This window comes from Furipterus horrens, unplaced genomic scaffold (assembly GCF_987537825.1).
Source record: "Furipterus horrens unplaced genomic scaffold, mFurHor1.1.pri manual_scaffold_3, whole genome shotgun sequence".
Taxonomy (NCBI): domain Eukaryota; kingdom Metazoa; phylum Chordata; class Mammalia; order Chiroptera; family Furipteridae; genus Furipterus; species Furipterus horrens.
The window spans coordinates 78,110,174-78,182,262 of NW_028327173.1; positions in this window are offsets into that span (position 1 = coordinate 78,110,174).

Genomic DNA, 72,089 nt, shown 5'->3' on the forward strand with positions numbered 1-72,089 from the left:
AGTACATACTCCAAATGTTTGTACAATAAGAAATATACCCCTTGATTAAATCTCTTTACTACACACTATCTAAAAACACCTTTTAAGAAGAAGATATTTATTGATACATGTTTGCCAGATGTTTAACAAAAATTTAGGGTTGAATCCCATCCATTTTCTTAAATTCATCTGAAAGAAGACATAAAGAAGGTATTTTCTTCTACATTAAAATAATGTTTGTTTGTTTTTGTTTTGTATTCATATTTTCTTTAATACTTACTTAACTAGTTTGTGAGATTAATGGTGGGCTATTTTATCTACTACTTAGCCCAAAGACTTTTTATTTTTAAGTGTTTTTATTTAAATAAGAGTTTAAAAACAAGCAGGAATTCAAATACAATTTACTCAAACACAGTAACATCTGAATTTCTGTATAATGATCTCAATGTTCAAGTGTTATTCCAATAAAAAATTACATAAATTTAGTGACTCTCAGGGAAGAATTAAAGATACCCCATGTCCAATATATCAACAGAACTCTACTTATTATTTTTAAATGGATTTTATTTTTTCTAAAATCTAGTAAAACAATGTGATCTTTAAAAATATTGAATAAAGAAAATGAGTTAAAACCACCTTATAATAAATGAATATTGCAAATTAAGATTTTGTGTGTGTATATGTTCCTCATATGTTAAAAAACATTTTTCTTCCTGCAAGCCTAATGTTAGGCATAAAACTTCCCATAACAGGCTGTATTGGTCAATGTCCCTGGAAGAAGGTGTTTTGTATCACAGAAGTAGTATAAGCACCATCAGATATGATGTTGTTATGGTAACGCTCTCTCTCTTTCTCCCCCATCCTCTCTCAAAAGAATAGCATAATAAGTAGTCTTATAAAACCCACCAACCCATAACTTAACTTTGCAGAGCTTAAAGACAGTTTTAACTTAAGCATTTTTTATCTTTTTTTTTTTTTTTTTTTTTTTTTTCCAGCCTAAGAGATTCAGGTGTTTGACTATACCTGCTTTATAGTCTGATGTGTCTTGGCACTTAAATCCTTGGGTTGTTGACCACAGATAATTTCTAAACAAGAGCTCAGTATAGTTATGAAATCAAGAAAAGAACACAAAAATAGCCAAAGCAAACTTCTATATAAAGCCATGTCTATAAAACTCAAAACTGAGTTAAGTCCCCAGTATTTGAGCATCTGATTTCACCAGAACTAATCTACACCTAGTACAGTGCAAAGAAATCATTCTAGAAACACCAGAGCCACAAAGAATGTTGTGTTAAAATACATCTTGGACAACATTCTCACATATCTTAGTTAAAAGAAAAATTTTACAACCCAAGAGTTCTATTTTCCATTCTAACTCAAACTCCACCTTGTAAGGTATCTATGTATGCCTTAGTGCTGAGGTGTCACATGAGAGCAAACAAAACCTATTTTCCCTCCCTCCCCACCCCTCTCCTTCCTAGAGACAACAATTCTTTCTGGTTATTTGGCTACTTATATGTGTTTAATATGTTTGTAAGTCTCTTTAAAACTAAACTTGAATATATAAGAATTGCTAGTGCTTTGTGGGAAAGTAGGGCTTTTATAACTTGATCTACTTGTGGAAGAGAGGGCATTGTGATATGATAAAAAGATAATTCCAATAGCATTAACCTACTGTCAACAAATACTAACTAAATACTGAGTAACACTGTGATTCTTCAAAAGACGGGTGGATAAGGACAATTAGAGATAACTTTGTAAGTTTATACTTGGTGCTCACCTTTCACAACATCAAAGAAACACAAAACTGAGAGGTTAGAATTTACCTTGTCCAGCATCCCATGCAATTAGACATATTCTTTACAATATTACCTAAAGTTAGTCTAAAAAATTGATTCTGTCTAATCTCTAATGCTCCTAAATTTTGATGCAACTCAAATGTAGTTGATGATTTCTTTCTCAACGTTGCTAGCATCTTTTTACAAGTGAGTAGTTTAGTTAGTATTTAGGCAATGAATAAATACCATAGCAAGGTGGGTAATTATGACAGTTTACTCTTAACAGAGAGAAGGCCCAGGGGAAATCAAGGAATTGGAACAAGGAATTACATGTAAGGAATCAAGTATGTACCTCCAGTACATTTCTGATTTAGAATAAGAAATCCCATTGAACAGAGAGAATGGGGAACTCCAGGTGAGAGATAGAGGTAAACATTCTTCCTTAGGTCTCTGTTGCTTCTGCTGTCTTGCTGAGTATGCAATGAATTCAAAGCCCTTATTACTCTTTACCTGGCCATTTTTTAGTGTTGTGTTTACAGTGAGCAACCTTGAGGGATGAGACAATGTCACCTGCTGAGACAAAGAGCAGGCTTGCTTATTGTTTGCTATAAAACAGCAGGTTCCCAGTCTCACTACTCCTTGGCTATAAAGCAAAGCTATTACAGGTGTAGCATCAATCTGGGCTGTCTGCATCACCCCTGTGAGACATGGGAGCCTAGGGGAGAAGGATGCAAGCATGCTGGTGCTTATGCTGCTTGCTTTGCTGTAAGAAAGACTTCGGAGCCTTGTGTCTTTCAGCAGCATTTATGAAGCAGTAGCAGGCTTACTTATTCATTTCTAAGTAGGGTAAAATTCAAGACCAGACTGTAGGAAGTTGCATTAATTCACCCCTGCATCCTTTCGAGGGTGGCTTTAATACACCACCAAACCTGTAACCTCATTCTTGCCAGAAGAAAAGGCTATAATTCAATTATTTTGTACCTGAAGCCATTACCTTCGTAGATGTTCTTTCCGAAAACAAGTAAAACGTTTTTTAAAGCACATAAAAAGGGGGAAAGGATAGCAGCACTGCTCAAAGGTATGTAGGTATGTAGTAGACTAACATTATTCTGCCATGGTATTTGGAATAAAATTGTGGACCTTTGACTACCTATGTGTTTATATGATATAAAATAATTTTAATCCGTTATAAGTAGATTCTTAGAATTGTGTATAGACCTGGTCATCTTCTAGCAGAAGTGGCATTTGAGTCCTTACTCACTTTGTTAGGCAACTCAGTTTTCACGTGAAATGTCAACTGTGTTCCATCACATATATCTGTCAGAGCAAAGTTTTTTGCATTCAATTGGTAACAGGCTAACTGTACTCTTGGTCAAAGTAGACAATCCAGAATGTACTGATGCTTCATAGCTATCAAATCCACAAGTAGGGGAAATAATATCTATGAAAGTAATCTGAAAAATATGCAGTCCATCTATTTCTGTATACTATTTCTCCACTCTATTATTATTTTTAATTTTTTCCTTTTACAGAGCCTTTTTAAGGCATCCCCACAACTACCATTGCCTCCCTGGGAAAGATGAATACCAGAGATATATGGTATGTATATTTGTGTACTCTAGCTGTTTGGAAGGCTACAACCATTGTAATATCTAAAGGTTTTTGTGTACCCAGACCCAGTCATTACTCTTTGTGGGTGATATTGCCCATGTTGAGAACTCATACTCTAAAATCTATCCTGGGTTATCTGTGTACTTCTCTGTCTATACTCTGTCATATTGTCTCTCAACTCTCAATTGTCTTTTTTTCTTTCTATCTTTTCTTTTTTTTTTTTTTTTTGCTGCCTTATACTTCAGAGTGATGTTTATATTTAATGATGCTATAAAAAAATAGCACCACAAAACTACTATGGAGCTCCTAATAAACTGGTTATTAGAGGCAGCATAGCACAATGATTACAAGTTGCATCTGACTGCCTGAGTTTACACCTGGAAATTAGCACTTACTAGCTCTGTGACCTTGGGCATGTTTGTTAGTACCTTAAGTCTCAGTTAGACTATGTGTCATGAGGCTAATAATAGCACTGAAACCATAAGCTTATTATAAGAATTAAGAATAAAATGAATGTGAAACACATGACTTAGATTAAAATGTTCACAATATTCACTTTTATATGCATACAATTATGCAGGGTCCTCTCCACAAGAATAACTAAAATGTTCTCACTGGTCTTACTATCAAGAATAGTTAAGCAGTCCTGCATGTCATGGCTCAGTTAGTTGAGCATTGGCCTGTGAACTGAAGGGTCGGTCACCAGTTCAATTTCCAGTCAGGGCACATGCCTGGGCTGCAGGTACAGTGCCCTGACATGCACGAGACAACTGATATATGTTTCTCCCTCACATCAATGTTTCTTTCCTTCTCTATCTTCCTTCTCTAAAAATAAATAAATATTTATTTATTTTTAAAAAATAGTTAAGTAATTGGCTTTGTCCTGGGAATACATATTGAGAATAATTATTGATCAGATTTTTTCTTTTCACTATCTGATAGAAAGTTTGAAGTCCAATGTGTGTTCTGCCCATACAAAGTACATAGTAATTCATAGTGTATATTTTACTCCTGATACCAAATAATACTCATAATCTTATTTTCCTTTCTTAACATGGTTATTGGGGACATACAGACCTGGGTTTCAGTCCTGCATCCATTGCTCATTAATTGACTAACTTCAGGTGTGTTCTATTGCCTCCTTAATATTCCTTGTTCTATTTATAAAATGAGGTCAATATTGCTACCTAACTAATAGGACTGTTTTGAGGAAATTATGTGGTGCCTAATGAGTAAAAAAATTCAATAAATGCTATTTATTTTATTATTTATGTTATCTTATATTTTTGCATCCATACAAACCACTGTACAGTTTCTTTTCTCAAGTAAGGAGATCAATACATAAAAAAATACCTAGAATATTGCTGTTATGATCTGAATGTTTGTGTTCCCTCCTAAATTCACTGGTAAAATCCTAACGCCCAGTGAGAGAGTAGGAGTGGAGCCTTTAGGAGGTGGTTAAATTATGAAGGTGGAGCCCTCCTGAAAGAAATTAGTGCTCTTATAAAGAGATCCATCGAGCTTTCTAGTCCCATCCACTATGTGAACATATAATTAGAAGTCTGTAACCCAGAGGAGAGCCCTTACCTGACCATTATGGTCCTCTGTTTTTTTACTTCCAGCCTCCAGAATTGTGAAAAATAAATTTCTGTTGTTTATAAGTCACTCAGTCTGTGGTATTTTGTTATAGCAACCTGACTGGACTAAGGCAGTTGCCATGACAACAATGTCTCATCTATCAGGGCTTAGGATCTCAGGTGTTGTCTCATATTGTTACTCTAGCCTCCTGGACTAGGAAAGTAGCAACGAAGTTGATCCCACACCACTTCAGTCATCATTGCAGATCCTTAGATTCAAGACCCCAGCTGTGACATTGACCTATGGTCTTTGGATGAATGGGAAAGAGAATTTGCCCTAGAGCTAAATTTAGATATTTAGACACTTGCCTTGCAAGTCAACACAGCTTTGCTATGACACTAGGTGAAGCAACCTGAGCATCCTCATGACTGTCTCACATCTACTAATAGAAAGAGTTGTCTTATTTGCTTGCATCCCAGGGCTTACACTAACATCTGTAAAAGTCCTTAGCCTAGATTCAAGATCTAGCTTCTTCTCTTCATTTGTGTGACCTGAAGCAAGGAGTTTTCCCTCCCTGGTTTCTCATTCATAACATGAAGAGAATAATATTTAGAGATTCTGGAAGAATGATACAAGTGAACTCATATACAAATATGTAAAGCATATATGCAATCACCTAGCTTATAGTAGACATTTCATATATATATATAAATTTGAGTCATTTCAGTTTTCTAAATGGGAGAATCGGGGTTTCTAATTGATTCTCAGGTTAATAATAGAAAATATATAGGGTTTACTTCCCTAAGTCTCTATATTGCATTCATTTAGCCTAGAAAAATAGACCTCAATAGAAATACTAAAGACAAAGTCCTCTATCCATTAATAGTTTCCTGTTTATCTTTTTTCAAAGGACTTTGACTATGCATGGGTGAAATTAATGAGGGTGGGTATGAGTGCAAAAAGGGGGAGAGGAGTAAGTGTTTAATTTTTTCCTCCTGTTACCAGAGGTGTCATGGGGAATGTAGTAGTTCCTGAAATTCCATGGAGAAGGCAGTCTTCCAAGATGATCCCCAAGAGTCCACATCCATGTCTAATTCCCTCCTCTTAACTGTGAGAGTTGTCCTTGAATATGATAAGACATCTCTCTCATTAAGTTAAGTGGCAAAAGCAATTTTGCAAATATAGTTTTAGTTGTTATTTAGTTGACTGTGAGTTAACTGAAAGGGAGATTATTTTAGTGGGTCTAGAAGATGAAGACATATCAGGTTAAGGATATGAAACATAAGAGAATTTGACTTTCTACTATTAGTTTAAATATGGAGGCGGCTACCTGGCAAGGAATGTGGGTAACCTCCAGGAGCAGAGAGTGGCCTGCAGCTAATAGCCAGCAAAGTAAGAGGGACCATGGTCCTACAGCTACAAGACACTGAATAGAGCCAACAACAAGGATAAATTTGGAAATGATTTTTCTCCCCAGAGCCTCCAAATGAAATCTCTGTCTGACACCTTCATTTCAGACTTAGAGACCCTGAGCCCAGACTCCTGACCTATGGAAAATGTAATGTAACAAATTTGTGTTGTTTTAAGATACTGGGTTCATAGCAATTTATTTCACAGCAATTGAAAACTAATACATTATGGGCAATATATAATAGCTTACAGAGATGCACAAGGCAGCACCTGGGAATAGTCAGAAGCTCCATCTCAACTTTTTCAGCATTAGCTCCATCACTGTGGGACGTTATCATGAGCTAGTAGCCCCTTAAGTCTAGCAAGATCACCCCCACCCACAGCTTAAAAATGAGGTCACCTAATTCATCACTCAACATGCCAGCCTATTCTGATGTAGTTAGTTCATAGCTTTGATTCTGTATCATTCATGACATGCTCATTTATTTCTTTCTGCCTTTGAATGTCCTTACTCCTCCACTATTACTTAAATACTAACAGATTCTAAGGTCCTGGGATGAAGTCTCTTTTGTTGATCTTCTTAATACCTACTAGGGTTTGCAAACTAGATATTCAAATCAATATTTCAACTAAATGGACAATTATATAATACATCTTTCTTTGGTTCAAGTTTCACTCCCATAAATAGAGCACTTTGTAGCCTAGCATCCACCTGAAAGATGGAAAGGAGAAGGGATCATTATAATGGATATACCCCCAGAACAGAGCTAGATTATGTACAGAAGGCTGCAACAGGAGTGGGAACCCTTCTTTCCAGGAAAGAAGGGAAAGGCTCCATGCTCAAAGTCATTAAGCAATGTCAGCAGAAGTGGACTAGTAATTTCTTGGGACCCAGAGCCCCAATTCCATCCATAAAGTGAAACTAACAGTCATGTCTGTCCTCTGAATATGAAATGAAATAGTCTTCTAGGAAAAAATTAGGGACCATGGTGTAGGTGCTGGTACATGAAGAAGAAGCAGAGCAAAGACTAATGCAAACCTTCCTATAAACAAGATATTTTCAAAGAAAGACAAATTTTACCAAAAAAGGGAAATAATAATGTGTCCCCAGAGTAATTTGTATTGGATGGTTCCTCAACTGACTGCCCGTCTTCTTTTGATATAGAACTAAAGAAGTCTGCCACAATGCACACCTTACCCACACACCCAAAGCCTGCAGTCAGCCCACACTTCCAAAAGAGACTAATGAGATAACAGACTCCATAGATGCTGAGGAAAACCATCCCAGTGACTTACTAACATATGTTCAATTAATACTAAATTCTAAATAGTGTTTTCTAACCTTAGGAGATAAGAGGCAATTGTGAATGCTGGGACTGATGCAGAGAGATCGGATTAAGATCCCTGCAGAGAAGTAGGAGGGGCCATAGGAGGAGTTTGCTGAGGCAATGGAGAGCAGTCTAGACGGGATTGGCTGAGAAGCTGAATGCCTCCAGAGCCAATGAAAATAAAAAGACAGTGGCCCTTTGGCTCACAAGCCTTTCTGGCTCCTGAACTGCTTCTTTCTCAGGTTCTTCTTCCTCCAGGATGCCTGGATGATCATGCGGCAGCTGCTTGCATTTCCACATGATTATGGTATTTGGATGGGAAGGAACTCCTGGCACAAGCTAGGATTGAGCTGGCCTGGCAGAGGGTGGCAGGTTTATTCTTTGCGTGTTCTAGATGGGATGGGCTCTGAGGCAGAACTCTGCCATACTTCCAAAATTGTGTAGCTTTTGCATATTATGTTGTTTTAGTTTATAAAATAACCATGCAGAAACTAGCAGGGGAATGATAGGAGAACCCAGGTGTTAGAGTTTAGCCTTAATTTATGGGCTTGAGTGATTAAAGCTGTGAGTTCATCACTTAAGTAACTACTTTTGAATAAAGTCTCTTTTCCTTTATCACCAAACCTTTGCCTCTGGAATTTTGCCTAGAGGGTGACAGCGGGCAGCAGGACCCCAACTTGATCTTCAGTAACAGGATCAAGAAGACCTTTCAGATGCAGGTACAGGAACAGTATGAGCCAATGTGGGAAGATAGAAAGGAGTGTGGCACATCAGAGATAGAATCACAGGTATGGACCCTCCACTACATCAAAACTACTTAGTGGTTCACTAACAAATATGAATGGATAACCAAAGGTCACCAGATATTTGAGTAAAATCTACAACGGGGTTTATAAAATCAACAAAAGAGACATAAATAAAAGAAGAGTGACTGATTCTGGAAAGAAGCAGATAGGTAATTCAGGGAAAAAGAACTTAAAATTTATGATTTCAGTATTCTTAGAGAGATTTGAGAGGCTATCTTATCCAGGATAAAGAACTATAACAGTTCTTGGAAATGATGCATTTGGTTGTCAAATTAAAATATTGAATGGAATAAGGGAATAACTTGGACACAAGTTATTAAAGTTGATTTGAAAAATTCACAGACCTTTATATTTCCATGCACTTACATCTAAGAACATAAGGCAAAATGACAAAGAGTTGAAAAACACGAGAGAAAATGTTGTGACATGGATAATATTTATTAAAAATACATTTTAAAAAGTGTTCAGGAAGAAATGAAAACACATTGTTAAAGATATAACAGGAAAATTTATCTGAGCAGGAGAGTCATATCTTCACATTTAAAAGGTGCTACAAAGTAGCTTTATTAATTGTTCATTCAACAAATATTATGAGCTCAGTTTATGCAGAATTTTAAGGATATGGAAATGAAAATCAAACAGAATGAAAAATGATAATTAAAAAAAATCTGTGGTAGGTAGAATTTTAAGATGGCTCCTAAGAGTCTCAGTTCTTTATGTACATAATCTCCCCTTGAGTATGGAAGAGGACCTAAGACTGGTGGATGTTAGTTTCATGCCATGTCACTTTATATGGTGAAAAATGAAGGGATTTTGCTGATATAATTAAGGTTCTTAATCAGTCTCACTTTGAGTTAATCAAAAGGATGAGTTAATCCTAAGGATGCATTAATCCTAAAGATGTTGACCTACTCAAGGGAGCCCTTTAAAAGAGGGCTTAGAACTTTTCTGAGCTCAGAGGCTAGAAGGAGAAACTCTTTCTGTGACTGCTTTTGAAGAAGCAAGCTACCATGAATACTGCAGCTTCAGGAGAATTAACTCTGCCAACAACATGAGGAACCATGGAAGCAAACCCTCCGCTAGTCCAGTCTCCACATGAGAATACAGCCCAGTGAACACACTGGTTTCAGCCTTGTGAGACCAAGAGCAGAGGATTTAGCTAAGCCCCTCATAGACTTCTGACCTACAAAAACTATGGTGTAATTAACTAGTTTGAAACTTCTAAATATATGGTAATTTGTTAAGCAGCAATAGAAATCTGATACAACAGCCACAACATTATGGGGACATTTCAGAACTTCAAGTATAGAGGAAACCTCCTTAAAACTTCCAAAGGAAATTTTTTAAGTTATAAAAATCAGATAGACTTTAGACTTTTCATTAACATAATATCCACTGAAAACAAAGGAACAATTCCTTTGGTGTTCTGAGAGAAGATGACTTAGAGTCAAACAAATTGGAGTGTGAAATAAAGACATTTTATGATGTGCTAGGACTTTGAGAGTACACTGTCCATATGGCAGGCATGATTTTGAGAAAATTATGGAATATAAGATAAAAAGAATCAATCTGACCTTCACTCTTGGAATAGTCTCTTTAGAAGGGTACACATGAATATGTGCCAAATGTGTCACTTGGGTCTGAAGTAAGACTTGCCATAGCATAGTGCTTGTTGTTTTTCTTCTTACATTTTTATTGAAGAAAACTATACATGCACTAATGAGCATCAAATTCGCTAATATTTAAAGGGTTTGATGAATTTTTAAAGATGTATACACCTAAGTGCCCTGGCTGGTTTAGCTCAGTGGATTGAGCGTCGGCCTGCAAGCTAAGTGTCGCTGGTTCGATCTTCCAGTCAGGGCACATCAGAGAAGGAAAACTCTGACTCCAAAAAACCTCCGCTGCCTTGCGGCATACCTCTTCTGGGGAAAGGCTAAGGGAGTAAACCCCGACAGAAAATCCGGAGCCGGAGTCCCTAAGGCGGTTTGACGTTGTAGTCAACACCGGCAACTCCTGCCGCGCACCTGAAGCCAAGCTGTATTGACTCCGTCTTTCCCTTGGACCCTTCAGCTGCGAAGAGAGGGGGGGTCTGCTGCATGGGCAACAGCAGACCGTCCATATCACCCTGCCCAGGCTCTGTAGCTTCAGCTTCACTGGAGAGGACACTCCAGCGTCATCGCAAGATGTCGATTCAACACGGGAGGAGACAGATACCGTGTCACTCCCGAGTCGGACTGCACAGCCATTCTCGGCGGTGCAGATAGACATTTAAGAAGCTACACCATCGTCTCTCGAGACGGATGGCTGCCGACGACGACGATACACCTAAGTAAGAACTATCTAGATTAAAACACAGAACATTTCCAGTCCCCCAAAAGTTGCATAAATGCCTCTTACCAGTCACACCCCTCCCCTACCCCTAAATGGTAACCACCATTCCCACTTCCATCTCCATTCATTATTTTGTCATTTCTTGAAATTTGTCTAAATGCAATTCTATGTTGTGTATTATTTTGTGTCTTGATTCTTTTGCTGTGAGGGTCATTCTTATCATTATATTTGCCAGTAGTTCATTCTCTTTTCATTGCTGTGTAGTATTTAATACATCACTTAATTAAATACCATGATTTAGCCATTCTCCTGTTTCACATTTCAGGTCTTTTTGGTTTTTGGCTATTCTGAATAAAGTTGCTGTGAAGCTTCTTCACAGTTTTGGTAGCTGTGCACACTTATCTGTGTATGGGCAAATACCTGAGTAGAAGAATTGTTGGGTCATGGGGTAGTAGATATTTTTAAGATTTTTAACCTTAACATTAACCCTATATGGAAAATATTGAAAGCTCCTGTATAGTAATAAAGTAAAGGAAAATGACAAAAATTTTGGAAATTTTAAAAGCAAGGTGAGGAAAGAAGTAAAAGGTCAATGGAAAAAAACAATAATACTCAAGTTCATTAATTCATCTTCACCAAACTATGGTCAGGGTAAAGTTATCAAAACTGTTCTGATCACAATAGACCTCTGCTTAAAATCCATTAAGTGCCTTCCTCTTGCTCTTGGGATAAAAGCAAAATCTTTTAACAAAGCCTAAAAAGCTCTGCATGGCCAGTGTACATTTATCTTTTCTGTCTTACCTCTCTGCTCTTTGCAGCTCTCTCTACCGGAGTCCCACTGGCCTCTTTCATGTTACACTCACCATGACTTTTTTGCCACAGAGCCTTGGCATGAGCTGTTTCTCTGCCTGGAATGCTCTTGTTTCCATTTTCCACATAGTTAAATTCTACCCATTTTCTTTTGGATGTCTTGTTAAGGTTACTTCTTCTGAGAAGCTATCCCTGGCCTCCTTAACATAAACTCTCATAACTATATAAACTGCTCATCAGCATTTGCCATTGCAATTCATTTGTTTGTGCTTTTATTCATTAATTTTTGCCTTTTTCATTAGGTCATAATTTCCATGATGATAGGTTTATGTCTGTTTTTACACATCACTTTATTTCTAGAATCTATCAGAGAATTTTGTCAGTGTGAGTACTCAATATTTATCAAGCAAAATAGAAAAAAAATACTTTGCATGGTGGAGATAATTTTGAAGAACCAATATCATGTAAAATTATGAATTTAATCACTTGAAGAACTGAAAAATAATAATATAACTTGAGGTGAAGTGAGGAGAAGACCCTAGTAAATGAATTAAGTTCCTCTTCTTTTTAGAATGGATTTTATATAAACAACCAAAAGCCTAGTACTTGTAGTTATAGTGTTAATGACTATAAAAACTAAAATTGAAAACATTTAAATGTAATTATCTGTGGAAAATGAGGCCAGGGCTGGGGAATTAAAATTGGGGAGGTGGATTTTAACTTTCAAAATTTTACCGTGTTTAGTTTATTTTACTATATTGCATTTATTATAATATATGACTGAAAGATGAAACCCAATGTTACTATTGTACTATACATGCCAGCCTTAGAGAACATCGAGAGACTGGGGAACCTAGTGTTCGTAGCTGCCTGTGTCAAGATTTGGGTGTAGGGTAAGGCACCTGTGAATAGGTGACCAGATTGTTGGCAAATTCCCTACATTCATGATAAATTCAAATCCTCTGGGGTAGAGTGAAGTAATGAGAGTCAAAAATGGATTTAAAGATCATCAAGGGTAACAGGTTTTAGCAATTCAGATAGTAAGATGTCCAGATTTCCTGCAGTTAGTTCAATCAGAGATTAGAACCAAACACTACTGGTCCTGGATGTTTCCCACATTCATGCCATGCTGGCACAGGGCAGGTGGTAGCAGTGCCGAGCCAAATTGGCCACATATGGCAATGTAACAGTGGAATAGAGGGAAAAAAATATTAGTCTTCTTATACATTTCAAGTAGAAAACTTTAACAGCTCAACAGGATAAATATTTTTAACCTAACTGGTGAGTCCAAGCTAAGGATTAGGCTTATCTGTAGGACATTTGGTAGAAGGATGTGGGGACTTGGGGAGCAGGGTGGTCCATATTAATTCTGGCTCAACATGACTGACTGACTGTCTCATTAACTCTCTTAAAGAATTAGGATCTTGCTTTCTGGGCTGCGTCACAGAACATTTTCAGAATAAGCCCACCTGTCCTTTAAATTCTAGCACAAAGCAAACTTTCTTTGAAGACTTTCTTTGGCCCAGAACCAGAAATAATCCCTCTCTTCAAAAATGCTTTTTCCAACTGTCCTATGGCATTTAGCACTTTATGTTATTTACTCTCATTATGTATGTGCATTTTTTACTTCCCTCGTTAATCTGTAAACTCATGAAAATTAGGGTACATACATTCATCACAGGGACCGGCCGTGGACCTTGCCCATCACTGATGAAAAAATGCTCAGTAGCAGATTAAGCACCACCTGAGGATCCCAAGACAAATTTTGTCCATTTTATTTGAAACTATGTTGTCATATGCAATGCACCTTATGACTATGGTTTGGTTAGTGTCATAGAATTCAGAATTTATATTGCCATATACATGGTATAACTATCCGCTATTATTTCTATGTATAACATTTAGGGGATTGGAAATGTTCTCTAACAATGTTAACAAGTATTTCACATATATCTATATCAAGTATCTGTGTCATGAAACTAGACACTAGTTTGATTTTCTTTAGTAAACACTGAGAAGGTATTTGATTATGTCTTTTAATGTACAATGATTTGTGCAGACTGCATAGTTTAAACTACTTTCTAAGATTATATCATTTAAACCCTTATAAAAATTATAATATTCTCATACAAACAATGACTACATACTCTTTGTCTATAAATCTAAAATAAAATAAAATGTCTTAAAGAGAATAGAAACAAAATTCATGCTACATTCAATGCAAGTAATTTCCTGTGACTTAAGTATATGCAAAGAAATTCTGAGTAACCTACACATTAAAGTTGTGATTTCTAAGAAATAAAGATGTAAGGCCTACTTGTGGTCCAAGGCATTTCTTTTTTCCTCTTCTCCTAAGGCTATTATCTCTTTTTATGTTCTTATAGATGAAATTGGTTTAGAACATAAAAACCAGAATTGATATTTCATCCTTGAATAATTCAGAAGATAATATATGCAGAAAAGTTTTTCCAAAGCATCTCTGAGTATATACTTTTGAATTTTACTGGAAAACATGTCATTCCATTCAGAACTCTAAATTAAGATGCACTTTTTTTTTTTTTTTTTTTTTTTGCTGAAGGCTATTTTAAATTAGGCTAATAAATTGCTACTCTCTGCCTTGCGTGATAATGCATTACATTATCTACTGATGTACATGTATTGTTTGACGCTAATGGTGTGGAAATTAAATGTTAGACATGGGCCAGATGTTCCTATAGATGAATATGAAGTATGATTCTGGCATAGTTATGTCTCATTGGGATGGAGAGGGAGAATGTGATAACAAACAATAAATAACAACCACCTCAAAAATATCCTCTGATATTAGTCTCTGGTAAGAACTAGCATCATGTAAGCCTAGATCCTCTCTCTCTTAGTCTTTATCTTTGAGGAGTGTTATAAATGTCAGCAGTATTTGCACCAGTTCATGAGGAAACAAATCTTGTTTCCTAAAATACGGAATAAAATAAAATTCCGTGAATATAAAAGTACCTGGTCGTGTGGTCAGAGACAGTAAATATTTGCCATCTTTATTTGACAGACAGGAGAAGCTTGAAATGTTTCCCTTGATTGTGCACCTCAACATGGCAGTGAGATTTCCACGGGTCATTCCTCTGCTCTGTGAGAGTTCACAGCAGGGTAGGAAGGATAAGGGAGTTGGGGGATGGGAAATGGCAAACAAATGGGCCTTATGGGGAATTTTAATGAAGATACCCTGCTGACTTTAGCCCATTGGTAAAAGGGAAAAAATAAAAAAGAGGAAACCCATAATCTCCTATTCAAGGCTAACTCATAGGAATGAGGTGGGTGTGGGAGAGTATATAAGATGTGGGTGCTGCTGCTTCTACTGATGCTAATCAGACTACTAATTGTATGTAAATATATCTTTGAACATCATCAGAGAAGTGGTATAGGAGATGAATACATTACCACATCTTACCATAAATCAACCACCCACTAACTGAGATATGTTTTGATATTGGTGCTGATGGATGCTAAGGTGTGAGCTTCTGGATGCTGGAGATGGGTGTACTTCCTTTGTGGACAAAAAGGTGATAAGAATGGAATCTAGGGTTTGTTCCATAATATCCAAGAACTGTAAAGAGGGACACTGTAACTCAGTGAAAGGCTGAGTCTGTGTTTGCAAGTATCTTCTTTGCAAAGGGCTGCTGAATTCCAAGAGGAGTATCATAAGACTTAACAAGGAGAAAGAGAAGACATTGTTCCTTCAAGAGTTATTTCAGCTGCAAGGGTTGTTATCATTTATTCCCCCTGTCAGTCTCTTGTAGTTTACTTGAAATACGGGATAGTGGGGGATTCATTGCTTTTTGCTGTAGAGGTTTTGTTTTTATATTTCTCTTCATTAACAGTGATATTTCCTTTCTGATTTATGTGAATTCATTTCTTTTTTCTTTATATAGCATGGTTTCTAATTTTTAATTTAACAAACTTTGATTTCTCAAGAGTAGCCTTACTTTTCTCTCTTGCCTTGTTTTTCTTTCTTTGTTATTTCTTTCTTTGTTATGTCACTGTTGTGGGAAAAAATGTAGTGTTTTGAAAATATTTTCCTTATTAATCATAAAGGGAAAGTAGTCTGTTTTTATCTCTCACATGAATGTTCTACACAGATGAACACCATGTCATTCTGGGTCTCTCTCTCTCGAGCTGTATATTAACAGAAACCTATTTTTTCCAATTTTAAAGTATTATTAATTAATTACATATTCAATATGTTCATGTTGCTACCATTTCCAGACAAATTTAAGAAGTCTATTCTACCCTTCCAGAAACATGGAGATGCATGAAATGATAGCTTAACTGTGTGGAATCCTCACCTTTTAGGTAAAGTTGCTTCCTTTTTTTTTTTTTTTTTTTTAGCTCTGGAAGTTATCCTTCCTTGTCATCTAATCAAATGGATTCTCATGATCCCTGAAACAGTTTGCAAAACCTCATCAATCATTTTATGTTGGCATTTTTGTCCTTAAAATATGTATTGATTATTGTACCAAAATCAAAAATTGAAAACCTCCATCTTAAGGTCTAACTCTGTCTTGCTCTTTATTTAATATATTATAAAATATCTTCAATAATGAAGCATATTAAATAAAGTCACTGAGTAAGGAGAGCAGAAAGGGGGAAATGAGCAAGAACAGAAGAGGAAATATGAATTTCTGATATTCTTGCTCTTGAGTGGTCATTTCTTCTAGACTCTCACTTCTTCAGCTTTGGTACAGGAAGAAGGAAAAAAGGAGGGCACTTTGACTAACAGGAGCCTCTGCAAGATGAGCTATTTGCAGAATCAAGATAGTTCATCAGAAATTTTATTGGGGTTGGAGACTAAAGTCCTAACTGTTTTGTCTTATGGACGTATATTTCTTTGAGTGCCTAAAATAGCAGATTACCATGGGAGAACAACATGAAAATCCATGATCCTTAGTAATATTCAAATACTCAGTATTGTGTAGCTAATGGTAAATTACATAAACTTGGTAAAGAACTTAAACTTGGGAGTTAGGCAGGCTTGATGGAATCACATCTTTACCACCAACTAGTTATGTGGGCGTGGACAAGTTCTTCATAAGTCACTCAACCCCACCTTTCTCATTTGTACAATAAATGTGATCATAGTACCTACTGTATAGTATTATTTTGATTAATCAATGAGATAATATACATAAAAGTGTTTAACTCAATGCATACACCCTCAATACATGTTATCGTCTATTGGTAGAGCATTAATAATGATCATAATCATACTAGTAAAGATTAGGAAGAGGAATTATATTTTATATATATTATTTAAACAATCTTTCTACACATATTGAAATAAAATATAGAGAGATGAAAGTAAGTAGATGAGAGAGAAAAAGATAAAAATAAGTTCAAAATAGAATCATTGAATAAGTGTTATTTTAAAACATTGGCTAGTAATTTTAATATTACATGAACTTAGTGACATAAAAAGCAACTGATGTAGATGTAAGAGTTGTAGAAATTCAGACTTTTTTTATCATATGAGGTAATAGATACTAAAAGACCCCTCTAGTTTAATAAAAAACATTAAAGCCATCAATAAATTGTAGGCAGCATGAGTTTTTAAAATTTATATGTTTTAATTTTAGTCACAATCATTAATTTACTTCTATAAAAAGGAGGTAATTAGGCAGAGCAGGGGCAAGCAAAGGTGGGGAAATGGGACAACTATAATAGAACAACAATAAAAAAAATGAAAAAAAAAGGAGGTCATTAATAACCTCCATGACTCTGGGTTTGTTGCTTTTATAATATTTAATTTTAAGTGGTTATAATATATCTTTGGTAATAATAATTATACAATTGTTTTGTTTCATCTCAGAGTCATAACTAAATAAATTAAATGTTCAACTCCCTGCTCTATTGTCACGGTTTCTTAATTTCAGTATTCTTTATCTTTATTTACCTCTCCATAGGTTGCATTTAATCTGCAAGTAGGTTTTTCCAAAGTTTTATGTACCAAGTTTTACTGAAACTGTTATTTCATGTATGAAAATGCTTTACTGTTGTTTTTACATCTGAAGAGCAAATTGACTTTATATAATGGAAATTTTATTACACTGTTTCTAAAATTGTGTTTATTCTGAGGTCAGTCAGATTTTCCCACATGAATATAACTTGCTTTTTCTTCCTGGAAACTTAAAGGATAGTCGACTAATTAACTAAATACGTTTTTATGTTACTAGCTTTGTATCAGTTCTTCTTGGTATATGATGTGCCCTATTGACTGGAGGAGTCAGTCATTCATTTACTGCAGGTAATTTTCCTGTATTATATCTTTGATTATTTTCTATCCTATTTGTTGGAGTCTTTACTTGAGCAATACCAATTACCTTTAGAGTAGATAGACTACAGTTTCCATATCTATTGTTTTTCTAATTATTTTAAACTTGTTGTCTCTACTTTTATTCAGCCTGACTAAATATAGCCACATCTTCATGATAATTTTCTGTTTCTTGTTGCTTCTAGTTTATTCCTTTAATTTTTGTCCTAGTTTTTTTTCTCATGCCTTTGTTTCTTGGATTATATATTCTTTCAAATTGGACTATTTGTGTTATCTTTTAAAATCAATGCAATGCCTTTCCCCATTTGTATAGTTTGGTTTGGTGGGAGCGGGGGACATGTGGGGACTATAATATATTTTCATAGCTCTTAAAGCATTTCTTCCCTCCCCACTTTGTTCAACTGTTATTTTTTATCTGAAATACTTAGTGTGGTTTCATTTGGACATTATTTCCACCTTCTGTGGAGTCATTTACCTTTTATTCCAAACTAGAAGACACAGAGAGCAGGATGCAGGGAAGAGGAAGGCACAGCTGATGCTGACTTCAGTCTTCACTGAAGTCCCAAGTTCTTTCTTATTGCTGAGAACCCACCAGATGTCCTTTGTTAGACTCCATCCCTCCCAGCTTGGCATGCATTCAGCTCTTTTGAACTTTGGCTTATTCCCCCAGCTCAGCATTCTATGCTGGAACAAGAGAACCAAGGGCCTTTCCTGCTTTTGCCAAGGTCCAGATGTGGTTTGTAGACCATTTATGTAATGTTTGATCTTGGTTTTCCCAGGCATATCTACTCATCTCTTTAGCCCACTCCTTGTCAAATCAGAGAATATTCAAAAATATTCTCAGGGTTTTTGTAGCTTTCTATATCCTCAGTGTCACTTTCTGATGTAGGAGCAGGGTTGTCAAACTGGCTATTACATCACAATCTTCTGTTCTTTCACTAGTTATCACTCTTTGAGGTTTATAACTTTTTCTTATTTATTTCTTCTGCTGGAAGGATTTTGGCAAGGTTATTTTGTTCTTGTTTTTGTATGGAGGAGGGAGATTCTGTACCACAATCTCATGGTACCACAACCCCTCAAACTCCACATATATTCTATTGTATTTTGAGATATGCAACTTAATATTTTAGAACAAAAATACTCATGTATTAAAAAATAATCAGGTATGTAAAACAATTAAGTTCAACAGCTTGGACTATCATAAAAATTAAAATTTATAAACACTGATGGAGTGTTCACTTTGTACAAACTACTCGACCTGGTAGTATGAGAGACATAAAGGTGAGTAAGTAGAGACAGAAAAATGGAAAGAGAGTAAAGTATGCTTATGATCATTCCATAAGGGAGCATTGATTTCAATAAAAATCATAGATAAAATGTTAAGGTGTGTTAAAGAGGGGAGACAGTACACCCAATTAAGAGAGTAATGAGAAGTGTAATAGAGAATATGGCATTGGTCATGTAATTCAGTGTTGGCCAGGGAAGGGGACTAAAGGCATAGGCAGAGGTAGAAAAGCATAGAATGTAGTTGGAAATGAACAAGCTATTTAATAAGCATTTAATTTTACACACACAGGTGAGTTAGGCTATAGTGGGAGAAGAAGGCTAAAAATGCAGTATAGGCTGCAGCATAGGTAACTGGATGCCAGAGCGACTTACCTACTAGGCAACAGAAAACCTTGAGTGGTTAATAAGCAATAGCATGGTATAAATAGGTCAGCAAGAATGAACACTAATCTGGCAGGAGGATAGGAGTTTAATCCTGTGATAGTGGAAAAATTGCCACAGTAGTTGTCATGAGACAGGCTCCCATTCCAGCTTTTCTATATTACCCAGGTATGTGAGACTGAGTCTTTTGACCCCTCTTGATCTCATTGCTCTTTCTATAAAATAAAGGTGGTAAGCTTGGCTTCTGATACTTATTATAGCCCTCAAATAACCTAGCTCTGTATTTTATAGCCAGGAAAACATGCAAAACATGGGGACTTTGTTAGTATTTAGTAATAATTTTGGCAAAATCACCATACAGTATGGTGATTGAAGTACCTATAGAAAATATTTTGTAATTCAAGGTAATTTACAGAGGTAGGATCAAGAAGTAGGATAAATTGCATTGTAAGATGATTCTGAGCTCATTTTGTGTTACAAGAAGATACAGATGACCTTCAGAAGTGTGGAAATAAGACTAAGTAGCCATTTTAAAGGACAGGATCATTTTATTAACTTGGGATATTAGGAGGTTAATGTAGTGATGCCTACATATGCTGATGACAAATTGGCAGTTAAAAATGCAAGTGTGATGATTCAAAAGATAAATGTAAGAGAATTTAGGACTCAAACTGATTAAAATAATTGTTTAAATACAGAAGCAGAACACCGTTGGTGAGATAGAGGAAGCGAGTAGAAAATACAGCATAAAGTCAACTCTTAAAGGAGTGCTTCTTAGTAGATAAGATGAGCTAGGAAAAATACAGGGTGAAAGGAAACTTGTGGCCAAGATGGAGGCCTAGACTGACACACTCCATCTCCCTCCACAACTAAGAAGAAATACATCTACCACAAAGCCAGAAATAACCAGAAATTCCAGAAAATAAAGCTACATGGAAATCCAATGTATGAAGTTATAAAGAAGTGGTGCTCATCTGGATGGGTAGAAAGGGTGAAACTGGAGTGGAGAGGTCAAGCTCTGCTGGTGGTGGCAGCTGTGGCGATGGCGGTGAGACAACAGTAAGCACAGACACCTGTATTTAAAAAGAGGCTAGAAACACCTGGGGAGCACCCTGGCTGCAGACAAGACCCGTCAGCTTGCGATTATAATTCCAGGGAAGGCAGACCCCCATTGCCTCAAACTGTGAAGGCCAGAGGGGGTGGGGATGGAGGAAGAAGCTCCTGGTCTCTCAGCATAGAGTAAACAGCAAGAACCTATCTTGGATCCCTGCCCCCACACAAAACGCCACAGCATGGTGAGAAGGGTCACCCAGTAGTGATGAGTGCATGGGTCTTCACCCCCTATAGTGTAGGAGGTGTGACAGCCCCGCACAGGATGCAAAGGTAAGCACAAAACTGTCAGGGTGACAGAGATCATGATAGAGATCCCAGTGACATAGCTGACCAGGAAATCTTTCTGAGGCACAGTTCAGAGCATTGGTTATAAGAATGCTTACAGACATGACAGAAGATCTTAAACAAGACAGGAAGGAATGAAAGCGAGTCCTGCTGAAATGAAAGAAAACACATATGAAACAAATGGTGAGGGAAAGAAAACCAGGGATCAAATCAACAAATCGGAATATAGGGAAGGGACAAACAGTCAACCAGTGCAGAAAGGGGAAACAAAAAATGAGGGAAATGAGGAGAGCCTTAGAAACCTATGGGAAAGCTATATGCGGGCCAACACCTGAATCATAGGGTTGCCAGAAACTGAAGAAGAACTAGGAATTGAAAAATTATGTAAAAAAATAATGAAGCAGAACTTCCCTAACTTGGGAAAGGTAATAGACGTACAGGTCCAGAAAGCACAGAGAGCTCCCCCAAAAATGGACCCAGAGAGAACCACATCAAGACACATTATAATCAAAATGTCAAAAATTAAGGATAGGGAGAGAATCTTAAAAGCAGCAAGAGAGAAGAAGAGAATTATGTACAAAGGGGTCCCAATAAGACTATCAGCTGATTTCTCAAAAGAAACTCTGCAGGCAAGAAGGGACTGGAAAGAAATATTCAAAGTAGAAAAGCAAAAACCTACAACCATGATTACTCTATCCAGTGAAGTTGTCATTCAGAATAGAAGGGCAGAAAAAGTACTTCCAGGGCAAAGTAAAACTAAAGGAGTTCATCAGATCCAAGCCACTGTTATATGAAATGTTAAAGGGACTTGTTTAGGAGAAAGAGGCTCAAAACTATAAACATTAAAATGAAAACTGTATCACAACAACCAACAACAGAAGCTAGGAAATTGAAACAAAGGTAAACTAGGCAATTAGAGTGAGAAAAGAATTATAGGTATGGGGAATATACGGGGGGGAGGTCAGCTGGGAGAGGGGAGGGGAGAAAGTGAAAGAGATGGTACAGGAATTAAGAAGTTTAGTAGGAGGGAGTGGAGTAGATAGGAAGATGTTGAGAACTATATGCACGACCAATGGGCATGGACTAAGGGGAGGGACAACTGGGGGGAGAGGGGTTACTGGGTGGAGGGGAACAAATGGAAAAGAAATTAGAACAACTGTAACAGCTTAATCAATGAAGCATATTTTAAAAAATACAGAGAAAAAATAAAAGAAAATAACATGAATAACTTGTTCATTCAACAGATATTGGAGGGGTATTTTTGAAAATCACTGAATTACTTTAGGAAGCAGATTCTACCCTCAAATCTGACAGAGATATGATTTTTTAAATTTTAGTGAATTATGTACATCTATTAAAAGAGCTATAAATAAATGGCTTGAGAATTCTGAGAGAGAAGATACTACTTTCTAATGGGAAAGGAAGGGTTTGGACCTTGAAGATGGATAAGATTTTCCAATGAAGAGAATGCTGAAGGGGCGACTCTAGATGGAATAACTGATATTAGTGTGGTCCTCTATTAGTGGGGATCTTTAGAGGAAGCATAATTCAGTGTGGTGGAGCTCTGTAAAGACTTTATTCACTATTTATAGGGACCATAGACACATAACAGTTAGAAGTCACACCCAGAAAAGTGTCCTGGAGTCACCGAGGAACAGAGCCATGGAAAAGAATGCTCTGACAGAGCTGTAGTCCTAGAGGGATGCCCCCACTGCAAGAGTCATGATGTGGAAGCAGGGGTAGAAGGGGGGCGGGGAGCAGGAGGACAAGCCCCGAGCTTCTTTCCTCCCACTCTCCCATCTCCTGCTATAACTGCCATCAGCTAATCATAATGAGAAGCAGGTGTGCAGGGAGCTAGGTGACACAATGAGCGGGGACAGCTCCCTGATACACAGCTTAAGGTGGAAAATGAGTTGGGGTAGTGGCCAAATGGAGGACAATGACCATATCCACTGAGATGGAAGTGAACAAATGTGCGCATGAGAAAAACAGATACTTCATTTTTACTAGAATAAATAACATATGAAGGGATAAGCCAGAAATGTGCTTACAAAAGTAAGTGGCTATTGAAATTCATAGTGATAAAGGAAAAGGGAGGGAAAAAATGTTTTGACCTGGTACTTAAGTCATCAGGAAAGTTTGGTGCCTTTCCTGGTAATCAGAAGATGAAAACAACAAGGATAGAGAGAAATAACATTAAAAAAGAGGTACTGTACTACAGAAGCTGTTTGTTTTTAGAAATATTAATGTAGCAGTGGCCAATGAGAGGCAATTTATAGGGGCCCATGGACACATAACAGTTAGAGGTCACACCCAGAAAAGTGTTCTCAAGTCACCAAAGAAGGGAGAAGGCAGTTCTCTGATTCCTTCTCTTCTCTTTATAAGGTGAACAGTACAAATGTCATGTATTTCCTTGGACAAAGGTGCCATTGTCTTTAGACACATTACTTTCAGATTTAGGTAATACTGGGGAAATTAGTGACAAAAAAATGAAGGAAAGTTCACAGTAAAGGAGGAGTTCCAGGGCAATATTTGTGGGGCTACTAGAAGAGGAGGCAGCAGTGGAGTGGGGAGAGGTGGCTAGAGCTGAAGGTGAAGGAGAGACTTAGAAGGGGTGGCAGCAGGTGGGGTTGTACACCTAGTATGGCCATTTTCAATAGAAGAAGCAGAGAGCAGATTGTTAGAAAGCTTGGCAAATATATATATATTAACCCCTGTGGAGATTCTATAGAGAAGAAAACCATCAGGGAGATATACTTACTAGGTCTACAGTCTTAAGAGAAATCTTAGCATTTGGAAGTGGTGTCTGGAGGTGGCTTGTACTGACTGGCTCCTGAGAGTCAATCTCTTCCCACCTCTAGATTCAGTGGCCTCACAATGGCAGCATGAGGTAGGTCATGGTGAGTGTATTTATGCCACAGAAATTGACAAATGATAGAAATCAGGTCCCCCCCCCACCTCCAGTTTAGAGCCAGTTATTAAACATTTACCAGCACCAAACTCACCTTCTACAAAGACTCAAGTTGAGACTACACTGTTGTGTTAAGCAGTGAGGACGGTGTCCTGTGAGAACATTTTTATGAGAGGAGGAGATCCCTTTTTTGCCAGGTGTGACAGTGTACTCAGTCTGTACAGGTATGCTTTTCTTTAGAAGAAGGGGATGAGTTTTGGTCATTGGTCAGACTGTATATTGATCAACAAGGGAGAATTCCAGATAATGCAACCTGGAACAAGCTAAGAAAATAAAAATAAATCGTAAACAATGTATCAGCCATGCAGAATTCAATGAATAGAAAACTAACCCATTGCTTTGAATGGAGCAGTGGCTGATTTGCCTTCCGTGAGCCTTACAAGATGAAGCCGGTGCCTTCTTCCTACTTGCACTCCCACTGCAAGGAGTAAAATTACACATCACCCACCCAAAGCTTGTCACATTCACCTGGGCTTCTTTATGAATCTTTTTATGTATCCTGGGTTACTGCTATGAATTTCCAGCAATTGTGTCTGTGTTTTCCCATTTGTGGAGAAAATAAATACTCTCAATGCCCAACTGTTGTTGCTTTCCACTTTTGATGCCTCATACTGGGCTAAGTGGGATTAAATAAACTCTGCTGCTAAGCAAAGAATAGTTTATTCTAGAAATATAGTGCTAAGGGTGAAATAAGAGTTATTAATATTTTTCTTCTTATAATTTTCTGGGTCTCTCCCCCGCCATTTCCCTTTAACTTTCATTTTTAATTTTTTTCTAGATGACATATTTTTCATGCCAGTCATATGCAAGGTTCCTTAGGGACTAAAAATGTCTAAGAAGTTTAAGTGGAGATTTACCTACTAAAGAATATTGTCCACATTATAGTCATTCATTATTCTTTCAATAATATTCACTAATCCTCTCCTATCTGATAGACACTGTTAAAAAGCATCTTACATCATATAGTGCTTTGGCTCACAGGGAACATGTTCAGAGAGAAGAGGCAGCCATCAGACATACAGTTTCTAATCTAAGTTGGGTTTGAATTAAATATATTTGTAACTGTAGTTACCTGAACACCTTTGAGTATTGGCCACGTGAATGTCTTTTACTTTCTTTATTATTTTCACTTTTTTAGATTTATATTTTAGAAAACATTTAGTTTTCAGAGGAGAAGTAATTCCGGTTAGTCATACTGTAGAAAATATACTGAGATTGCTATAAAGGATACTCATGGGAAACAACTATGGATTTCTTCCCCCAAGGCCAGCCATATACAGGAGTGAAGTGGTGGAGGCGGCACAATCAAAATGTTTATGAAAGAAGCCTGTAGATCTTTGTGCACCAATATGCCACCTCCACAGGTCATCACTATGCCTGACATCCCTAGAGCTGGTCATTCTTTTCCTTAACATAACCTTTCTCTTTAACCTTTGTTAAAATATAAATAATACTAACCACACGAAAAATTCAGTTTCTTAAAGAAAGCCCTAATAGGACCTTAGTAAATTTGTAAAATGACAAGTATGTTTCCACAGGAAAACGGGGTTAAGGGTGTTCAAAAAGTAACTGGGGTGTAGACTTTGCAGAGGAGGATTCACAGACGAGGCCCTTCTGAGGGGGTGGGGGCTACTAACTCAGAAAAAAGGATACTACTAGAACACATGGACTCCTGCAACTAGAGATACCCAAAATAACACTGGCCAGACAGAAATGGCTTTGTTTCTTTCTCATTGAATGACATGGAGAGAGATAGCTGGGACTAGTCTGATGAGGTGGCATCATGAGGTCATCCAGGGACCCAGGTTCCTTCCATTTGGCTGCTCCATAGACCCCACGTGTTGCCCTCTCTCGAAGTCTCACTATTAATGGCTGAAAATTCCCAAGTGTTAACACACATGTGCTTGCTCTCAAACAAGTCTGCTCTGCCAAGCTCCACCTGGTAACTACTACATCCTTCCTGTTCTTACAAAATATCCAATTGGTTATTGCACTGACAGGCTCCACCACACACTGGTTTGAATGCTAAATCTATAGGATTATCTGTGGCTAGATGGGGTAGAGTGTGTCTTTCTCATTTGGTTACACTATGGTCTAGAGTTCCTGAAATAAGATTATCTATGCTTCATTATTCTATAATTTCTTTAGTAAAAAGAAATTGAGCTCTAATATATAGCTTCTGCTCTCCATTGCTCTAGATATGTATCCAGGGGAATAGAATACAGGTCATAAGACATATCGGGGAGATATCAGTCATACTGTTTTCAAAATGACTTCTCTTATGTTTATATATAAGGTCATTGACCTAGGATCCTGTCTTCCCAAAATGAGAATGCTTATCCTTATCTTCCCGTCTAAATATCTCTGTCAGACCTATCCTGCCAGTTCAGTAGATATGCTCAGATCGCTCATATTTAAAGTGGGGTTATTGTAGGCATAGCACTGGTAGGACATAGGTTGGGGTATGACACTTGAAAATCATGGCATATGAGATATGGAACCAATTTCTTCACTAGAAGCATGAGGCATACTATTCAATACACCAAAAGTGTCTAGAATTATGATACTCATATTGTTCAAAATAACCAACTGTTTGGTGCAGCATTCTAATTGAGTGTAAAGTCTATTTGATTGAAAGTTATGTTTTGATTCTAAAGTATATTTAATCTATCATGTTGTAAATGGAAGTGACAATGAATTTTGACACAACAAAAAATGGTGTTTTTATGATCCAGCAATTGTTCCTTGTTGGTAATTACCCAAATGAACTGAAAACTTATGTCCAAACAAAAACCTGCACACAGAAATTTATAGCATCTTTTTTCATAACTGCCAAAACATGGAAGCAACTATAATGTCCTTTAGTACATGAATGGATAAGTAAACTACAGTATATCTAGAAATGGAATATTATAAAATATAAAAAGAAACGGGCTATCAAACCGTGAAAATACATGAAGAAATCTCAAACGCATCTCACTAAGTGAAAGAAGCCAATCTGAAAGGGCTACATCCTGTATGATTCCAACCATATGACATTCTGGAAAAGGCAAAACTACAGAGACAGCAAAACTTTCAGCTGTTGCCAGGGGCTTTTGAAAGGGAAACATGAATATGTGGAGCACGTAGGATTTGGGGAATAGTAAAACTACTTTGCATAATACGATAATGGTGGATACATGTCATTTTACATTTGTCAAAACCCATAGAATGTATAACATAATGGAGGAACCCTCATGATGTAAAGTATGGACTTTGGAAGGTGATAATATGTCAGTGTAATTTCATTAATTATAACAAGTATATCTCTGTGACGCAAGATATTGACAGTGAGGGAGCCTGTGCTTGCGTAGGGGCAGGGACTATGTGGGAACGCTCTGTACTCTGCTCAATTTTGCTGTGAACCTACAACTGCTTTGAAAAAAAAAGTCAGTGTGAAGGGGTAGAGCTTTCACAAAATAAATGTTAATATTCTCAATGTAATTCATATTCCATCAACATAAGTGCAGCCCTATTGTCTACTGTGAAAGTTTCTATTCCCAAGTTCATGAACCCCAATATTTTGTCAATAATACATTATATGAATATAAGTAAAAAATTATAAAATGTTCCTAAGTAACTTAAAGAAATCAAGAAAAGCCTCATACCTCCTCTTTTTTGGAATTATAGGAATATATTCCATATGTTCCAAGTCTGAGGTCTTAAATAACAGTCTGGATGAGATCTTTATCACAGTTCTTTGCCCTTAGGGAATATGGGGGAGACAGATGTCAAAAGTTGGAATGTGACAATGCATGCTATTTGGAATGTAATATTTTACTGTAATCTCCAGAACAATTTGTAAGCAGATATTATTATTCCCACTTTATTAATATTTTGCATGAGACAGAGTCAGAATTTGATCTTCCAAAGATTTTTTTTTTTAGAGTCCTAATTCTCCAGGGATCCAAACTTGTAGACAGGGATACCAGTTTCCCCCAGGTAATTTGCTCAGAATTATATGAGAAAATTTATCAGCTGGGCCAGAGGCCTTGAACAGGAGAAAACACGGGAGAAATAGTCCTGTGAACTTGTAATAGGAACGGGCAAGAGAGCAGAGAGAACTGGAGTTGAAGAAGAATCCTCTGGAAGGAGAGCAGTATTAAAGATCCAAGACAGGATCAGAAATATAGCCATTTTCTTAACCAGGATGCAAATAATGAAGGAGGAGGATGAGGAAGGGATAATGATAGATGTTTACAAAGTGGACCCAAAGTAGAGATACCATCAATTATTGTGCAGAATGGTGATGGCAAGCCATGAATTAGAGGAAAGAAGAAGTGAGATTTTTTTTTTCATTTTTTACTTCTGAATCTCAGCTCTGGGTAGCTTGAAATTGACCTCACTGCCATCCCATGTACTAATATGAGAAATAAAATAACATTAAAGCAGCAACCCTAATGAGCTTGCCTCTGAGTCTTTGAATCTGAAACATTGGGGTGACCCTGCCATTGGAAATCCAGTCCCTTGGTCAATGCCAAGGTCAGGATCTTTTTGCTATGCTACATCACTGCCATGGAGGAAAAAGAGAATATAATAATGATTTGCAGTAACTGTTGGTGAGTTCAAACCCAGTTATCATTTCCTGTCCTTGCCTCTCTTTTTCTCCTTCCTTCTGCTCTCATGTCTGTTGATGAGAGCTGCCAGAAGTTGCCATGGTACTCTAGCCTAGCTTCACATCAGACTCACCTGGGAAGCTTTTAGAAATAAAAAGCATGGGCCCCACCCCAGAAAAACAACACCAAAACTAAACCAAAACCTTCGGTGGAGGGACCACCTGGATATTTGTAGGTTTCAAACCCACCTCAAGGGAATTCTCATGTACAGTTAGGGTTGAGAACTACTGAGGTAGATCGTCCTTCTCTCTGAACAGCACATGGTGAAACAAAGGATGAGATCTTATTTATTTAATTCTTGAGAAAGATTTTTATTCTTGTATGTGAGCTTGGATCTTTGCTGTGAGATTCTTTGTCAATAAACTACCTTCAAAATATTTTGAAGACTGGGATTTCTTGTTCTTAGCACAAAGAACAGCATATTCTAGTATCAAAGCACCAATAGGAATTTGGATTTATGCAGACCTGGCATTTTTCCCTTTACATTTTTTCTTTCTTTTTTTTTTTTTTTAAATCAGTATATTATTATCTTCTCTAAGAGAAACAGCAAGAAGTGAGCATTTCATTTGGGTAATTATTTGAATACAAATGCCAATAATTCATTCTCCACAACCTAGATACACAACTAGAGTTTCTAAGAAAATATATTAAATTCATAAGAATGACTTCTAAATGTTGAACATTTAAAATCACTTCAGATGATAGAAGGTCACTGGTCTATCTGAGATGGGATAAGCGATGACAAGAAGCCACAGGATCCTGAAAGGTGCTCTGGACTTGAACATAACATGGTGAAAAACCTGCAAAGAATTTCTTACTCCTGGAAACATGAGATCTTGTTAAGAATTAAAAATTGTTAATTTTTTGAAGGGAGATGTTTCTCATGCTTCCTGTCTTACAACTAAAGTGTCTATTAATTGAATAAGAGTAAAAGGAAGATTAAATCTCAATATTTGATAGCATAAGCCAAGCATGTTCCTTAGGTAAGTCTAAGTTTCTCTCTCCCTGGACATCCTGCCATAGAGATTGCTGATGTTTACATCTGATAAAATGACTTGTATGTGACCTTCAGTATTTTCAACCTTTTTTCACCCTGTAGATTGCCTTTGGTGTTGACTTTCCTCTACCTAGCATTTGCAAGAAATTTTCTAGATCACTTGTCTTCCACAATCTCTACTTTCAATTTTTTTTAAAAAATAATTTATTTGTTTATTTTATTTTTAGAGAGGGGGAAAGGAGAAAGAGAGAGAGAGAAACATCACTGTGTGGTTGCCTCTCACTCGCGCCGCCCACTGGGGACCTGACGTGCAACCTAGTCATGTGCCCTGACTGGGAATCGAACCAGCGACACTTGGCTCGCAGGCCAACGCTCCATCCACTGAGCCACAGCAGCCAGGGGGGTACTTTCAATTTTTATACATACATACAACTGTAAGCATATGGAAAAATAAATCTTGAAATCTTGCCTCCTTTATGAAGATTTTAAAAATTAAGTTTGTAAACCAATTTAACATGTTCAGTAGACTCCACCAGCAACTCTTTCATATACTTGCTTGTGTCCTTCATTCCTAAGAACTACATCCCCTTCTTTGATGAAAACAGCAAAGCAAATAGACAATTCTATATCAGGGAGGGACTTTCAGATTCATAAATCATAGGCTCCATTATGGTTGGCTTAGCAAAGACCCTGTGCCAGATTTAAAAATATTTGCAGAACTTTGGTCCTCCTGGTGAAATGGCAAGCAGGGGAACATCAAACTCCAACAAACATAGTTGCTAAAGACTGCATGATAGAAAATGAAGAAAAGCTATTAAATATTGAAAGAATAAATATAAGAAATTGATCATGTACACAGAGCGAACAGTTTAAAAGTATAAAAGGAAGCAAACAGACCAGTGTTTGAGTCACGCTTCTAAATTTCCTGATTGTGGCATATTCAGTAATGTCCAAAATCTGTAGCTTTGGCATGATACTACCTACCTCACATATTAAGAAATTGAAAGGGCTAGTTGAGAAATATGTTGACATACCTAACATACCTAATATGGCATCTGGAATATATGATAGAGAGGACTTAATAAATGTCAAATGTCATCCTCTTCCCCTTTGTCCTTAGAAATGTGAGTGCGAAAGTAGCATCACTACTACCCAGGACTTCAGAGGAGCTGATTTCTGAGGCTAGATCTTAATAGTTCATTATTCTGTTCTCTTAGACCCTGAACAAGTACAGGGCAAAGCCCGATCTTTGAGTCTGAAAAGTAAAATCAGATTCCTCTAAGGAAAGCTTGGATGTATAATCTGGTGCAGTGGGCTTGCTTTTATCTGGAATCATGATAACCCATTATGAGCGTGCTTCAGCAACCTTGAAAGCGGACAACAGCAGAATGCAATTCACTGTACAAAAGCAGCATGAGACAATGCACCTTTCAAAAATGTTCTGAAATCCCAATCACGGAGTGTCACAGAGATTAACAGTAAATTATAAAAGAAGTGCATGATAGCAGTGCACTTTTAAATGAAAGTGGGGGAGTGTGAAAACATAATAGGCATCTTCTTTCTAAATTTCTTATTACCATGTCCTCAGTGAAAGAAGAGACATAATCAAAAATAGATTAGAAGCACAGCCCAGAAGTTGCTCAGGAAAATGTGCCTTTAAAGGGTGAAGGTCATGTCACCTTCTCCATTTTAGCCTCCATTATACTGGTGAAGACAAAGATAAGCATGTTTCCATTTAACAGAGTAGCCACAAAATCAATACAGAGGAATTGTTAATACGCAGTGTAAATGCCACTTGAAGCAAATACCCTCAAGGAAAAGAGACGTTCAGAGTAACAAGAAACTTGAGAAACAATCTTTTCCAACTGTATCATTTTACAGGTGAGGAAAATGAAGCCCTGAGATTGAAAGTAGATATCCTGGTGAGTTACAATGGCTAGGAATTGAACCCAGGCCCTCTGAAATGGTAGTGGTTCTATCAGATCTAAGAATGTGAATTGAAAGCATTTAAGTACAGCTACAATTGCCATTCTATAAAAGATAGGCTCCATTAAAAGTCACAAAATAAATCAAAGGCAATATTCAGCAATGAAAATGTTTTGATTCAAATTTGAACTACCTCTATTTTATCAACTATAATTGTGCACAAATTGAAGAGAATAGATGGTTAGAGAAAATTATGGGTGGATTTTTCACATGGGGTTTCACTGGAAGTGGTTTAATATAAAAATATTTTATTTTCTTATTAAGTTTATAAAAGTTGCAAACCATGTCCACTTCCCTATAATAATTTTGGCTATGAATTCTGCAACCTGGAGGCCAGGAACAATAATGCTTCAGTCTCTTCCTCCTTGCCCAAGTCCCATTCAAATTTGTCATCTTGAAACAAAGGCCTGACAAAGTTTTACCCAAGCCTGAAAAAGCTTTATATTAGCTTGTAGGGGGAAAAAAGAAAACAAGACAAAATAATATAAACAGCAACCCTGAGAGCAGAAATAAAAGCTCTTCTCTCTGCTTTCTTGGCTGCTCAGGCAAGATCTTGAAGCCTGCTGATGAACAGATTGCATGTGTGCAGCAGAAGATGAAAATGATCTTCGTTGGCCCTTTCCCAGCCACAGATGTCATGGCTTTGACCTTAAATATCTTACTTCAGCCCCAGTTTGTTGAAATGCTCTATGGCAAAGTCCCTTTGTCACTCTGCTTCAGTGTGGTGAGAGTCTCCCAGAGCCTGGGAATGTGCTCATGTTTGATGATGCCTTCCTGTGTCACTAAAGCAATCAGATGGATCCAGCTTGAAAAAGACAATAAGGGCTGGACAAGAGCCAAGAGGGCAAACAAATGGGTAATAACCCCTGCTTTTATCATTCGTGCCTATGGAGAATTATTCAGCAGAATTGGATACTCTGGTGAACAGAGCCCAGGACAGCTTTATGCAGATAAAATTGTGGGCTTCTTCCTCTTAATTTGCTTCTGTGCTCTGAGAGAGATGGTGAGATGATATTCTTATTCATAACAGAAGAGAGTGTTTGTAGAATAAAAAGGGATCCACTGATGTTTGTGACAATCAATATAGTATGATGCTACAGAGTGGGAGCTCCACTCACCCAGACCCCTTTACTACAGATCAGGACTTTATTGGACATCTGTCAATGCCCTCCATAAGTTCCCAGGGCCACTGATTTGCAATGGATAGGGCTAGAAAAAGAGATGGTACATCTGCTCTTCTAAATTGACTCTGGGAATAAAAATCACCTATAGGGCCAAGAAGATAATAACCTGCATTTTAATTGTGTTGAAATAATTCAGTAAATTGTGATTTGGAAAGCTTTTGCAATGGACTTGAAGTCCCCCATAATCCAGGACGAGGAGGCTGGAAAGTGGGGAGGCATTTGCTGAAATAAAAACTTCATTGGTGACTGCTATTTTCCTTCTCCTACCACACCTTTAATCCCAACTGCATGGCTCTGAAGGGATCCTGCAGGCACTTTGGGATATCAGTGGACAGCTGGGTGAGGCAAGCTCTCTAGGGCCATTCACCTGTGCAGGTACCCCTACCGACTGCTACTGCAGTCTTGCTGGGTGTAGGTTTTGTAGTCATGGTTTCCTCTGAAATGCAGCAGGAAAGATCTAAGATTACAAGGTCTGTCCAGAAAAAGTCCAGCCACTGTTAATATAATGAGAACGTTAATATAATGACATCGATGTAACCTGGCAGCCAAGGAGAGTGCACTGGAATGTGCAGGCATGAACAATGATGACTCACTTCACTGTACTAGTCAATGGGGGCAGTAGATTCCATTGAGTGAGCATGTGTACTGTGTGGCCATTGTATTCAAATGACTGAGTGAGTAGAGCAATGAATCTGCATCAAATTTTGTATTAAGCTTGAACATTCCTCCATGGAAACTATTTGGATAATTCAGCTGCTATTGGCAACTGATGATTGGCAACTTCCTCATGAAAACACGCCCACTCAGGCATCACATCTCCTGCAGTTTTTTGGCAAAACAAATCACCAGGTTAACTCAGCGCCCCCTACAGCCCAGATTTGGTGCCCTGTGACTTCTGGCTTTATGCAAAACTAAAATTACCATTGATGAGATTCAGGAAATTACAATGGGACAGCTGATGGCCATTGGGAGAACTGTATGGGGTCCTAAGGTACCTACTTTGAAGGGGACTCAGGTGTCATTGTCTTATGTACAAGGTTTCTTGCTTGTATCTTCTTCAAGGAATGTCTGTTTTTCATAAAACATGGCTGGATACCTTTGGAACAGACCTCATAGGCTTAGAACCTGACCAGATCTAGAAGAAATTCTTTTAGACTATATGAGCAACACATTTTTCTTTGCTTTGAGTCTGATTTCAATTGGAGTTTAAAAAGAAATAACTGGGATAACATCTTATTTTATCTCATGCCTAAAAATGATCTATTTCACATCAAGGATATTTTGTTACACAAAAAGAAAAATAGCAATAATAGCTACTACTTACGGAGTTATTAAGTGTGTCTGTGTATACACCAACAGTACGTATGTGCATATATACTGTTAGAGGTTAAGTGGCTCCCTTAAGATAATATGAGTAGTGGAGTTTGAGACGCGGGGCTGTCTGATTCAAATCGTAAGCTCTTTATATAAAACCAAACTACCTTATCTCTAGCATTCAGATGCAATTGATTCAACACTGCCTTAACCTCTTAACTCTCTTTTCACATTTTCTTAACTATGTGTAAGCTCCCTGAAAGCAGGACCCCCATCCTATATTTCTTTGTCTCCCTCACAGAGCCTAATAGGAGTCTAGAGAGACTCTTCTAAAATTTCTGTGATGAGAGTCTGTTGCATACGTAGAGCAATTTCCACATGAGACTTCATGTCCTCGTTTAATTTGAAAGACGAGGTCAGAATAATTGCAATCAGATTTTGAGGGTCTTGAATACCACATGTATAAATATTCATGTGTGCCTTTTCATTTCCCAGCCTTCTCCCATCAGCTGCATTGGGAACATATAACTAGTTTTGAGGGATGGAATGTAAACAGAAATGACATATGTCTTATCTGAACCATAAGAATTAAGAGTCAATTTCCTGTCTCCATTTTTTTCTTCTCCTATCATGGTAGCATGAGATGGTACCATCACAAGATAAATAGCCTGAATTTCTGAGTGATCAAATGGATGAGAACTCTTTCATCAGACTTTGCTAGAGAAAGAAATACACTTTTGTTTTCTAATCCTCTGAGATTTAGGGTTTACATATTACTGTCACAAATCCTACCCTTTTCTTATTAATATACAATGCCATAGGATTTGGATTTTATATCCATAGAATTGGAACATTAAAAATTTTTATACAGGAAAGCAGCAACTGAAAATATTTTAACTAACAATTAGTTTTTTTCAAATAACTTATTCATGTTTTCTCTACTACTGACATTTTCAAGGTCATTTACTTTTCACTCATTTATTAAACCATTGATTGTTAATCATCTTATTTTTCCATTAGTATGGGTCTGGTGTGGGACATTTAGAAATGATGATTTAGTCATTTATTAAGTTTATTATATTTATTATATTCCAGACACTGTCCTAGTGCTTATCAAATCTTCGCTTATTTAATCCTCATAGCAATGACAGAAAGCACTGTAATTATCCTCATTTTCTATATTGAGGAAACTAGAACAGAAAGATTAAGAAACATGCCCAATGTCACAGAGCTGGTAATAGGAAAATGGGACTTGTATCCAGGCAGCCTGGCTCCAGAAACTGGGCTGTTAACCACCAAACTATGTTGATGCCAGTTTTATAGTCTAAACAATGCAGAGAGTGGAGTCCTAACAGACCACGATGGTCAGTTTGGTTCTTACCCCATGGGCCTCATTGAAGCTAGTACTTTCTTCCTTCTAATTTATCACAAGTATCAACTGGGGTTTAAGAACAAGAGTTCCTCAGGAAATGCTGAGAGAACTAACAGGGAATCGATCCTATCCCTAAGCCCCTTAATATTTTCCTCTTTAATTCTCATTAAGCCACTGCTCATACAACATCTTTATTTATTTATTTACTTAGTTTATAGACAAGTTTTACTCATCTTGATATGTCTGCAACACCTATCTCACTACATGAATATGCAGAGTAAATGTTTGATAGATGAGGATCAATTGCATCATTATAACTGCACTGTAAGAATAATGAAACAGGCACGGAGATGATGTGTAACAAGCATGTGGTTGTAATGTCTACTACTTAATGGACCAGGTTTCAAACCCAAGCAGTCTGACTTCAGATTATATGTTCTAAGTGCTGGAACATGATGCTCAACCACTTCCCCTGACGAGACCCCGTGATTAAGCAGGCTGCCCTTCTCTTTTCTACTAAATTGGCCTATGGAATTATCACATTGAGCTCTGACACATACCTCTTCCCTTCCAGACAAGAGATTTTCTTGCATCTCTCAGACTCCCTAATGGCTCAGAATTTGAGAAAGAGAAGAACACAGACATGACACATTCTTTTAGAGCTGGAAGATAATCCTCATGGCCTCAACGGGACTGAACACCAGTACTCTCAGTTCTAGCAGAGTCAATTGCCTCTTGAAAATGTCCTCTCCTTGGCCACGCTGTACCCATTAACCAGCGAGAAAGCTTTCCCAGTGCACTGTCCATATTACTACATTGTCATAATCAAAACCATTGTTACATTCTTTCCATATGTCAGAGTATGGCCAATGTGCTTTATTTGGTGACACTTTAGTTCATTGGTTCTTAATGCATTTTGGGTCATGGACTATTCTTATAATCTGAGGAAAGTTATGGACATATTCCCTTCAGAAAAAAATGCACATGCCAAATGGCACAGTAGCTTTTGCATGAATTTCAGAGACTTGGGGACCCTCTTCACTCTAAAAGCTCTTGCTGTATTGATAATCTCGTATGTCATTTACACAGGAAGGACAGATGCCTCCAGCTCTGCCGTTTCCACTGGTAATGACAACAAATGGACAATGGCGATTAGAAGGACTGGCAGGAAGGTGAAGGTGGGTTTCTGGTCATTGCAGAACCTCTTGTTACATTTTATCGGGCTTATCTTTCTCGTATTTCAATACCACAGCTTTATTCTCACAATCCTTCAGCTGTTTGCAAGCCCTTCTCAGTCAGAAACAGGAGCAAAGCACAACATGTACTTATAAAGAAAGAAACACTCTGCTTCCCCATAGAGGGGCATTGGTTTCTGAACCTTGGGAAATGGGTGATGTTACCACACAGCCGGGCAGAGTTTCCAACGGCAACTGACAGCAGAAAAGCAGGAAACCAGTTTAACAGCTGACACCAAAATGCTTTTTCCATATGTAAAGCTGTCTTAAACCCACTAGAGACACTGAGAATAAACTTTGTGCTTTCTTTTCTTTTTTATCAATACCAAACAGGTCAGGGAGAACTGCTGGACGCTTTTAGAAATGCACTTATAATTTTGAATCCAAGCTGTGCGAGTGCCCATTGGAGACAACTGTTCTCTCATGGCCTGCTTTGAATAAACAATCCCGGCTCTGTGTGATATTACTGCTGAACCAGATTCTAGCATTGAACTGTGGGTTCGCCATGGTTACTTGCATTTTAAACCAGTGTCTCCTTTTCCTTCCCCTTGGCTAAGATTCCTGCTTAGTTGGCAGTGGCTCCTTCTCATTTGAACTTTTGCCCTCTTTTAATCTCCACCAAATTTTAGTCTAAAAGAACCTTTCACAGGCACCTTTTGTTACTCTGAGTTTCTTTCTTGTGTGAGAACCAGCTCAGGGAGGTGGTTACTGGAAAACACTCAAGGGCCTGTCTTCCTTCCCTGTGAAGCCAGCAGTGACAAGCTGTTTTGTGTACGTATTTTTCTTAAAAAAAAAAAAATAATAATAATAATAACAAGGAAGCACAAAATGCAAGCTATTTGCTGAAAACAAAATGTTTGCTTTCAAACGCAAGTACTCACACACATATTTGCATACGTTCCTGTTGACTTCACTCTTGTCCAGCCCAGGGCTGTTCTTCATTCCCTCAGCATCTGCACTGTGGAAACTTATTTCAGATCAAAAGTCAGACCAATGAAGAGTTTTATGCCCTCCTGATTTCCCATACCGGTTACAGTTCAGCAGGCCTTCCAGGCCTCAGCATCCATGAAACCCACTTCCCTTTCCGAAGAATAGCCAGTGTGTTGACCCCTTTTCTCACTTTACAGTCAGACAATTTGCTTTCTACTTAAACAGAGCCTACCACTTACCCAGAGCCTCATGCTTCATTCTGTCCATTCTCTGGATTCTGTCCCATGCCTAGGCCTGTAGACATTCAGTTCTGCTCTGCTCTCCCCTCCTCACGATGGCCTGATCCCTGAGCTCTGATCATTCCTTTTTCCTGGATCACATGCACTGTCTCTCTCTACATTCCTTTTCCTCAACCTCAGGACATATGGGTCTTTTCAGAACCACCAGCCCCACCAACAACCTAATGTCCAACTACACCCTGCCTTGCAGCCTGATAATTCAGTCCTATAAATTCTTTCCTAGCCTTTTGTGAAATTCTAGACCTTCCCTCTTTTCCTTTTCACCCTGCCACTATTGGACATCTTTTGCCTTCTACTTGACTCAGGAGATGGTAATTTCCTGGCTTGAGCTACCACTTCTGTTCACACTTACTCTTTTGTCATACCTTGATAAATACTCAAATGCAATTGTCCAATCTTGTAGGGGAGGTGAACTTCCTTTTCCCCAAAGCCAATCCCTCCATCTGTGTGAGCTCTTCATAGAGTCCTCCCAGATGCAGAGGGACTGTGCTCCACATTTTCTTCATAGTCACAGTCATTGACTCTCTACCAACTCCTATTCTTCTGCCTTCAGACATGTTTAAGTTACATTTCTAAATAAGCTTTCTTGTTCTGCATGTCCTTCTTACTACCACCCAACTCCTTTCCGCCCTTGTAACTGAACACTTGAGTTATCTACAATAGTTATCTCTTTTCCTTTGCTTTCTTAGCTCTCTGCTCTGGCTTTCAACTTCACTACCCTCCCAAGGTTTTTCTTATGAAGATCATCAATAAGCACAAGGATGTTCCCTTTACCTTCAGTCTCCCTATCTTCTCTACCGTAAGTGGCCTGCTTTTAAAATGACTCATATTTTCTGGTTATCACACTACTTTATTTTCATCTACTTTTACGTCTCTGCTTCTTTACTGGTTCCTCTTCCCAAGGCTTTTGATAGGGTTTTGATATGAGTTTGCAAGCAATTGATTTGTTATGGTCTCTGTGCCTGCAAACCTCTCTGCTAACGATAATCTGTATTTGCTGCCGCTCCCCAGAGCCAGCATCACCGCCTCGGCTCCACCTCAGATGATCAGGCATTAGATTCTCATAAGGAGCACATAACCTAGATGCCTCCCGTATGCGGTTCACAGTAGGGTTTGCATTTCTATGAGAGTCTAATGCAGCTGCTGATCTGACAGGAGGCAAAGCTCAGGTGGTAATGCGAGCAATGGGGAGCAGCTTAAGTACAGATGAAGCTTCACCCTCTGGCCCTCTGCTCACCTCCTGCCGTGCGGCCCTGTTCCTAACTGTCCACGGACCGAAATTGGGTTGGGGACCCCTGTGCTATGGGTTTGCTAAGAGGCGACTAGACTGTGACTTTTTCCTCCACTCACTTTTCCCATCCATTCTATATAAGCAAAAGACAGGAATTCCTGAAGGGAAAGATAAAGTTCTCGAAGAAGAGACTTATCTGCCTTTTAACAAGTGCTGTTCCTGGGAGGAATAAACACGAAGGAAGGGAAGAAGGAGTAAGAGAGGCTCCAAGAGGGCCTTCTATAGAGATTTTAAATGTCTGCAAAAGAAGAGAAACCAAATCATCCTCACCAATGGGACACTTTCATGATGTAGAAATTTTTAGCCTTAGAGCATCAAAGTTTGATGGCAGAGGCCTTGGGAGCACTTGACATTTAGAAGGAATTTATGTGTGTCCCCTGAAGTTTGACAGTGTACATAAAAATAGATACTGGAGCCTGCTGTCAAACTAGAAAAGTCAGGAGATAAGTGGCTGCTACAAATGCTTTCCATGAAAAGACAAGGAAGGGAGAGTGGCTGGGGGAACTGACTACCCACGCTCTGGCAGGAAGACAGGCATGGCTTTTCTTTAGACCAAGTGAGCTTCAGCTGTCTTGACCTGATCATACTTTAAAAAATGCCTGCTGGGATTGAGGAGATCATAACAGAATGGATCCCTGGGGACAAAGGCTAAAAGGATGTCATTCTAGGTCAGCTAGAAAGTATATCATCCATGTCATGAAGCGATGATCTGGAACGATCTCAGTGAACAATGTTTGGAGATTCTGGCTGAAGCACTAAAAAGAAAAAAAAAAAAAATTATACGTGAAAGAGCACCATTTAGAAGCTTACTATAATGGAGAATGTTTTGGCCATTTACTATTAGCCAAGAGAGAATTATTAAAAACAGAAACTAAATAAAAGTTTAAAATTGTAAAAAGAAAATCTGAAAGTTCAGATCATGGTCCATTCTCTACTGCAAGCCAGAGCCATGGATGGGCCTGACCTAAGCTATGAAAAGAAAACCACTCAAATCAGATTAGATGTGAGACTAGAATTTTTATTTAAACTTTCCTGGAATTTTGTTTTGTTTTCTGAAAATGAGCATATGTACTTCAATATTCTTATATTCTTATAATCTAAAATTACTGAGAAACTATGGAAGCATTTCAAAAAATCATAAGAAGAAAATGGAGATATGACTAGCCATGTTACAGGACAGAGATTAGAATAAAGTAAAGATATTATCTCTGTAACTCTTGTTTAATAACTGTCATACATGTTTTCAACAACTTAAATTACTGGTATAATTTTATTATTGAGATATTTTAATTTATAATAACAAAATGTTGCTTTATTTCATCAATGACTTCCATGAATAAATCTGGTCACAATAATATATCTCTGGGGAATTATAACAATTATTTCAAATATATGAAAAGAGAGAGCTTGACAATTTGATGGTCACATAGAAGCTTTACTTTGTTCTTTTTCTTCCTTAACTCACCCTTTTCTGGACAACAGTTATATTTTTCACTTATAATCTGGCAGCTATAATCTCTGGTTGTAATAAACAGAAAGCTATTTAAGTTAAAAAAATAAATGAATAAAATCACATACATAACTTCTAAGCCTTGATTTACTTGTAAAATGTATTTAATTATTTTATGTAGTATATTAAACTTAAAAATAACAAAAATAAATATACATTTGGTTTTATTCCACTATTCCTGGCACAGAGCTTTTCAAACTCTTGGTATTTTCTAAATGAAAGGAGAAAAGAAAAAAGGTGTCTTGTTATGTTAATGAAGTGAATTTTGGATCCCACCTAAGGGCAGGGGCTAATTTCCAGAAGAACCAACCTTGTAATTAGAGGATTTGAACTTTCAGTTCTACCCCCCTGACCCTGAGAAGGGAAGAGGTGCTGGAGGTTGAGTCAACTGCTAAGAGCCAATGATTTAATCAATGATGCCTGTGTAATGAAACCTTCATTAAAACACAAAAGGACAGGGTTCAGAAAACTTCCCTGTTGGTAAACACATGGAGCTGCAGGAAGGGCAGCGCTCTCAGAGAGCATGGAAGCTCCATGCCCTTTCCACGTACCTTGCTCTGTGCATCTCTTCCATCTGGCTGTTCCTGAGTTATATCCTTTCATAACAATCATAATCTAGTAAGTAAAATGTGAGTTCTGAGTTCTGTGAGCCACTCTACCCAAGGAGGGGGTCATTAAACTTCTGATCGAGAGCAGGTCAGAAACACAGGTGACAACCTGGACTTTCAAATGACATCTGGATTGGGATGTGAGGAGGCAGCAGTCTTTAGAGAGACAGGGTCAGAATTGGTTAAATTGTGGGACACCCAGCTGGTGCACATGAATTGCTTGGTGTGGGGAATGACCCCCATTGGAATTGGTGACCAGAATTGTATTGTTAACTCTATTTTGCTGTTCTGTTGTTTTGTCACTTATAGTTGCCAAGTATCAGAATCCTGATGTAAGTAAAAGGGGAATAGGATGGCCCATGTAATGAAAAAGTGGACTAATATTTTAGATTCAGAAGTAATCCAGGATCTTAAAATAATATTATCAAGGTACCAGCTTCGCTTTGTTTGAAATCCATTTGTCTCTGGCTTAGCCTGGTGTGCATGTTCTTTTCCGGTTATAGGCATAATGGATCATGCCCTTCTAGCTTAATAAATCTTGCAAAAAAAAAAAAAATGTGGGCAGCACAGCAATAAATTTCCACAGAGTTCTCTAACTGGCCCATCTTCGATTATATGTCAATTCTACAGCATATGTGACACTAATTATCCCCATCCCTGTGGTAAGAAATGTTGCTTTATTCTCGTATTAACCATGTGAAATGTGTTACCACAAAAAAGGGACTATCTTAAGAAGACAGGGATATTAACACCAACAAAAATAAAAGATGTCCACTAATGCATCCTCATTTACAGCTTTTCCAATGTATTTCTATCTTTCCTGTGCTTGTCAGTTTTTTCTTTGTTTGTTTGTTTGTTTTTTAATGTATTTTGGAATTCTATTCTGAGGTGCACATATTGGCCCTTTTATTATTTTTAAAAATAAGCCCTTCTTTGTTTCTTATTATAAAATGATATTCTTCTTTGCCTCTAAAAACAATTTTGCTTTAAAGTTCATTTTGTCTCATATTAGTGTACCTAAAAAATGTTGTAAGGAAGTCAAAACTACAGAACTTGATGATGTGTTAGATTTTGGGAATGTTATCAAACATATTGGTATGATTTCAAGATTTGGAGCTTGGTTGACAGGGTAAGGTTATCCACCAAGAATGGGAAAAGAAGAGAAACAACAGCTGTGGGATATAAAAAGAATACATTTCTTTTAGAATGTGATGAACTTAAAAATTTGTGAGAGAACCAAGAAGACTTTGATAGCTATTTTAAAGGTATATTATTATCTAATTATTGAGCATATAACTCCATTTAAAAAGTTATCTATCTGTAATTCTATCTAGCTGAGCACACAATTTAACTCAGATTAGATAAAATGCTTGTAGATTGAAGGCTTGATTTAGAAAATTTGACATTATCATGTGTGTCCAGCCATTCTAAAAAAAAATTAGTTTTCTGAAATACTGTGTTTTGTTTTTTGTTTTTGTTTCTTTCTTTCTTTTTTAAATGATGGGTCTTTGAATATACTGCTTCCTTTTCTTGAAGTGCTCTTTTCTCTTTTCTTATCATTCACTTGGCTAAACCCACCATCTACAGAAACCTCTTTCTAATGACTCAAGATTTTCTATGTAATTCCTTCTATTTACCCCAGTGCAGCCTTTCATAACACATGAAAATTCAACAAGTTCTTTTCAACTAATTAACTATTAAATAAATACATTAACCATAGGAGTGAACTGTTTGTCTCATTTCCTATTTTACATTCCTACCGAGAATATCCAGGAATTAAGTGGGATGACTCTTGGACAAAACTAAGGAACAATATAGTTTCATATAAAGAAGAATGGATTACTCCAAAATAGATGTCCAAAGAAAAAGAAAAGGTTTCTTGTGGAACATTTATCAACGAAATTCTGGAATCACATTTCCATGTGCCTCTAAAAGGTGCCCACTAATATGAACTAAGTTGGTTTTGGAATGACTGGCTAATGAATAATGACATTAAATTTGGCATGTTTGTGGTTCATACCTCAATTATATAGCATGTTTCAGCAAATCTAAGATGGCATTTATTATGATATGCATTATTGTTTTATGAACCTTCAAAAAAGAAAAATAAAAACTGTTAATTATGCTATGACACAATGATTAAGAAGTATCTACTGTGACACAAACAATAGTATGGTGATTACCAAAGGGAAAAGGGAGTGGAAGGAGGTAAAAAAGAGTATAGGGAGGATAAATTGGGAAGGAAAAAGACTGCATTTGGGATGATGAACACACAACAAATATGCAGATGACGTGGTATAGAATTGTACATCTGAAACCCATACAACTTTATTAAGCAATGTAACCCCAAGAATTCAATTAAAATTTTTAAAAAAGAAATCTGGCTATAAAATAAAGAAGACAAAATCATTGAAAAAATAAAAATAAAATGTGTTGAATGAATAAACAAATGATCCCATAAATGAATGGACAATATCCATTCCTTGTGATCACTCTTGGTATCATTTCATACTGTTGATCACTCCTTCTCTTTTACGTCACTCTTCTCCCTCAGTGTCCCTCATCACTCTCGGCAGCCTCCATTTCTACTTCTTCACCAGCTGTTTCTCATCTTCTCCCTACGCTCACTTTTTACTGCCTGCCCTTTAAATGCTGGTTTTCTCCCAGGTTTCATCTTCACTACCTTCTCTTACTATTTTATTAAATATATTTTCCCTGGGGGAATTTCATTCATATCCTGGGTTTAACTACTACCTATACAGTTAATGTCCCAGCCCAAACCTCTCCACCTCATGATAGACCAACGGGGAGCTACAACCAGCTTGTACCAGCTCATAAGAACTGATCATTATGTTTTCAGGAATTTTGTGAGCCAGTTACTGAGGATGCCATTATTAAAGTTTTGTAAATTTACAATTAAATATATTAAAAACAAAAGTAATAAATACTGAAAATGTATTACTCCAACAACTTTGCTGCATTTTTCAAACTGTTTTTGTATGTTGGAAATAGAGTTGACCCTTGAAAAACACAGCCTTGAACTGTGTGGGTTTACTTATATGTGGATTTTTTAAAAAATAAATGCTGTAAATATAAAAATAGATATATCTATTGTAAGATACACTTCAATTTCATACATTAACATATGCAAAAGATGTATGTGTTAATCTCAATGAAATATGTTATGTAAGGCTTGGAAATGACAGAAAGTAAGTTTTGTCATCCTAAAGCTACTTTTCCAAGATATTAATTTTAAGCTGTTTATTAAGAATCAGAAGACTCAGAAGGAAACTTTGACGATTCCCTTTTTTCTGCCCAAGAGATTCAGACAGAAAAACCTACTCTGGAAAGGAAATCTTGAATCAATTATCTTAAAAATCTTCACCATACCATTAATCAGGAAAACTTGAAGCCTGTTAGTCAAGTACTCCCTGTGTCCCATTGTTTCTGAGTTGCTTAGCAAGAATTTTTCTGCCAGTGTATTCTGTTCTTCAGCTACCTGTAAATCACCCATTCTCACTTCTGAAATCTAATATTCTGTCCTCCACCCTTTCTCCTTTGTCTAAATATGTCTCATATTTCCAATGTTGCCTCACTGTCCTTGGAAGACAAAATCATTGAACAAATAAAATAAATGTTGAATGGATGAATAAATGATTTCTATGTGTATGTATTAAAACTTTGATTTTCTTCTATTAATTTGTCTCTGTTAATGTATTACCCCAGCCTGAAGAACTTAGAAGGTGAAGGAAAAGCATTAACACATTTTTAGCCCCTACAAAACTATAGATTGAGAAAGAACCTAAGACATTATCCACTCTAATCTTCATCAATTTACAAGTGAACTGAGAACCCAAAGAGTTTACCCACCGATACACAGAAATCAAGCAAGTCAATCAACTCCAGAGATGAGATGGGCTGGCTTGTTTTAGTGTTACCATTTCATAATTCTGTGCACTAATATTAGTATTTAAAAAGAGACCCAAGGAAAATGCATGTCATCTTCAAATGAAAGATGTCTCCTTTTTATATTAGAACTAGCTAACTTTACTCAATAAATATGTTACTTTAAACTTCCTATTTTCAAATACCTGAATCAGGTCATCTACCCACAGTGAATCCAGGATTTCCCTAGAAAGAGAGATCTGATTCCAGTTTCTGGTAGTCTAGGAACTACCTAATGAGATGCATGTATATCTAATGATATATCAGATTTTTTTTCTGCTACATAAAAAGCTTTTACTTAATCAAAAACCATTCTCAGTGGAGCAATGGGGGGAAAAGTGGGACAACTGTAATAGAAAAACAAAAATAAATCAAAAATTTAAAAAACTTCTCATGGCATTAGGATATGCAATATTTCATACAAAGAACATATCAAATTAGCCATAATTATGGTAAATTTTAATTCACTATTTCTAATGTCAATTTTAACTTGCTTTCCTTCAGTAAATAAAATTTAGCCTCTTTGCCACATAGTACTATAAGTTTTGTTTTAAAAGCCACTTATTCCCTTTCTCTTTCATTCATTTTCTCCTTCCTTTAGCAACACGGTTGAAAAACTCTCCCTCAACTACATACCCTCTCAAATTCTTCTACCTACCTGGAACCTCAGGCCCTCCTTTCATTACCCTGCTTATAACAAAAGCGTCTTCATTTTCTCTGGAACTCATGCAGAAGAAACATTTTAAGTTCAAGTAAAGAATTATCCACCCCTTTCTATTTCCTCCCATGGGAGAAAGAAAAACCCTGATTGACTAAAAAATCACCAGGTTTTATCACCAGAATTGTAAGTGTGAAACCTTCCTTACAATATTTTTCTTCAGCTTTCTGTTTTTGACATGGGAAGTAACACAATTAAAGGAATTTGTGGGTTGTATTAGAAAATGCCACCAGATACACGAAAACACATTTAATTGAACAAGTGGTAGTGAATGCATTCAGTATCTGACTGGCATGCCAAAAGGAACCACAGGCACGAGGGGCATGTGGTTCTGTTATGAAGGATATAGAAGATCTTATACTAACCAACAAAATAACCTTCTTGATTAAATAACATATAATGAACAATGTTTCTCCCCAGATCAGGAAATAGGATGCATGCCTTAAAACAAAGGCCCATGTTGTCATGCCTGCCATAAATCTCTAAGAGCTTTTTCTATTTCTCTTTTCTTTTTTTCTTTTAAAATTAATTAATTAAGTAAGTATTTTTAGCATATTACAGGAACTGGCTGTTCTAGATCCTGCTTGAGCCTGGGGCAGCCTGACCATAAGAACTTGGCTGGCGTGACCAGTTCCAGTATACTGACGTTAAAGATCTCTATTGGGACCAGTAAGGACACTGCCTACATGGCCACAGCGCCCTCCCCCTGATTTCTTTGCTCTGCTTTTCCTCTTCTTCCTGATAAAAACCCCTGCCTGCACTGAGATGTTAACATGGTTTTTCAGGACAAAAGTCCATCATCTCCTCAGGTCTCTGACACTGGAATGAACCTCATTCCTTCTCACTGGAACCTGTCTCGCGAGTGTGGCTTTCATTGCAGCAGGCAGCTGAGCTTGCCACTCCCTCTACAGCAGACCTGCAAGGTGCCTGGAGTAACATGCTGACAGCAAGGCTCACAGTATGGGCACCGTTTAGAAGGATGGTCAGGGGCTGCCAACTAATGAATGACTCACTCAAGCAAGTAAAGACAAAGCCTCTCTTGGCAAATTCAATTCCCAGTTACGTCATCATATTCACTTCGCAGAAAAAGAAACAAACAAAAAAAAAACACTCTTTGCTGAGAAAGGATGAGAGGAAATTGTTGGGGTAGGGAGTGAGTGTCTGTGGAAGGTGCTACCCTGGCATGCAGATTATTTTGAACTGAAATCAGTTAAAACACAACAAACTCAAAAAGAGTGCTCTTCTTACCCCTTTTCTCTTTAAAGAGATTCAAATAGAAAAACCTGCTTCAGGAAGGGCACCTTAGCATAATTACCTTAAGCATTTTCACCCTAACATTAGATAAGAAGACTCCCAACATGTTTACCAGGTACCCCCTGCACCCCATTGTTTCTGGGTTGCTGGGCAAAAATTTACCTGCCCTGGGTGTTCTGCTCTTCCTCAATTACCTGCAAATAGGGCATTCTCACTTTCAAAGTCTAAGACACCATTCCTGTTCCACCCTTTTCACCTTCATCCAAAATGACGTACATACTCAGTTTTGTCTCATTGTCTTCAGAATTTTCGTGCTTATGTGAATTCCCCATGCAAACATACTAAAATTTGATTTTCTTCTATTAATCTGCTGGGTTTTTAAAAAAATTATTCAACCAACCAGAAGAATTAAAGTTTCCCTGGCCTCTACAGAATCATGATCTATTGATCTCTGACAAAACAACCTCAAGATTCTCAATTAATTCTTGTTGTTTATAAATATTGGCATCCCTACACAATAACCACATACACACATACATACAAAACCAATTTTTTAATTGATAAAGAGCTCCTTGTGAAGGCAGAGTTGACCCCTGACCAAGACTGTAATTCAGCAAAGTTTCTTCTCCTTGTCTCATCCCAAAGTATCTCATTCATGTCTCCAACAGGTTTAAACTCTTCCCTACTAGTGTGTTAACTAATAACTAAGTGTTTTTAAAGTACTGTCATGTCTGGGACATTTTTAGTGGTAGTGAAAAGATCTCCAAAGGCTGAGAGTAATTCTTTGTGAAATATGAACTTGACTACTGGGAATTTGAGAATAATTTTGTCATTTTGGGAGCAAGGGTTTGTATGACTGATTAAATTATCTTTAAATCCTTAGAAATCATCTCTCTTTCTCTCTCTCTCTCTCTCTCTCTCTCTCTCTCTCTCTCTCTCTCTCTCTCTCTCTATATATATATATATATATATATATATATATATCTGTCCTTCTCTGTCTCTCTCTGCCTCTCTCTACCTCTCTCTCTCTCTCATAAACCTGGCCTCTACCCTGGGTAATCAGCAATCTCCAAGGCAGCAGCAGAAGACAATAGCCAAGAGCTGACCGATGGTCACAAGGTCTGGACCTCTAGCAGGCTAAAGATAACACCTTCACCTAAATTACGTTTCAGCTCCTGAGCCCTAAAGTGGAATGAATCCCTGGCTACTTGTCCATAAAACCAGACAGGGATGCCAGAGCACACTTCAGAACTGTCTTTAAAATGTAAAGAAATGATATATTACTCTTATCTCATTTCTGACCAATCAGCTCCCAGCTGAACTCCTAACCCATGACGTATTGTGATTTTGTCTTTTATAATCTGTAACCTACATGCCATCAGTGAGTCAAGTCTTTGGAGCATGAGCTCCCCATTTGCAGATCAGCCAATTCTCTAATTAATCTTTCTATATGGCAAACTCCTGCTGGTGTATTTCTTTGAGCCAGTGAATGCAGGCAAATGGACTAAAGTTTTGGTAACAATCTCTTGGGCTTCTCAGCTGCATGGTGGCCAAAAAGGGCCTGTTTTATATACCAATTTCTGCTGCCAAAGGTATTATCCATAAATTTTTTTTTAAATATGGGAGCTGGAAAAGATCTTAAGAGTTATGTCAAACCATCTCCACATTTTATAGATTTGGAAACTGAGGCCCAGAGAAGGAAAAGTTATTGCCAGAGGTTACAGAAATTAGATTTTCAGGGTAGTAGTTTCCAGAAATCCTGCCTTGGGAAAACTAACACTATTCAGAGGTCCTGAATTTTTGGCACTTAGCAAGTTAAATAAGGTAGCATATATCATTTGGGAAGGCTAGAGGAATACACCTAGCTTATAGAACCCCATATTTGGTGGCATATCTAAACTCAACCAGTTTATTTCTATTAGCAGGTTAATTATTGCTTTAAAATGTCTTTCAATTTAATCTTTTGGAGCCACAAAGCTCCAAAAGTACTGAACACTCGTATAATGGAAAGAAGTTTTCTGCTCCAACCTTCTAGATGAGAATACCTTGGTAAAATATTTTGGGCTATTTGTTTTTAGTACTATGGCTGAATGGGTGCTCTGAAGACCTCTTGCTACTATTGCTTACATAGACAGTCATCAGAAAACTATTATTTGAGCTGGTGATTTTCAGATTCTCCTCCCCTCACCTGTGCCATGTTAAATACAGTATAGAACCAGGGGTAGTAATCAGGGGTCAGCAGGAATAGCAGTGACCTACTGTTGTTGTGTACTGAGTCATAGGCAAATATCAAAGTAGAAAAGTTGAGTCTAGGATTTTTGACCTGATCCAAATCCCTCAGGTCAACGGAGGTTTCTACCTATAGCACCTAGAACCACAAGTAGAAAGCATATCCAGTCTGAAAGAAAGCCTTCTCAATTTTTGTCCTATAAGATTCTCATCAAATAGATCAAGTAATGTGCTTATAATCAAAGAGCATTAGCAAACCAAAAGGCAAGCTGTATACAGTTGTGTAACAAATTACCCTAAAATTTAGTAGCTTAAATGACAATAAGCATTTATTATCTCTCCTAGTCTCTGAAGGTGACAAATTTGAGGACCTGGAATTTGGGTTCTGCCTCAAGGTTTCTCAGAAAGTTGAAGTTATCTGAAGTTGAAACATCAACTTCCAAAGGCACTCACTCACTTGTGTGGCATACTGATGGTGGTTGTTGGTTGGAGGCCTCAATTCCTCTGCCTGTTGGCCTCCTCTCAGGCCATCTAACTGGCAGGAATTTCCCTCAGGGCAAACAATCCATAAGATAGCAAGTCAGGCAGAAGTTATTCTATCTCTGTGGACAAAAAAGGCTAACCAGGTGAAGGGGACCAAAGTTTTGTCATGCTGAAGCTGCCTTTTGGGATATTGATTTCAAGCTATTTATAAGAAACAAAAGATTCAAAAAGAATCTTTGACCACCCCCTTCTTGCCTAAGAGATTCAGATGGAAAGTCCTGCTTCAGGAAGGGGATCTTAGCCTAATTTAGATTAAGCATGGTAAAGAGGAGGGAAGGCTTCAGGCAAGGACTGGTTAGCTATATACACCCCTGTGTCCCATTGTTTGACTTGCCTGGCAAAAATTTACCTGCCTTGAATGTTCTGCTCTTCCTCAAATACCTGAAAATCACCCATTCACACTTTTGTAATATAAGACTTCATTTCCATTTTTTCCTATGTCCAAAATGTTAGATATGCCTAATGTTTCCTCACTGTATTTGGAATGTTTCATGTTTATGTAAATTCCTAATGTGGATGTATTAAAAATTTGACTTCCTCTTATTAATCTGTCTCATGTTAATTTGATTATTAGCTCAGCTAGAAAAACTTGGTGGGAGAAAAGTTATGTTTTTTAGCCCTCACACATGAAAAGTATTTTTCAGTTATATTAAAATTAAGAAATTCTGTTCACTAAAGAGCATTTAAAGAGAATAAAGAAACAAATGAAAAACTAGGAGAGGTATTTACAACTCACTTAATAATCAATAGATTAGTATCCAGAACACAAATAATTTCTCCAAATCAATAAAACAGACAACCCAATAGAAAACTAGGCAAAGACCAAAATATAAGCACTTAATAGGAAGAAACAAGTGTGGCCAATGCACATGTAAAAAGGTTCTCAATCTAGTTAATAATTAAGGAAATACAAATTACAACCATAATGAGATGCAATTTTACACCTATTTAGTTGTCTCAAATGAAAAGATCTGACAACTCCAAGCTTGGAGAGGAAATGAATCAATAAAAAAGCTAGGGACCCTAAATTGTTATAATTACTTTGGCAAACCACTTGACATTCTATTATAAATGTGAATATTCATACACTTGATCTCTACCCAACAGTTGTATTTCTAAGTCAGTGATTTTGACCTCTAGAGAATATTTGGCAATATCTGGAGACATCTTTGATTGTTACAACTTAGGGACACTACTGTCATCTAGTGGGTGGAGATCAGAGATGCTGTGTATGTTGCAATACACAGGACAGTCCCACACAACAAAGAATTATTTGTCCCAAATGTCAATAGTACTAAAGTCAGGAAACCCTCTCCTAGGTATAAACACAAGAGAAACTTGGCACATATGTGCACCAGAAGATACATGAGAATATATTTACACAATGACACAAACTGGAGGCAATACTTCCCCTTTGATAAGAGAAAATAGGCAAGTCAATTATGATATAGTTATTCAGTGAAATATACATAATTGAACTACAGCTACAGACAACAACGTGAACAAACTTTAGTGATGGGAAGCAAAGTGAAAAAGAGTAATTCTCATAACTAACTCTCATGTGATATATTGCATACAATGGTCAAAAACAAGAAAAACTGAAAAATTTGTTATTTAGGCATACCTATAGACATATGATAAAACTATAGGAATAAGCTAGGCAATGACAACCAATAAATCAAGGTACTGGTTACCTTTGTGCAAGACAAGAGAGAGACTATGGAGGGGTAGGGAGAGAGAAACAGAGGGAAGTTATGTGACCATGTTTGAACACATGGATTGGATAATGGGTTCACAGTTGTTCATTATATCATACACATTATTTTACATATATATATGTGTGTGTATGTAACATATGTCATACCATAAATACTCTTTTGTACCAAATATATTAAAATATCAACATATTGAAAAAATCATTCAAAACAGAAGTTGTTGAATGGGTTGTACAATATGACTGCACAAATAACTTCTTGGAATTAGGACAACCAACTTACTTTCACCCTTTTGTAAAGAGGAGATGCTATTTTTGTGTTAACATCGGTCTCAAAATGGAGTGTAATTTGTCCAATGCATTCCTTCCTGGCAACCTTCTAGAATGGCAACCCACACACAAATACTGTTGACCTAAACCCATTACCTTTTAGCTCTGTTGGCAATAAACACAGCACAAATAAAAGATAACATGGAAATCATAAAGACTTTTTAGTCTCTGTCTGTACACTGTAATCATACACTGTAGAGGCACAATATCATTATGTAATGACATGAGAAAGTGAATGATCTGTGGCTTTTTTTGCCCCTTGGTAAAACCCCAATTCCTTGGAAAATACAAAATTTCAAAATGCAGGTGTAACTCAGAGACTTTGTGGGTTCAGTTCTAGGCTGCCACAATAAAGTGAATATTGCAATAAAACAAGTCACACAAATTTTTTGGTTTCCCAGTGCATATAAGAGTTATGTTTGCACTATCCTGTAGTCTCTTAAGTGAGTAATAGCATTATGTGTGACTCTTCCTTTCAGCTGAACTCTTAGAAGCCATTGTAGGGTTATTGATTGGCTTAATTTCAATATTGTGGTGTCTCAGAGAATAGGGAGGCCTGAGGAGAGGGAGAGAGATGGAGGAGTGGAACAGTCAGAACACACACATTTAAAACATGTTTTTTTAATTTAGGTATATTTGGCATATGATATTTTATTAGTTTCAAGAGTACAACATAGAGATTAAACATTTATATACCTTACTATGTGATCACCACAATATTTCTAGTAACCATCTGTCATGGAGCAAAGTCATTACAATATTATCAACTATATTCTCTGTGCTGTACACCACACCCCCATGGCTTATTTATTTTATAACTGGAAGTTTATACCTCTTATTTCCCTTCACATTTTTTACTTATTCAACTACACCCCTACCCTCTTGCAACCATCAGTTTGCTCTCTACATCTATGAGTCTGTTTCTGTTTTGTTTGTTTATATTTTGCTTTTTTTTAGGCTCTACATATATGTGAAATCATTTACTATTTATCTTTTCTGACTTATTTCCCTTAGCATAATACCACTGAGGTCCATTCAAGTTGCCCCAAATGGCAAGATTGCATGCATTATTATTGCTAATCACTGATCACAGATAACCATAACAAATATGTATAATAATAATGAAAAAGTTTGAAGTACTGAGAGAATTACAAAAATGTGACACAAGGACACCAAGTGAGCAAGTGCTATTGGAAAAATGGCAGGAATACATGCCCAGTGCAAGGTTGCCAAAACCCTTCAATTTGTAAAAAATCGGTATCTGTGAAGCACAATAAAGCGAAGTACAATAAAATGAGGTATGCATGTAATGTGCCTTCAAACCCTTCATTGGAAAATTAAGGTAGCCCAGATGATTTGAAGTACCATGACCACCTACCAGTTTTAAGCAAAATCATAAAGATTTTCTTCCTTTTTTACTTTATTTTTCTTTCATTTTATTCTAACCAGGCTTTCCAAGTACCAGCCTGCCCCCTTGTTTCTATTCTCAGCTGACTTTCAAATAATCTCTGCTAGAGCATTAATTGAAAGTACAGTATTAACTGATTATAGCTTAGCATGATCCCTCCTGGGGTGGTTTTTATTTTCACAGGGGACTCATAAAGGTTGGTATTGCTAGCAGGGAATGAAGGCTAAGCGGTGACCTTCAGGAGGCTGCAGCTAACTCTAACACCTGAAGAAGCAAATAAAGAATATTTGTTATGCAGCCTCTGAAAGGTTGGCAAAACCTTGCTTCAGGCCCTATTTAAACATCCAGCCTCTGTCTACTACTTTTGGAACTGAGCTGCAATAAAACCTCTTACTTTCTTGACCCAAGAGGAAATATTTTATAACTTACAGTGTAGAGAATTATTTGGTCAACATTTAGACATGTAATTCCCTGAAGAGTGAGAAAGTTAAGGAAAAAAATGATTTGGGTGAAGCATAAAGGCCGAAATCAATCAATAAAATGCTTAAAGAGAATAAACTTTTCACATGTCCAAGCAAAGATGTCAAGAGTATTTCAACAAAACCCAAAAGACTTGAAGTTGAAGCACATGTCTGGGGGTTGGTGGGGCGGGAGTGGGGGTGGGGGTGGGGGGCAGTGAGGAATAGAGAAGATTCTTAAAGAGAATACAAGAGTGCAGGATGTGTATATTTAAATATTTACAAAATTGTTCTACCACCTACCTGTTTCACAATATCCTTGATGTTAGTAACTGCTTCACCTGATAAGAAATGGTATCAGCCCTTTATAAAAGACGTGTTTCTGAGGCAACAGGTCCCAGTTGAACCACATCTAAATGTACAGTGTTGGTTCTTAAACTTCACTGTGCATATCACTGAACAGTTTTTTGTAAAATGAAGACTTCATATGTTTTGTTTTGTTTTCATAAAATAAAAGACACACTTTTCATTTTCACCAATAATTATTGATTTGGATATTTTGAGTATGTCAGCAACCTCTTGCTATTGGCTTCTAGTAGGTAGGGGCCAGGGATACTGCTAAACATCTTCCAATGCATAAGGCAGCCCCACTGCAAAGAATAATTTGGCAAAAATGTCAATAGTACTAAGAAACTTCACAAACCACTTTTGACACATTCCATTAGTCACAGCACATTCTCCATACATTGCACAAACATTTTTTGTGTTTCAGTTGCGTTTTTACCTTTCTTGAAATAATAAGGCTGCACAAAAATTTACCAATTGTGATGTTTTTTTTTTAAATGCACACTGATATGACAGCTGTCACAATACAATCTAACAAAATTGTTTTGAATGAAGTTAAAGACAGCTAAGCACTACTAGAGCCATCATACAGAAAAAAAAACTAAACCAACACTTTGGCCAACCCAATACATCCTCTCAGTGTTGCTGCTGAAACCAGCTTTGCTCAAGTACAGCCTGAGACCCCTCCCCTCGATGGTGACACAATACATCTCTGACTTTTGGTCCTGGGTCTCCACTGATGTAGCAGGATAGTGGTCCTGCAGGAACCCACCTGCTACTCACTCAGGCACAAAACTGGAAATGTGAGGGAGGTTAACACTCCCAGGGGTTCCTTGACCAACAAAGGCAGGATCCAGTAAGTAAATGTTCCGACTTTCTCATTCCTCAGGTGGACATTTGGCTGAAGTTCATTCTCTATAATTTCCCAGAGGTTCCCAGTAGGAACAAACCCCAGTCACTCACAGGGATGATGACCAGCTATCTAATACATCCTTTTATTGGCTTCCCCTTGCTTCACCTCCTTTCTTCCCAGACATCAATCTTATTCCCTGGGATCCTATCCAGAAGTAAGATACCTGCATGTGAGCCCTTGTTGCAGAATCTATTTTGGAGGGAAAAACTCAAGCTGAGGGCAGGTACTCTGAAGGATAGCCTGAGGGACTGGGGCTAGAAATAGAAGAGGAAGGGAACAGGAAGCAGTGGAGTCCTGGCTGTGTTCTCCCAATGCTGCTGCATTCAGAGTGAACCCACTTTGAACTGTTTGCATATTACACTTTCCTTCAGTTATTTCTCTTAAAAATAAAGTTCTAGAGCTAAAAGTGTTTGGAAAAGAAACCATTCTAAATAGAAAAAACTTAACTCTTGGGGCCACATGCCTGAATATCACTACTAGTGCACATGAAATGAAGTATGTAATACCCCAATCATGAGTGTTTTCATTTAGACAACAGAGGTGTTGAGAGAATAGCATATGATTAGTGTTAGCTGATATTATAACACAAAATTGATAGCAATGAGTCCTGTGGCCCAAACTAAGTCTCTTTCTCCTTAGGTTGTCATTAGGCTCTTGTTAGACTGCATGAGCTTGCTCATATCAATGAGCAGTTGGACGCAATTCACAAAAACCCTCGAATTGATAGTTAGAAATCTTACGATGTTTATTGCGAAGTTTCTCTTCATTAGTTGATGCTGCATCGATGTGAATCTTTAGTTTATAATCACTGGTGAAAGGAAAAAAGAAAGAAAAGGACAAGAATTTCTCAATTAAAAAAAGAAGTATGATTAGATGACTTCTATGACCTATGATACAAATGCCCATTTAATTCATTTTTATTCTCCCTTTCCTTCATAGTTTCTGTTTTTTGTTTAGTAGTCAGATGTTGTCTGTGCAATTTCCTCAGTATAACACTAGACATCTTATGAGATTCTTAAGTGGGTTCTTCTGACATATGAAAGTGCAGTATAAAAATAAAAGCCTTACTTATTTTACCATACACTGTAATGTCATGTTGCTGGACCCACAAATATCTCCTTGCTCCCAAATTTTGCTCTGCAGGGAAAAAGCAAACCAACAAAAAGGATAAAAACAACAGAAAAGCTATTATGCCTCATCCATATTTTTAAATACTGAAGAATATCATATAAAAAGGTACAGAAATCATAATTGTACATGCTGAGAAATTTTTACATAGTAAGTTTTCCCACATAACCAGCACCCAGACCTAGGAATAGAAAATTACAAGTACCTAAATAACCTCTTTTATGCCACTCCCAGCTATTCTTTCAACCCCCAAAACAGCTAATATACTGATTTCTAATACCATCCACTTATCCTACTGGTTTCTGAAGTTAATATTAATTGAATTACATTTTGTACTCAAATGTCTCTGGTTTCTTTTATTTGATATTGTCAGATTTATCTGTGTCATTACTTACACCAGCAGTTTATTTTCATTGCTGTATATAGCATTCTGTTGAATAAATATAAAACAATTTATTCATTCTATTGTGGTTGAACATTTGGATTGTTTCCAGATTTTGCCTATTACAAGGAGTGCTGCTATGAACATTTTTGTATATGTCTTTAGGTGCACTGTTTGCATTTCTGTGGGAAATGTACTTGAAGTCCCTAGGTACATATGTCCAGTGGAGTGTTAACATGTTTTCCAAAGGGGTTGGGAATTAACAAGATGATTTAAAATTTATATGTTAATATATGGGGCCAAGTATAGCCAAGAGCCAAGACATTCTTGGTTGGGAGAAACCCACGAAAGTGGAACGACTCACAGTACCAAGTTTGACCTATTGTAAAAATACAGTAATTAAGACAGTCTTGTAGTGTGGTACTGTCACAATAGTCAAACAAACAATGGAATATAATATAGAGTACAGAAAGAGATAGAAAAGTAATTGATAGATATTTGATTTCCACCAAGGTGACACTGTTGAGCATTGTGGAAAGGGTGGTCTTTCCAACAGTTGGTGTTAGATCAATATTACATCCATATTGAAAAAAAAATCTTGTTTCCTGTATTATACTATACACAAAATCAATTCCACAGTCTACCTGAGACTTTCAGTATTTACCAGGTATACACTTCATTTGAAGGAAATAAAGTTCTAAGGCCTAATCACTTGTATATATATTTTAATGAACTTTATTTTCCTTTCCATTAAGATTGAGATTAGTACCTTAGATAACCTTCTTTAGTGAGATTACAATTTAATATTTCTGTATATTTTGGAAAATTTCTTTTCCTCTCTACCTTTCCCCTCTACTCCTCTCCCTTTCCTCCTTTGCCTTCTTCCCTCCCAACACCTATCCTTTCATTTGCTCAAGCACATGCATCAGATATCAGGGTAAACAAATCAGCAGCCCACATACCAAATCTGACAAATCATGGTGAAAAAAATCCCATTGCTAACATGACTGTAAGATTTTTACAAAAACCCAATTATGAGGCATCTCTTGAAAATTTGGTCCACCTGGCAATGCAAGGCCAGTGGTAGACTGTGATGACAGCCTACTGAATTTTGTGAAGCACTTTCCTGCCTTACACAGGGCAGTCCTCTCAAGTCACCTTAGTACTCACTGTGCCTCCTTTACATGCATGTATTACCTGCCTGACCCTGTTACCATTAATGTTTGAATAGAATAGTGAGATTTAAAACATGTTTCTAAATAATTAGGGATGCATAAATGTCAATATTGTTTTCTATTTATATACAGTTTTCAGTATTCTACATATGGTAACTAAAATAATTTTTTTCTTGTTTTTTAGCTTTTGGACAAATTCATTCTTGTTTTCACAAGAACATTAGCTCAAATTTGCAGATACCGTGTGCTGCAGATAAAATCATTGCATTTAAAACCATATGTCACACTGAACTATTCAACAGGCATCAAGCCTTTCCTACTCACAGATCTTTAAAGATATAATTTTATGCTCAGTTAAGATGGAAAAGAACATTAGGCTTGAAGAGAAACCTATTTACTGTGGATGCATTTTGCTAAATTATTTCACCAAATTACTAGGTAAAGAGGCATTAGTGTAGAATGTTAAAAGACATTTTCAACTTACATATGTCTTCCTCCATATTAATCATCTGCTAGGAATTAAAATCTTGATAGCAGCAGGATAAGTGAGGATACTTGAAAGGATCTGCCTCCTGCTTATTTACACATTCACATTGACTTTTTTAAAGTTGTAATAAAAATCTCAATTCATAAAATGGCTTTGAATCATTTAACAGTTTATGAAAAAATTTTCTCTATTTCAGGCTGTCATTTTATTATGATAGAAAGATATAACAGTATACTACTATTTCACAGAGAAAAAAATTCAACTTGAGTTTTATAAAAATAAGTAGTTCATAACTCTGAAAAGTCCTTCAGGAATGAGATGCATTTTACTATAACTATTCTTCACTCCAATACAAGAAATTTGTACATTCTTTTCAGATACAGAAGCACATAATGAGAGCTTATGTTTTATTTTAAGAAAATATGACTCCAAGGGCCTTATTCTCATACACAAAACAATTTAATGACAACCAAACTGAATTTCGATCACAGCCTTGCATAACTGGCTTCATTCAGGCATGTGTACGCACGCACCTACACTGACATGCACAATACACATGTGTATAATTTTTTCCATTTTAAGCGACCATTAAAAGAGGTAGAAAATATAGAAATGTAAAAGTAACCATAGGTGTATCAGTGAAAAAATTTTCTGCTTTAGTGGTAACCAGAACCCCAGCACCCCTTAACCAACCTAAGTCTTGAAAACAAATGACACTAAAATTGCAATATTCTACATAAAATATTTACAGTGATAGTATATAAAAAGAATTAATGGCCAGTTACAAATCTCACATACGGCAATTTCTAACTTAGGCATGCCTGACTCACAAATAGTTTTCATCTCCGTTAAGATCTAGTCACTTTCAGGACTGAGACCTCACTTCCAGGTTCTCATTTTGCCCAGTCCTTTCCACTCCACACCCAGCCCCTTTTCTCTCCTCCACCCTGCCCCAGTTGTTTATTTTGAGCTCTGATATCATAAAGTATTAAGACCACTGTTCCCCTTCACACACCCGTCTCTGCCTCTGCCACCGCTCCAGTGTGCTGAGTGAGAAGGAAAAAAAAGAGTTAGTCCTGAAGATGTGGAATACGGGAAGGAAACAAAGGAGTTAAGGAAGAAAACCTTTGTAAGCTTCTTACAATCCATTATCAGCCACAAATTCCTTCCTTTCATATAAAGTTAGTTCTGAGCCTGTCTTAAAACCTTCCAGTCCTTAAACATATTTAAAGCTTTTCTAAATTTCTCTCTATCTGGCCACTGCATCTAACTTAAAAACTGGTCTTCAATATTCAGTAGCCTTATGTCTCCAGCTCCCAACAGGCTCCCATCAGCTAATTCTCCGTCTTTTTGATCTGGAAGTTCTTAGCAAGTCTTCTGAATTTACAACCTTGCTTTGCAATTTTCAGAACTCTAATCAATAAATACTTAAGTTTCAAACACAAAATATCATGAAAATTTCCTCTTACACTAGCACTATAGTGAATCCAAAATAAAATTCCTGACGAATCAGTAGTCAACTACTCTGTTTTTACTTCTGGGCCGTCATTGTTGTTGGGGAATTTGTGTAACATTTTAAAGTGGGTGGCTCTACATATTTGTGGATTTGGGCTTTGTAGGACACAGCAAGCTGCACAGCAAGCCTCTGGCTTTAGTCAGTTTTCCTGTTCTCTCAAGCCCATTCAATTTTCTTGTCATCAGACAAGATAGACAGATAGATAGATAGATAGATAGATAGATAGATAGATAGATAGATAGATAGATAGATAATCTGAATCCAATCAGATCGCTTTCTCTCCTGTGTTCCCAAAATCTACATCTCCCTTCCTTCTTTTCAAAAATCAACATTGCCACATAGATTATGCTGTGTATCATATTTCTATCTCCATGGAGACCATCAAATCTAAATTCCCTGTTCTATCTTATACTTCATTCTCTTTTCTGGTTTCTACACCTCAGCTGACAGAAACTGTGGTATAACAAAAATATATATTTGATCTTTGTCTCATGTTCCTGGCACAGAGCTTCTAAAACCTCTGAAACTTCTTGAGAGATAGGAGCGGTTTTTGTCATTCATAATGGTCCCCTCTAATCACACCTGAGTCTTTCCTAGTGAGGTGATTCAGGATAAGGCCCCTACAGAGACTCAGCATTGGGACAGATCACCAGGAAGACCAAGCAGGTGCTTAGAGTGTAGAAACTCTCAGCCCCAACCCACACCAGCCCACCTTCCAAGGTAGGGAGAAGTTACATCCCCATTTTCACCATGCCTTGCCCTATGCATCTCTTCTCTTCTGCTGTTCCTGACTTAAACCCTTTGTAATAATCCAGGAAACATAAGTAAAGTGTTTTCCTGATTTCTGCAAGGTATTCTAATAAAAAATTGTCAAATCTGAACAAGAGAAGGGTCATGAAGGATCTTGAATTTGTAGCCAAGTTGGACAGAAGTGCAGGTAGGTCAGGGAGGTCTAAGAAACGTATAGAGTCTGATGTTAACCCCAGGTAGTGTCAGAATAGGATTGAATTTTTGGACACCAGTTAATGTGAAGAATCAGAGATACATTCCACTCGTAGCAATCTCTCGAGTTAGTTTTTTCTCTTTCTTTCTTTTCTTTTCTTTTCTCTCTCTTCTCTCTGTCTCTCTGTCTCTCTGTCTCTCGCTCTCTCTCTCTCCCTCTCCCTCTTTCTCATCCCTTTAACAACGCAACTTCTTGAAAGAAAAGTCAACAAGAAATATTAGCCATTTATTTCCTCTCCTTTAAAAAAAAAATTTCCTCTCACTTCCCTTCTCCTCTTCTCCTCTCCACTTCTTCCAATCTCTCATTTCACATCTGTGTCCCAAGCAGCACTTATAACTTTCATTAAAGCTCCAAGCTTATATTACCATCTGCCTACTGGATATCTACAGCTGGAGATCTTAAAGTCATCTCAAACTCAATACATCTGAAACTAGATTTATTATCTCCCTTTTGCTGATCCCCTTCTGCTATTTCCCAATCCAGTTAAAAGCATCGCCTAGATTAATTACCCTCAATTTGTTTTTCTTTATTCTTATGTTCAATATGAACTAAAAAAAAAAAAAAAACTGTGAAGCACCAGGTTAGTGTTTAGCTCTCCATTTAGCTGAGATAGTGACATTTTATTCATCAGACATTCAGGAATAACAGAAGTATAGGCATCCAATATGTATTTGGGTGTTTTATTTGTGTCCCTTGTATCATCTTCATAATCAAGAGAAGGAACTTGTAATGGCTGTGGATTTCCCTTCTTGAAGAAATTCATTTGTTTTCACATTTCATTTCAGAAAAAAAGGAAAGCAGTGTCAATTTTAATGAAAAATATCAGAACACCAATTCACCTAGCCAGACATGAATTCCACAGAATACTCTTCATTAAAGATTGTTATTCTCTAATTGACACATTAGGTATATATTATATTCATCTAAATGAAGCTGGTATTAGGAATGAAGTGAGGAACTGATATTCTTTTTAAAAATAAACTTTATTAAAGCATGATCTTCATGCAGTAAATCAAACCAGTTTTAAGTATACGGTTCAATGAGATTTGATAATTGGGTTACATCTGTGTAACCACCTACACAGTCAAGGTATAAAATATTTCCATAAAACCCAAAGTTTCCTTTCACTATTTTGCAACAGGGCCCTTCACTGCTCCTTAATCCCAAGGGAAATTTATGTGCATTCTGTCGTCTGCATTGTATGGAATTTCACATGAATGGAAATATATGTACTTTTTTGGATCTGTCTTTTGTGCAGCACAATTCCTTTTAGATTAAACCACCTGGCTGCCTGCATTTTGCTTTTTGTTTCTGAGTAGTTTTCTATTGTATGAATTCACCACAGATTGTTCTTCCATTTGCCTAGTAATAAACCCGTTTCAAGTTTGGGGCAATAGTGAATAAAGCTTCTAAGAACATGCATGTCCTTGTCTTTGCGTAGATATATGTGTCTCTATTTCCCTTCAGTAAATATCTAGTAATAGAATGCAAAAGTTATATATTAAAGGTATGTTTAACTTGGTAAGAAATTACCAAATTGTTTTCCAAAGTAGTTAAAATGTTTTATATTCCTATCAATAATGCTAATTAGGTGCAGTTGATTATTGTGTTTTATAAGATTTCCATAGTTTACTGTTTTAGGACTACTTGGTTTTGTTGTTGTTGTTTTGTTTAGCACTTTTTATTGTATTTTTTTGCCATTACCATTTATCTCCCCTATACTCCTCTTCACCCTGCAATCACCACATTGTTGTCCATGCCCAGGAGTCCTTTTTCCTTCTCGCTTGATCTCTCCACCCCTTAACTTCACCCCCCAGAGCTGTCGTCCAGCTCTATATCTATGAGTCTGTCTCTATTTTCTTGTTATACGTAATTCAGTCTGTTCATTAGATTCCACATGAGTGAAATCATATTGTATTTTTCTTTCTCTGACTGGCTTATTTCACTTAGCATAATGTTCTACAGGTCTATCCACGCTGTCCCAAAGGGTAAAATTTCTTCTGTTTTATGACTGAATAGTATTCCATTGTGTAAATGTCCCATAGAAGTTTTATCCACTCATCCACTTATTGACGCTTCGGTTGCTTCCATATCATAGCGATTGCAAATAATGCTGCAATGAACATGGTGGTGCTTATGGTCTTTAAAATCAGTATTTGGGGTTTCTTTGGATAAATTCCCAAAAGTAAAATCACTGGGTCAAAAAGCAGATCCATTTTTAATTTTTTGAGGTATCTTCACAGTGGCTGCACCAGTCTGCATTCCCACCAACAGTGCACTACGATTCCTCCTTCGTATCCTCACCAGCACTGATTTGTTGACTTACTGATGATAGCATTATGACAAGTGTGAGAGCATATCTCATTGTGGTTTTAATTTGCATTTCTCTGAAGATTAGTGACATTGAACATCTTTTCATATGTCTATTGGCCATCTGTATGTCCTGTTAGGAGAAGTGTCTATTCAGGACCTTTGCCCATTTTTTAATTGGGATGTTTGTTTTTTTTGGTGTTGAGTTTTGTAAGTACTTTATAAATTTTAGATATTAACCCCTTATCAGATGTATCAGCAAATATGTTCTCCCATTCTGTGAGTTGTCTTTTAATTTTGTTGATGGCATCATTTACCATGCAATAACGTTTTAGTTTGATGTAGTCCCATTTGTTTATTTTTTCTTTTGTTTCCCTTGCATGAGGAGATAAATCAGAAAAAATATTGCTAAGATTGTAAATAAGGCAGAGAGGTCCACTTTCACCTCTCTTATTCAACATAGTTCTTGAAGTCCTAGCCACAGCAATCAGACAAGAAGAAGAAGTAGAGAGCATCTGAATTGGAAAGAAAGATGTAAAACTGCCTTTATTTGCAGGTGACATGATACTGTACGTAGTCAACACTAAAGATTCCACTAAGAAACTACTAGAACTGATAAATGAATTCTGTAAAGTAGCAGGATACCAAGTTAATATCCAGAAATTAGTTGTATTTTTATATGCCAATAATGAACTATCAGAAAGGAAAATTAAAACACAATCCCATTCACAATTGCTTCAAAAAGAATAAAATACCTAAGAATAAACCTAACCAAAGATGTAAAAGACCTGTACTCAGGAAATTATAAGACACTGAAGAAAGAAATTGATGAAGATGAATATAAGTGGAAGCACATATCATGTAAAAGGATAGAAATAATTAACATCATTAAAATGTCCATACTACCCAAAGCAATCTATAGGTTCAATGCAATTCATATCAAGATACCAATGGCATATTTCACAGAACTAGAACAAATATTTCAAAAACTTATATGGAACCACAGAAGGCACCAAACAGCAACAGTGATCTTGAGAAAGAAGAACAGAATTGGAGGACTCATACTACTTAACATCAAACTATACTATAAGGCCATGGTAATCAGAACAGCCTGGTACTTGCATAAAAACAGACACATAGATCAATGGAACCAAATAGAGAGCCCAGAAATAAACCCACACCTTTTATAGTTAATTAATATTTGACAGAGGAAGCAAGCACATACACAGGGCTAAAGGTATTTTATTCAATAAACGATGTTGGGAAAATAAAGCAGATATGTGCAAAAAAATGAAACTGTACCATCACCTTGTGCCACACACTAGGATAAATTCAAAGTGGATTAAAGACTTACATGTTAGTCCCAAAACCATAAAATTCCTAGAAGAACACATAGGCAGTAAAAGCTAGGACTACTTGCTTTATTAACTACTGAGAACAATGTTGAAATATCTAGCTGTAATAAAGAGTTTTGCTATAATCAATTTCAGTTTGGAAATATTTTTTCTTCAGTATTTTTGAAGCTATGTTATTAGGTATGTAAACATTTAAAGTTGTTATATTATCTTGAAAAGCTGACTCCTTGATGAAATGGTCCCTTTATTCCTGTTAATATTCCTTTTTGTGGTGGAGGATTTGAATGTTGTCAGTGTTAGCACAGCCATTTCAGTATTCTCTCTTTTTAAAAAATATTTTTATAATTAAGAGAAATATCTTTATTAAAGCATTTTCATCAAAAGTATTACATATTAATATGAATTAAGTAATGTTTTATTTTTTTAACATTTTATTGACTATGTTGTTACAATAGTTCCAATTTTTTCCCTCTTTGCTCCCCTCTGCCCAGTACTCCCCTTCCCTCCAGCAATCGCACCTCCCTTAGTTCATGTCCATGGGTCGTGCATACAAGTTCTTTAGCTTCACCTTTTCCTCTATTCTTTTTTCTTTTAAATAATTAATTATTTTTCATATAACAATAAAAAAACAGCAATTTCCCCCTCTAAGACTTAAGACCCTTTATAACCTTATAACGGACAATGGGCGAAGGTCTTGTGCTCCTCTAGCTGCTTCAAGCTGGACATGGTCATCATCCTACCTACACTTGGGTCCAGAAATCCCTAATAAGAGTGTGAGTGCAGAGGGGAGGGTGTCCTTCCCACATGGGGAAGGATCTTGCAGACTCCAGGTCAGTTTAGCCATTCCAGTATTCTCTTGATTAGTGTTTGTATAATATATTGCTTTCCATCATTCTACTTTGAAATTATATCTTTTTTTTTTTAGTTAAGTTTTAATTTCAGACCATCCAATGTGGTTACTTTTGGTCTCTAAGTTTGTAAGGCCCACCCTGCAGGACTCCCCTGAACTTGTCAGGTTTTGTATGAAACCCCTTTTTCATCCACAGAGTTTAGGTGGTTATCAATGATGGTTGTTCTGTAATTTAATTGTAATTTTTAAGTATATTTTATTGATTATGTTGTTACAGTAGTTCTAATTTTTCCCCCTTTGCTCCCCTCTGCCCAGTACCCCACTTCCCTCCAGCAATCCCACCCCTCTTAGTTCATGTCCATGGGTCATACATATAAGTTCTTTGGCTTCACTATTTCCTATGTTATTCTTAACTTCCCTTCATCTGTTTTGTACCAATCGATTATGCTTCTTAATCACTGCACCATTTCCCCATTTCTCCCCCTCCCCTCTCCCAGCTGATAATTGAAATTATATCTTTATATTTAAAGTGGTCCTCTTGTAGACACAATATAGCTGTGTCTTCCTCTTAAATCCAGTCCAACAGTCCATGCTTTTTAGTTAGAATGTTTAGATTGTTTACAGTCAATGAAATTATTTTAAATGCTGGGATTATATCAACCATACTACCAATATTTTCTGTTTGCTTCATTTGGTGTGTTTTTTTCCTTTTTTAGTTCCTTTCCTGTCTCACTTTGAATTAATTAAACATTTTTACTGTCCCACTTTACTAACATTAAGAGAAATTTTTTTCAACATTTAATTTTTTTAGTCATTTGCATCTTTGATAATAGCTTACCTTGAAGTAATATACTGCTTCAGGAATAATGCATGAACCTTAAAACAGTATACTCATATCATGCAATTATAGATCATTTGAGGCTCTTTTACTTTTATTATTATTACTATCATTATTATTGTGTTTTCCTTTCTTTATGCCATTTTGGATAGCATCTGATGCTAGATTTTCAAGTTAACTATTTCTTCTCCTACAGTGTCCAATCTATGTTTAATATAACTGAGTGATATTAGACAGAGAAAGACAAATACTATATGATTTCACTCATATGTGGAATCTAATAAACAAAATAATATAACAAACAAAATAGAAACAGACTTATAGATACAGAGAACAGACTGATAGCTGCCAGAGAGGTGGGGGGTTGGGGGGCTGGGTGAAAAAGGTAAAAAACAGTATGGTGATTGCCAGAAAAAAAGAGGGTGGGGGACGTGAAAGAGGGCAAAGGGTGGGACAAATGATGGCAGAAAGAGACTTGACTTTGGGTTGTGAGTGCAAGATGCATTATACAGGTAATGTGTTATAAAATTGTAAACTTGAAGGCTGTGGTTATATTAACTAACTTCACCCCAATAAATTCAATAAAAATATATGTTGTATTTTTCATCTCTCAAATTTAGTTCTCTGATCTCACTTTTTATTTTGCTCATGTTTTTTCTGTAAATACTTGGGCATATTCATAAAAACTTTTAAATTATCTGCCTAATTCCATAATTTCTTTGATATGTGTGCATTATTTTTTCTGTTACTGTCTTTTCCCCCCTCATTCCTTATATGTGTAATAGTTTTTATTAAATGCTGGACAATGTGAATTTCACATTATTGAATGCTAGGTGTTAGTGTTTTCCCTTTATAAGTTTTGGACTTCTTCATGGCAAGGAAGTTGCACTTTGGCTTAAAATACTTTCAAAACTTGCTTTTAAAGGTTGTTATGGCTGGTTTAAAGTTACCTTTACTCTAAGTCTAGGTAAAATTGCTCTGCCTCCATTATGACCTACAAGTCAGTTAAGCAGAAACCTAGGGGGATCAGAGTACTCACCTTGCATGTTTTCTTTTCTCAGAATTACCATCCTGCTTTATTTTACATCTAAAGTCTGAAACATCTGGCTCATATAGTTTGTCCATTTTTCTAGCTTTCTTCCATTTTTCTAGATTTTTATGGTGTGAGGACAAATTTGTTAATTAATCATATCTAGAAACAGAAGTCTAACATCTCTTTTCAAAGAGACATATTGGGTAATAATCTCTCGAAAATTTATTTGCTTATAAGAGGTAAAAAATTACCTTTACACAGCAGAAAACATTTCTAACGCCTAAATTTACTCTATTTTTCTCAAATGTAAATACTCACTGGACTGTGTGGTTTTTTAAAAGCTAACACCATTATTTTTGTGTTTAGAGAAGCAGGGATTATCTTCTATCATTCATACCATCTGTTCAGAAAAAAAAAATACTGAATATGTCAGTTATTTACTACTATGTAACCAGTCATCCCCAAACTTTAGTGGCTTAAAATAACAATCATTTATTGTTTTTCTCACGAATCTATGAGTTGATGAATAATTTCTGCTGATCTGTGTGGGCTCACTGGGGCTCAGTCACCAGCTTGTGTTCAGATGCAGATCTGATAGTCACTGATGCTCTTAGTTAAATTCTCTCACATATTATGGACTCACCTGGGACAACTGGACAGATTCAGTTCTATTCTATGTGTTGTATGTTTGATCTCAAAGTATTAGCAGTTAAAAAAACTCATTCAAGGCTTCTTAGACTGGTACATACTTTCAAGCAACATACATGATCGAATCAGTCCATATTCAAGGGTTGGAGAAATAGACCCCACCTTTTGATGGGGAGAGATGCAGGTCGTATTGCAAAAGGTTTGGATACAGAAAGCAGTTGAAATTTGGAAACATTTTTATAATCTACCATCTATATATTTTTCATCTCCTTTTTTCTCTTTACTATGCAAAATTATTTTATTTTAGGGAAATAACTAGACTCAGAAAAAGTACAATGATTTGAAGTTTTCTCTCTTGAGCTTCACTAATCATGATGACTACCTCCAGCATATGGGCAATGAGAACACCAGGAAATCACATTAATCAGCTATCTATATCTGTCTCCTTTAGCCTCTGCTCGTGCCGGTCTTTGTCTCCTTTATTGTTACTGTTGCCAAATCTTGCAAATATATCAAAATTCATGATTTAGCAATAACTTTTAAGTGGAATCTGAGTGCCTTGCTGAAATATTTTATAGCACTTTTTATCACCACCCTTATGACATTTATCATATTTTCCTTCCATTATAGTTATTTGTTTAAGTATGTGATCATCTGCTGTATCATATAGTCCTTGAAGTCCAAAATTGTGTCCTTTTTACTTTGTGTTTCCTTTAAGACTGATTCACAGTACTTTACATAATAGTTGCACCATTGATTAGATGAAAAACAAATAGATTAGTGTATATATACTGTACCTGTCTCTCTAATGAGTAGAAAAAGTGGCTTTAATTGTACATTTAATAAATACTATAAATAATAGCTACCATTTATGGAGTACGTTCTCTATTCAAATATTGTTCTCAAAACTTAACAAAAACAGTAGATTAAGAAAAATTAGTAGCTATTCGTTGTTTCCTAACTCTTAACATCAATCTAGATTAAAATTTTTTAGCTAAAATCTGCTTTGCTGCTCATTCAGGCAAAGGAAAGAGTAGTATTTTAGAGACAAAGAAATTAGATTTCAATCTCTCACTGTTGCTTCTCAAATATGTTACTCAACCTGGGTTTTGTTGCCCATAAAATAGAAGTTCATCAATATTTAACTCATAAAAAAATGAGTAAATTAAAAGAAATAAAATATGTGAAGAGTCTAGTACATTGTAGGGACTTACTGCATGTTCATTTAATTCTAGTCCTTCTTCTTCTCAGGATGCAGGTGTTTTATTGGCAAATACTGCAGAGCTCAAGTGGGTCCTTGGAGTTACATGGACATGGTTTAAAAAGAAGATTAACTTGAGAGGGAAAAGAGAGATTCGGTTTCTGTGTACTGCAAATATCTTTTCATTTCACTCTAATTTTTGGATAGAAGGCTTGTCAAGCATTTGAAGAGTTGAGGACCACCCTGGGATAATATCCCATCGTTGCAAAGGAGAGTGGACCACTTTCCTTACACAGCCTCAGAATCAGGGGTGGAGTGCTTTAGAGCATAAATTAGAGAAGGATTTACTCCTGTGTCTCCCCCTTGCAGGAGACTTATGGCTCATGCCCATTGTTCAGAAGCACTTTGGTCATCTTTTTCCTTTTGCAATCTTTTCTCCTCTCCACTTGATAATTACAATTACTCAATCTTTGGGACTTTCACTCTTCAGATGCCCCACAATTTTCAAACTTTAGATCACTAAATGGTACTCAGGAGTCTCAGAATTCATTTTCACCAGTAATGCCACTTTTGGCTGCTACAAAAGTCTAGTCTTCCCCATAATGTTATAGCAAATCTGAAAAGATTTGAAAAGAGCACTGGATAGGGAGTAGGTATGGTAGGCAGAATATGCCTGACTTATTCAGGTGAGCCTAACCCAATCTCCTCTCTTGGCGATGGTCAGAGAGATATGTAGAATGAAAGAAGCGTCAAGGAGATGTGATGCTGGTGACTGTGATGAAGGAAGAGGCCACTAGCCAAATAATTCAGACACTCTCTAGAGAATGGGAAAATGCAAGGAAATGGATTGTACCTTGGAGATTCCAGAAAAGAATACAGTCCTGCCAACACCTTGATTTTAGTCCAGAAAGACCTATGATGAACTTCTGATCTACACATTATATGGTAATAAATTTGCATTGTTTATGCCACTGTTTGCAGTAATTTGTTATGAGTAGTTCCCTGTAAACTAATGTTGTGGGGATGGAAAGAATGATAGAAGAGACATTTTTCATAAATGGACAGCTATTCTCAGGTGATCACTTTTTTCCCTTACTTAGAAGAATTCCTTTCAAAGTTATTGAATATAAGCCTCCTGAGAACAATGGAGTTTTCCCTCCAACGTAAGTCTCCAACAAGAACACTTTCTTCCTATCTATCATGTTGCATCTATGTACATAGATCTGAGATTAAAATAAAACCAGAATAAGAGAAACAGAGGTAGTACAGGCAGGTAACATAAACCTTCAAACCTCCATTACAGTCATTGCCACAAATCTTGGCCAACTGCCAGTTACATAGACAACGTGTTGCTATGTACTGAGGATTTAGAACATTGACCACTTGTTTTCTGCCCTCAATGTGATACTATTCACTTAATTGATGTCATGATCAACTTAACCTATTTCTGGATACTGCTTTTAGGAGGAACTAGGAAATTATCCCCAAAAGTTGACCTTTTTCTATTTTATAGAGTTCTAAAGCATCCTGGCTGGTTTGGCTCAGTGGATTGAGCGTCGGCCTGCGAGCTAAGTGTCGCTGGTTCGATCTTCCAGTCAGGGCACATCAGAGAAGGAAAACTCTGACTCCAAAAAACCTCCGCTGCCTTGCGGCATACCTCTTCAGGGGAAAGGCTAAGGGAGTAAACCCCGACAGAAAATCCGGAGCCGGAGTCCCTAAGGCGGTTTGACGTTGTAGTCAACACCGGCAACTCCTGCGGCGCACCTGAACCCAAGCTGTATCGACTCCGTCTTTCCCTTGGACCCTTCAGCTGCGAAGAGAGGGGGGGTCTGCTGCATGGGCAACAGCAGACCCTCCATATCACCCTGCCCAGGCTCTGTAGCTTCAGCTTCACTGGAGAGGACACTCCAGTGTCATCGCAAGATGTCGATTCAACACGGGAGGAGACAGATACCGTGTCACCCCCGAGTCGGACTGCACAGCCATTCTCGGCAGTGCAGATAGACTCTTAAGAAGCTACACCATCGTCTCTCGAGGCTCTGTAGCTTCAGCTTCATTGGAGAGGACACTCCAGCGTCATCGCAAGATGTCGATTCAACACGGGAGGAGACAGATACCGTGTCACTCCCGATTCGGACTGCACAGCCATTCTCGGCGGTGCAGATAGACTCTTAAGAAGCTACACCATTGTCTCTCGAGACGGGCGGCTGCCGATAAGAGTTCTAAAATGGTACCTGATTTTCCCACTGATGAGGGGTCCTGAAAGGCATTAAAATCACCAGTGCAGAAATATGTCTCATTTTCTATCCAGAACCTGCTAATACACAGATTTTAATTGACAACATTTTAGGGAGATCCAACAGAAACTGGAAAACCATTGCATTCTGGCTAATAATCTCCATATTGGACCTGGGTACAGAAGGCCATTCCCAATTGTTGCTTATGTAAAGAGAGAAGGCAATACAGACTTTATTTCTGATTGAAGGAAAACTCTTTTAGAGCAAATGACCTGAGACCAAACCAGTATTGTAATTGTGATACATTGTAATAGTGTAATTTTGAGAAAATTCCTTAATTTCTATGAGCCTCTCTTTTCTCTTTTTTCAAACATGCAAATACACTTTTGAATCACAGAAATGTTATCAGTATTATATTATATGGAGAAAAGATTATAAAAGTACCTTGATATGTTTGGTACATATGATAAAAAATAAGGTTTTTAATTTACTCTTTCAGTTATTCAAAACCTACTTGGCATTTGCAAATACAGTGGCATAATTTTTGAACACAATGATTCCACACACCTCAGAATCGCTGACTTTCAAATTTTGAGCTTTTCAAATAGAATCACCAGTCTGCCAAGATTTGCATGAAATGTTTCAACAGAGCAATTATAAGTTAACTCTATCTTTTGTTTCATACTTTATTTTAGATGTTTTAT